At 40.7% G+C, this 72,089-nt stretch overlaps 1 protein-coding gene and 1 long non-coding RNA gene across 3 annotated transcripts; one reads left to right on the forward strand and one right to left on the reverse strand.

The window, feature by feature from the left end:
- Window positions 1-1,021: 1,021 nt before the first annotated feature.
- On the reverse strand, window positions 1,022-35,101 carry TANK (TRAF family member associated NFKB activator). Of its 2 annotated transcripts, XM_067549372.1 has the most exons (10): window positions 34,886-35,101; window positions 25,485-25,631; window positions 21,905-22,013; window positions 20,784-20,914; window positions 13,306-13,485; window positions 12,158-12,234; window positions 9,871-9,989; window positions 9,662-9,745; window positions 6,978-7,564; window positions 1,022-2,240 (listed from the first exon to the last, which is right to left on the reverse strand). In XM_067549372.1, exons 2-10 carry the CDS (start codon window positions 25,581-25,583, stop codon window positions 2,076-2,078), a joined length of 1,551 nt encoding a protein of 516 aa, XP_067405473.1. In that variant the 5' UTR covers window positions 25,584-25,631; window positions 34,886-35,101; the 3' UTR covers window positions 1,022-2,075. The 2 variants fall into 2 exon arrangements, with proteins under 2 accessions (XP_067405473.1, XP_067405474.1); XM_067549373.1 differs by lacking the exon at window positions 9,662-9,745 and having other exon boundaries at window positions 34,886-35,099.
- Window positions 34,383-36,319, forward strand: LOC137153709 (uncharacterized). The gene is made up of 2 exons (XR_010919884.1): window positions 34,383-34,870; window positions 36,091-36,319. It is a non-coding gene; the product is annotated as an uncharacterized lncRNA (long non-coding RNA).
- The last annotated feature ends 35,770 nt before the right edge of the window (window positions 36,320-72,089 follow it).

Here is a 72,089-nt window from a genome sequence, read left to right on the forward strand (position 1 = left end):
ATATTCTTGCAGCCCCTGGCTGGGGTCCGGGCCCAGCTGACTGCCCTGGACGTGGCTCGTTCACCAGGCAGGAGTGCTTGAAATGCACAGATTTATTCTCTCTCATTTCGGAGTGAGGCCCCCAGGGGTGGTGGGGAAAGTGAATCGTGCTGCGCGAGGTGGATTAGGACTCCCCATTTTAAGCTTTTCTCCTCCCCCCCCCCATGCTCCGAGCTGCGGGGGACGGGAGGGGGCATTTCTGGCTCCGCCGCCCCTGTGAAGTGCACAGAGGAGAGCACTGGCCCCTGGGCGGACGCTCTTAGGTGCGAGGGAAACGCGTCCACGCAAAAAAAGTGGCCGAGATTTAAACAAAAACAAAAAAGCGCGGGTTGTTCAACTCTGACCCATGGGAGCTACGGGGTCCTGCGTTTCACGGGTCAGAGGACAAGGTACTCGTGTGGCTGTGTCGGCTTGGGCTACTGTGAAGTGCGATTCCTTGCCTCCCTCCCGAGTTTCCCCTCCTACAAAGTACCACCCTCAGCCAGGGTCACCTCCCAGCGATCACTGCTTCACACGCCTCACTGCGCCCGAAGATGTGCACATGGCCCGCAGCTGTGTACGGCAAAGGGTTTTATCGCACTCTCCAGGTCACGTTAGCAGACAAGCACTGTACACTGCAGTTTGAGACAGTACGTTATCAGGCACCAGGTAGTCACACGTACACCAAGACACAACTACAGTAAACAGTCGTAGAAAAATGGTTAGTGTATGAACATTCTCCAGTTGACTTAAATTCACTTCTAAAAATGATGCAAGATGTAACCACTGTACAAAGCTTAAAGAAAATATACATCATCCACTAATCTTTGAAGAGAGAGACGTTAGGGCTTTGCTTAACTGTAGTTATAGAAAATATTAATGCTAATAACCACTGAGGTCTGGACTGAAACTATCCAGTCAAAGTGCTGAAGGCTCCCCTTAAAGAGATCATTACACTGCAACCCTTTAAAAACAAAATGCATGCTAGCTCATCTAGCATTCATAAAATGCACACACACACCCCCCAAAATTTTAATTGTAGTCTAAAAGTGATTTCTAGTTTAAAAGAAAGATGTATTTTGGGCTGAAGACTTGCATTCAAGTTTCAGTAACATCAGGAACCACAGGAAATGCTAAATTATCTTTTGAACTTTTAGTTTGAGGGGAAAGTGTAACCTTGTTCATCTCATCTTCTCTCCCCATAAAAACATGTCAGAGCAATAAGTATTTTCCATGAGTTATTAATGCTAACAATGTACATTAACAATTATTTAATATTTAATAGTGCATCTCTACCAAAGATACAAAACATTGCTATCTTCATGTTAGCCAAAGAGTGAGTACAAATCTGTTTAGTAAACAGTTTCACTGTTGATTACACTGATCTCTCTTACATCATTGGCAAACAAAAGACTTGCATTTATCCAAAGTATGACATACCTGTTACATGGCTGCTCTAGTGATTTTACAAGAACCTAATTTACAATATAAATACAACACTGAACCTGTCAAGTCAAATGTAGAAATTCCTCACTAGCAAATCAAAATGTTCTTATGTCCTGTTCTTGGTCCTATTTACTTCAATGGCAGTAGGATCCGGTCCTAAAGTATTCAGGAAAATTGATAACACTGCTCACATTTATCTCCTCAAATTAAAGACCCAGTCCTGCAAACCTTTACTCATGCAAGTAGTCCTTACTCACACAAGTAGTCATTAATTATTATGGGACTGCTGAGGTGAAGACAACTTGCGTAAGAATAGGTTTGTAGGATCAGGCCCAAAGCTTATATTGCAGCATGATAAACTGAAGTGAAACGGTATTACAATTTTCTACTTGGTAATTTAAATTGGTAAAATTACAATGTTAAATGTAATTTTAAAAAATTGCAATGAACTTAAATGAAATACAGTTTCACTAACAAATTCTTATTATGAACACAGTCTTAATTCTGAAATTAACACATGCACTTGAATTCAAAATGAAATATATACAAAAGAGCAATTCAATTTCCCTACAACGACTTATTCAGCTTTCTTCTGGATACACTGATTGTTCTTAAAAGTGTGAATTAAGATGCCTGAGAAAATCCCCCCTGGATGTATTAGATGTTGGGAAAACTTTTTGACAGAATTCACATATTCCAGTCTGATTCAGATCTGACTCTGCATAACCTTGTGCTACTAAGTTGTTGTCTTGAGCGTGATATGGCTTCCAGAAGGGCTGGAAAAAGAAAAAAAAATTACTTGTATTTAAAATGAACACAGTTCTAAATATAAAAGTTACCCGCATTTGTTTTCTACTAGCTAGATTTTGTATATACTTGATATATCTTAATATAAAAATGGCATCTCTGGGAGTTCTCACTAGATTAAAATCAAGAATACACTTCACATTTTAGCAAAGTAAAAAAATCAGAAGGAAATTAAACACATACATTTAAATCTGGAAACATTTTAAAAATCTGACTTATATTCTTGTATTTGACAAATACGATAATCAACTAAGGCTTTCCTTGTCAGCAATGTCAGTGTAATAAATACTAAGGCATTTTATGGACTCTTAAAATATTTCACTGTAGAAAAACTAAACTATGGCCTTTGTGGTCTCTGTGCTGAGATACTGTATAAAAATTCCTGCACAGATAGCCCGTTGCAGAAAATAAGCAATATACATTTTACATTACAGTACAGCATGTATTTATTATGTAAGACTAACATGAGTTAGGGGGAATGTAAAATAAAATCTATCAGTACATATCTAGTTTTCAATGTAATCAGAAGCCAATCTCTGTGGCAATAAGGTAGCTTATTTTTCCACTGTGTATTATTTGTTGCTAATATTACAGTAATGAAATCAAATTAATCCTTATCCTCCCTTCGCAACTATGATTTCTTAATCTCAAAGACTCTGCGTGGCCACGGAGTGTTCTGAGTCTCTGTTTCTTCTTCCTCCTTGGCATCAAGTTATAAGCCGAAGTGCACTCATACTGAATGGCAGCAAGCTAGTGGCGGAAGGTACTCAAGGTAGGAGAGATCCCTACCGTCTTTTCCAAGCACATCTTTTCACTACAAAATCATTGATGCACAGAAGGACAAGAATATTATGGGTGTAGAAAGGCAAACAGTTTCCTTTGAAGTTAAGTCTCTTGCTGTCTACTCCCATCAGAGAGCTTCCATTTTCATGTTCCCAAACCTTGCAGGCTAGAGAGCAGGAATCTGGTGGTTACCTCTCACGTGGCAATAAACTCTGCTACTAACCTGGCTTTCACAGTAGTTAATTCTTATTACTAAACCAGACGCAGTTTCTTTTACGAGTCAATTCCCTTCCTACACAACGTTTAGTATGTCACTGAGCCTTAGCTGACTTACCGTCACTCATTACGGTCAGCAATACATAAAATAAACCTGTTATTCATTAGTAATTAAGTGTAATTACATCACTTCCTTATGCGATACAATCTACTATATTGTGGGCAGTTGATGTAAATTGCATATGAAATCTGTCTAGGCACTAATATACTTTTAAATATTCCTACAGAAGTGTTTTGTAGTTACTTGCAGCACTACCTTGAATAAACTGGCAATGTTAATAATCATATAGAGGCATGATATTTAAAGAGGCCAAAAGGTTCTTGTAACATTTGATGAGTGTATTGGGGACAAAGGTTCTAATCTTGCAAACAATAACTACCGGGCTTAGGTACCAATCCAGCAAAACACTTAAACATGCACTTAAATGCCTTTGATTTCTTTGGCACTTAAGCATGTGCTTAAGTGCTTTCCTGAATAAAGATATATTTAAGGAGATGCTTAAGCGTTATGCTGAATTGGGACCTTGTCCTTAAGCATCTGTTTAACTGTATTCAAGCATGAGTAGTTCCATTACAGTCAATGGACTCTTCTTGTGCTTAAAGTTATGCATGTTAAATGGATTGCTGAATTGTGGCCTCACTATGGTTGGTAGTCCCACTAAATAAGGCACTGCGATCAGTAATAAATATTTGCAGAATCAGACCCATACGTACAAACGCAGTTAACGCTAAATCTTAGGTCCTGCAAGATGCAGGTTTTTTTTTTTTTTTTTTAAATCTGCTACATTTTTCAGTCACATTGTTTCCAAGAGGCACTATACCCTAACCTGGCTACCCAGATGGAGAGGGGCTGTTTGCCCATGGCTCTGAAACTGACCGGCGTGACCTGGCGCATGACATTGCAGCACCACTCAGGTTTGGCGCTGTGACCCCGTGTACCAGCTTGCAATGGCCGGAGTGCCCAGCCCAGCCCAGGACAGGAGCCGCTGCCGTGCAATAAGTTTGGGGTGGGTCTATTCTTCACCCTGCGACCTCCCCTCCGTGTTTTTGCACCCTGGGTGTTTTGGTGGGGGGCGGAGCTCTGTTTTTGGCCCCAGGCCTCCAAAACCTCTGTGTGGCCCTGTATCCTAAGGAAACAGCACCAAGTTTTCCATATAATATCCATGAAGGAAAGAACTAAATTTACCACAAACTGAGAGCAGCAGCTCATCACTGTTGCCAAATATATTGCATTTTAGGGGATTGTTCCATCTTATAAGTTAACATATGTAGTAAATATGACAAAGTCCTAGTCAACACTAGAAAAAAAGAAAATGAAGCATGTAATTCACCACTACTGGAGCTCCACTAGTAGCAGCTATTGACTGGGCTCGGACAGTACGAGGTAGACCCAACTACCTGGAATAGGTATCGACAGGGCTTCTATATTTATTACTAGCCTCTGTACAACGTGTTAAAAAAGGTCTGGGCATTGTTTAAACTACAGCACATCTGGTGCAGCCACAACCAGTGGAAAAATGACATGTCCAAATTTTGCCAAGGTGAATATAGTGAAAAGGAATGGTATTAATCTAACCTGATGACACTTCAGCATTTGAAACTACATACAACTCAGCTAAGATAATATCTTTGGCCCTATAGTCAGTTAAAAAACAGATCAGTTCACGCGAAACAAAATGCATGAAAACATTTTGGAGACAGTTAAATAAAGGTGATGTATATTTACTTAAATATACACAGATGTATATTTAATGGATTCTAAAGTAATAGTGGCTTCTATCAAAAACTTTTGGATAAGATGCAGCATTTTAATAAATGTCCTTATGTTCTACTTTGCTACATGGATATGACTAATAAATATTGAAACTATTTTCTATTGCCAGTTTTCTTTCCAAATGTAACATTCAATATTAAAAATATCTCCATAGAGCTGCAATTCTGGTCATTCACATTCTAAAATGATACCTTCAAACTAAAGTAATTTCCGTATTTTGCACAAATATCAATTATCTAATCCTATGCTCTCTTCTCCACCAACTCTCCTGCACTTTTTAAGCTGCATACTTCCCTATCAACTTGTAATCACACACCAGCTGTTTCACTTGCCGTAATACACAATGCAGGGTGCCATCTATTGAAAAATGAATTCACAGACTAGCTAGAAAAAGAACAAGCAGGCGATATAATGGAGAAAAAGGAAAAAACTAACTAGTAATAGAACGGATGCTTCATAGATCCACAGGAATTCTATTTGTGATAAAAGAAGTTGTTTAATTTATTTTATTCAGTGAGAACTATAGCTGAGAATTTTGAGGAAAATAAAGGTACAATAAAAGGTGTATGTAATTAATAATTCAGGATAAAACTAAAATTATCACAGCAAAAACAATATATTTAAAAATATCATAAGCCATTCATATACTTTGAACAATGAATCTATGGTAATTAAAAAAAAATTATCTAAAGCAGCACTACAAATCTCTAGGATTCTTTGCCTAAAATTTTAAGAAAATTAAATTTAAAAATAAGATACTCGGAACTAGATTGGGTCAGTTTTATAATAAATCTACAGCTCTAGAGATCCTCAGATCTCTAGGTAAGGTATATGTTGTTTTAGCCTCATAGCTCCTCTTTCCTTTATTTTAAAGGTAAAGTTGAGGCACAGAGAGCTTAAGGCAATTTGCCCAAAGGGAGTCACTGGAAGACCTGACAAAAAAATGCAAAAATCGTAAATATCAATTACCTGCTCTAGCCTTTGGATAGCCCTCCCTCCCATGAGAAAGAGACAAAAGGTGAAATCCTGGTCCTATTAAAGTCAATGGAAGTTTTGCCACTGACTTCAGTGGGGCCAGGATGTCACCCAAAGGCTCTGATTCAGCAGAACACTTACACATGGAACTTACACACAATTGTTTTGCTGAATTGCAGCCAAAGGGCCTTATTTTCAGAGATGCTGAGCACCTACAGTTCATGTTGACTTCAGTTGGAGTTCTGGATGTTCACACCTCTGAAAAAAAATCACACCTGAAACATCTACTTAAAAAGTAGATAAGACGTTTATCTATATCTCCTTGGGTTTCCATTTATGACTATTTGTGGAAATACGTATTTTCTTATCCTACAAGTACTTCTAAAATGTTTTATCCCTTTTAAGTTGTTTGGTGTTTGTCCCTCACTAGATCTAAAGATAGATTTTTCTCAGAAGGAAGTACACTGAACTATCTGGTATTTTTTAAAATAGCACATATCCCCACATGTTCAGTTGTACATTTTAAGAAAGTATAGTGATACACACTGTATTTCATTCTATGGAATAAATATTTGGGTAAAAAAAGAATTTTTTGGATAGTTGATTAAAATCAGTTTTGCAATGAATATAGAAACAGTTACTTAATATCTACATGAAATGAAATTTGTGCAGGCATCTATATTCTTAAATTTTGTTTAAATCCCTCCATTATTTCAATGAAAATGTAGTTCGTGTACACAAATTCAGTGTCAGAAAGAAGATCTACATATAATCATGTTCACCATAAAAATGGTATGATTCATATAGAAAGCTTCATTCCTACCTGAAACATCTTTGCACAACACTTGTTTAAATGAAGTATTAACCTTTAAAATGTACAGTATCAATATAAAAATACCTTCTGAGGTCCTCTGACAGCTCTCCCAGTGGCCTCTGAAGAGGGAAAATTTACTTCAGTGGCATCTTGATTTGTGTACATGTGTACAAGTTTGGGACTAATGTCTACTGCTTTCAGACATTGTGTTTTGTCCTGAGTATTCTGTATGAGCATGGTTGTATTGCTTGGGGGTTTTGTTTTGTCAAGCGTAGCTAGGTTTTGTATAGCTGAGGTTATGTGATCAACTCCACAAGCTTCAAATGGGTTACATTCCAATTCACTCAGGTTCATAGCCTGGTCTTTGTGCTCCATGTTAAAATGATTATCTTGAAGCATATTTTCAGCTATCACAGTACAAGGAACTGTTGGTTTATCTGGAGTGCTCTGCAAGAAAGCAGAGTCATTGTCTGTAGGTGGAAACTTGACATTCAATTTAGAAAGTGATTCTACAGAGTTGTCGTCCTCATCTTGGCCCACTCCTCTTGGTGTGATAGATGTTATGCATGATACACCTCTATTTATATCTCTTTTAACCCGAGGTTTAAAAAGTTCTTCTGCTTGTTCATCGGTTTTATCAGTACACTGTATAGGCATGGAAAACTGAATTTCTGTAAAAAGTGGGGGGAAAAAGGAAAACTGTCAGACACCATCTATGGAAATAATAGTTCAAAATAATTGTTAAAACACAAATGGGTGGATCATTTATTTTCTTGATTCTCTTTATTTTCTAGATTATTTTCCTGAAGCCAGTAATTTGAGGGATGCTCCTCCCACGCCCCATTCAAGAATGATAGCCGCAATGGAAAAACCAGAATGTGAAATAACAGAGCCCGATTAATTTATTCCAACAATTCTATCCCTCTTAGATTTTGTTAAAACGTATGTTGCCCCACATTCCTAACATACACTCACGTACATTTACAAGTGTTCTGGCAGAAACAGAAGCTGCAACTCAAGATAATATTTTATGGAGTGCCAACAGTGTGCTAGGCACTGTAGTCCCAAAGTAGCTGAAGTGAATAGACATTCAGGGTAGGAACCGTCTTCCTCTGTGTTTGAGAACTCTGTGTATTTTGGGAACTACAAATAATAATGTACATATTACTTCAAATCAAGTTGGAGAATAATTTCCCTCTATATTTCATGTAAGAAAAGTCCTCCTGAAATCACTCCAATCTCATGGTAATAGATGCCATGTAAGTTCACAGACAGAAACCAGCAGGGTAAGCCTACTGATTTCTGTATTACAGATAGATAAAATAGATAGATTAGATAATTATATGGTGAACCTGCCCCTTCTAAACCAGTTGTAGCTACATTGGTCCCAGGATATGAGAGAGAGGTTTGGTGACGTAATATCTTTTTATTGGGCCAATTTTTGCTTTTTAGCTAGAGTTCTTATTCAGATCTGGGGAAGAGCTCTCTATAGCTCAAAAGCTTGTCATTCTGACCAACAGATGTTGGTCCAATAAAATATTATCTCACCCACCTTGTCCCCTCCTGAATGAGGCAGAGAATGTTTTCATGCAAAAAGAGAAGACACATACACAATAATAATGTAATGTAAAAAAACCACAGAAATCAATTTTACAGGCATCTGTTTTCTAACTGGAAGCAGCTTGATAGATACCCAGAATTTTGGAATATCAGGTCCCTTATTTACATATTAAAATATGGATTTAGGAACATAAACTTAAGACTCATTCAGTATTTTGTTTTCAGCATTTGATGTTGTCCAGTCTTAGCTGAGCTAAACAGATACTTGCACAACTGATTTCAGCTGAACGCAGCCATAAGTGGATACCATTAATTTTTTTTTAAACTGTTATTTATGGGAAATTATTCATAGTTACCATTTAATAGATAAAGACAGTGAATGCAAGTTTTAAGGAAGTCCACTGTACATCTTATTAGAACTGTAAGTCATGTTATTAACAAATATATATCAGTCAAGATCAGCACTTCATTGTACTTGCCTCAAAAAAGAGACAAAATATCAGTTTTGGAATAACTTGGTGAGTGCCCCAAATCATAGAGATAAGAGGGGCACATTTGGCATATAATAAAAGATTAACTTTCACCTCCCCTTTTTTTAATCCACTTGAAGTCATGGACCACTAGCTCTTATTTCATGTGAAGTTCTAACATATAGCTTGCTAATAGGATCATATGTACTGGAGACATCTCCAGGGAGTTGGAAGGGTCAGGTAAATAATTCTTTTGGTGGGGGTTTGAAAAGTGATCTATGAAGCCATATTAGGGCTTGATCCTGCTGTCTTACTGTCATGCAAAAGCTAATACTGCATACTATGAGAAGTACTTCCCTGTTCAATATAAGCATTAGCAGGATCAGGCTCTCAGGACCTAGTCCAGTTCTTGTTGATGTTAAGTTTTTCCACTGATGTCAATGAGAGTTGGACCCTCAGTCTGTATAAATTAAAAAAACTTGCAAGGCTGCACACGGCACTTTCTCTTGAAGTCCTCTACCTTTCCACTTGCCTGCTCCAAGATCCAACAGCCTTCTGTGACAAATGTGAGGCTGGAAATATTCATAAATGGGCATTTTTAGAAACGAGCTAAATAAAAAACAAAAAGTACTTTCACTCAGCGCATGCTGGGTCATCAGACTGAGTGAGAGCCAATGATCTACTTCAAGGGACCAAAAAAAGCTCCTGAAAGTCAGTTACATGATGACTGCCTCTTACCCATGTAATTTGGAATGTTCCTCATGCAATTCCAAAACTCGTGGTGCGTTTTCTTAGTGAATTGCAGAGCACCATGTGAGCAGACTTGAAAGAAGCAGATGGTAAACAGTAGAAGTACTTTCAATGTATGTGTAATTTACAGTATTTTCAAATATAAAGCAAAGCTTTCAAACAGTTGAATCACAATAAGAGCTAAAGTAAGATGTTACCATTTACAGGTTCTCTCTTTATGTTAAGTTTATTGAGTTGGTCTGTTTGTTTTCTTGCTAATGTGGATATCCGATGACATTCTTCCTTCATTTCCTGGAAAATCATCTCTAGATCTTCCCTAAAAGTTCAATATTTTAAATGCAAAGTGTCAGTGAATTCAGCTCTTTCATGACTTTGAATTAAAACTAATAATAAGCCACAACTGTAAACCAGAGATTATAGTGTTACCAGCTAAATTTCTCTGGTATTCTTCTCTTTAACGCATGCACACACACATTCTCCTTTGCAAAAGCATGTGGAAGGGAACAAAGTGGTCAGACATGATAAAATATGTAGCGGTTTGGTCATATATATATATATATCACATGCATAGGCCTCCTGCATGGAAATGATGGAATGGAGCCATAAACCTTTATAGGCCAGGAATTCAAAGAAAACCTCAGCCACTGACCTTTCATGTTTCATGGAGTTCTCTCCAGCATTGGCAATACAACACTGCCTTGGCAATTATACTGCTTCCATGCTTATATGAGGGCCGGTTCAGAGAAATTAGCTAATGCTGTTGAAATATTATTTCCCATTTTTCCTGTGAACCTCAGTCCATGCAGGAAAGGGAATATGCTATGCAAAAGCAGCTATTCCCTGGCTCCGTCCTCTGCTTCTCTCTGTGATATTTTTGCAGAGGGCTGGAGAACTTTTAGTTGTCATTCTCTTCTGTACAACCCACATCATAGCTTTTTTCTCTTGCTTTGTTTTCCTCAGGACCTTTCACAGGTTCCTAAATGGCTGTCAAAGACTTAGTAAATCATGCTAAAAATGGGAAATATAGCTCTTCACACAAGTGCAGTTTTTGGCTTCTTGAAAAACATTGCAGATTACATTATTCTGCTTACTTATGCATCACAAATACTTGAATTGAGGCACATTAGACCACACAGACTAATTAAGCACAAGTTTTTAGATCCTGCAAAAAAGACTTTTAGTTAAAGGTGAATTGAAAATTTGGGGGTTGGGGTGGGGGAAGGAGACACACAGGGCTCATGCTTTATTTTGCTTCTTTATGCCATATAGGGTTTTGTTGTTGCTTTTATTAAAAGGATTTTCTTTTTGTATGTTTATTCACCCTGTAACAGTTAGGACTGTCAAGTGCTGCCTTCCTTGTTCTGCTGGAGGTCTCCTTTGGAGAACCCAGAGATGTGGATTAGGAACTCACTCAGAAGAATGAGAACAGTCACCTAGTTTTCAGGTGTTTCAGTTCATTAGTAGTTAAACACACCAAAACTCCACTCAAAGCTTTAAATAGTTTGATACAAATTATATTTTATTCAATCAGATTTTACTTGCTTAGCATCTTTGATGTCATATCATATACTCCTATATTTACTATATATAATCTCCAATCACGCACAGGCTTCCAAGAAGAACTGGGCATACAAGAGCTGAATATTAAAAAAAACCAAAAAAAAGCCATGCAGGGTTTTTTTGTTTTGTTTTTTTTAAATACACTTCAAGTCATCTTTAGAAAAAAATAAAGTAGACAAAAAAAAAAAAAAAAAAAAAAAAAAAAAAGGCACAATCCCATTTTTTCACTCCATATGACACCTTTAAGAATCTCCCTCTAAATGATCATTCAGCAAAGATATGGCTTAGGTCTACACTTTTCACAGGAGAATATTACTAAGGCTCTGGTCAACGCCTTTTACTATAAAACATGCAGAAGGGCAATACTTGCTCATTAAATACAGTGTGGTTCAGTGTCACACACCTCTCTGATGCCTTTCTCTTGATTATACAGGGATCGCAAGACCTCTACTGCATTGTGGGCTGAGGCTCCAGAGCTAAACCTGGCCCTGAACACAGATTTAGAACCATAAAGTTGAGCATTAATCCCTTGTGCAGTCTGCTGAGCCCCCTCCTGGCAGCATTGCTGGCTTCTCTCCTGTGCCGCCACTAGTTATTCCAGCATGGCTGCACATTACCCCCAAGAGGAGTTAAGGCTGATACAATAACCAACATTAACATCCATAGCAATTTTCCATGGAATTTAAACCCCTGCTGCATCAACTGGCTGTTTTCCCTTCCTCCTGATATATCCCTGAAATACCCACAGAACTCCAGCTATGCTTCCGCATGCCGCACTGGCTCTGCTCTCTTCCCTGCACTGGCTTCTGGGCCTTTCTCTGTTCTTTCCATGTTGTGAAAAGGGAGGAAAGCAGCTGGCCATATTACTTTCTAGCAAATGTGAACATTAACAGTTGTTTACAAAAATGCTGCAAAATTATTTACCTTTCATGCACAGTTAAAATATCAGGGATCCCTGAAGATAAATCCTGTCTAGCTGGAGCAATCTTCATATGTTTTGTCTTAAAGTAAAACATGGGATTAAGGAGCTTGTTTTGGTGTACTAATTTCAATTCTTACATTACATGGATTTAACACAAAGGTAGATTAACAAATGTCTCAACATTCTTCAACATCAGCAGAACCAACTAACCTTGCTCGTAGCACAAGACACCATTGAGAAAACAAATGAGCAAGAAGTCTTACACTTCATTCTTTGATTTAAAATCCCTACTAGTCCAAATTTTGCCCAAAGTGGGTAAGCATTATCCTCCTCTTATAGATAGGGATGCTAATGCACAGAAGTTGTGTTGTATTATAATTATAATTATGATTATAATTTAATCATGTATCAGATCACAGGCTCATTTCTAAGAACTGATGTATTTTAGTTCCAAAAAAATCAATTCAGTCTCTAAAATTTTCAACAAGCAGATTAAAGGCTGATATCATGTACTCTATTATGCTTTAAAACAAGTTGTTACCTTTGACTACCACCTTGTGGATTACACTAGTATTACATAGATTGTAAATTGTTCACTGAATATACTCCAACACAGTGATCTTCAACCTTTTTTAATTTGCGGGCCTCTAAACAATTTCAAATGGAGGTGGATCCCATTGGAAATCTTAGACGTAGTCAGTTGACCCACAGGGATTCTGCGGAACACAGGCTGATAACCACAGATATAACCTGGATGTTTTTCCTGGTAAGTGAAACAGCCTATCTGACCAAAACAGTCAGATAAAAATGGAAGACTGAAGCTAGATATAATATGCAATCTGAATCTGAACTGTAAAGAACAACTACAACACAGTTGTGTAGTTTTTCTCCATCCCTATATTTCATTTTATAAATATTTAAAATAAAAATAACATGAATAGTTAAGATGCACAAAATAAGATTCAAGTATCTTATGGCTTAACTTAGAAGGAACACTACAACTAGTGTTATTGTATACATTTTAACAATTTTCCTAGCAACTTAACAATGATTGTCATCTAAAATCTGTTAACCAGAGTAATTTGTATAAACAAATCTAGAATAAGCATAATTATTTGCAAAGCTGTGGTGTATCATTTTATTTACTTACCTCCAGTTCACATACCGGCATCTGTATGTAATCCTGTGTTGCACTTATTTCTTTTAATCTGTTTTTTAGAAACCTTATTTCTTCTTCTTTATTGGTAATAATAGATACAAGTTTATTTTCTTTTTGATTGTTTTCTTCCTCACTTTGCTTCAATTTAATGCTCTCTGTTTCCAGTTGTTCCTAAAAATAGCACAATTAGTTAATATTTCCAGAATAGAAAGAATATCATTATGCAACAGCCTGGGATGGTATACAGCTATGTTTGACTACGGACAATTACTTAAAACAATTGTGTGTTGTTTTGAGTTTATAAAAGTCAGGCCAGCAAATGTTCACGAGTGTTTTTAAAAAGTGGAAGACATTGTCTTACTTCATTTATATACACTGTGCAGTAATGTTTCATAGTGTGCTAGAATCAAGTTACAGCAATTTTAAAGGTGATAAATTCTTCAGAGTTAATTTCTGGAGCAGTTAGAAATGTAGCTCTTTATCATTTAAGTGATTTAGATTTCCAAAGGCCCAAGCTGCATGCAATGCTGAAAAGATAAGGAATTAGACATCTTAAGTGTAGCCCCTACCCCAAATATTAAACCAGTATTTTATAGAAATTTATACATAAAATGAAATTCTATGTGGAAGGAAGAAAATCTAGCAGGAAACCAAATGAAAACAATGTTTAAATGTAAGGAGGCAATCATTGGATTATTTCTGAGTAAAACGGTATATGGCTAGAGGCACAGAGGAGCAATTACAACAGCTAAGAAGCCGTCTTTCCTTGAAAGCTGTGGAAATATCCAAAGTTTCTGTACTAATCGAAGCATGGGATTTCTAGCAAATCTGAAGAGCACAATAGAAGCAATAGTGATGATTACCCAGTTACATGTGTAAATAAATTTAAGGAGGAGGAGTAAGAGTGAATTTAGGCAGGATTCAGGAATCATTATGACAGTCAAATGAAAAGAAAAGGCAGATTATGGAAGAGAACTATTTGAACATGAGTGACTGTACTGTATTTTCACAATGCCACAATGCAAATAGGAGACAGAACTTCACTTGGCTCAAATTAGTTTTATTATACTTGTCCAGAAGCAACCAAATACACCACAAATATCCTGGTCTTGTAATTTTGAAATAGGACACAGTTGTCTCTCTCTGAAACAAATTTCTAATTGTTTTCCAAGTCAGTCAAACAACAGATTAATTCACGTGTTTAATTCTTGAGACTTATTTTCTCCCCTAAAATAAAATGTTAGTTTATAAGTATATTGATCTAACTGATCTAAATGATTAAATGGAAACACTGTGACTTTCACGCAGGGCTGGAAAAGTCACATGCAATGTCAAGATAAATAACGTGCCAAAATGCAAGTCAGATCATCAGGAAAAATAATTAGTTTAAAAACAAGGTCAATGGGAAAGATAGACAAAGAATGCCCCAGGGAGAAGCTACATTATGCCATATACCTGGCTCCAATGGGATAAAAGTTATGTAACTGAGTAAAGAATTAGGCCCAACGTATACACTGTTCACAAAAAATAAATAAACCAGTGCTTCATGAAGCCTGTACATACATGCAAATACAATGTACTATAGGTACAACATGTAGATGGGATGGGGCAGAATGGAGAGGAAAGGAATGAACACAGGAAAGCCAAGGGGTTCAAACAGAAACTTTTGGTTTATTTATTAAGAGTCCTATGCAAGAGTGAAGAGATGTATTTTGAGATGATGGGAGCAGGATCCTAGATTGAGGATGCAATAGAGAAGGGTCCAGCCCCTGGTGCAGAGATACAAGGAAGGGAGCGTGTGCAGCTAACCCATTAGCAGAGCCCCAAGAGGCTGCAGCAGAAGTAAGAAATAAGGATACATTCTGGGATGAAGTTTAGAGAATAAATGTTTCTATATTTAAAGTCACAATTTAAACCAGTTAGTCAGTGCTCCACTCCCACTCCCAAAACATTACTTAGTCCATAGTAGGCCCTCCCTTTCCTCAGTGAGCCACAGTTAGCTTCCTCCACTCACTGAGTAATCAAAATGGGCTCTCTCCACCACAGGGAAACCCCTCATCTTGCTGGCTGAAGTGCTAGCAAACCCAGTTCCCCTGATGCTCTCAACTGGCAGAACAACCCATTTCTAAAGCCATTATCCTATACCTGTATATGCTGTTTTCTTTCTGATTATTCACTAGACCTGGAAGGCCCTTCTTGGCGCTTCTGGCAGCTGTTGAAGGACCAATTTCAGTCCGTTTCCAGGACTGGCCATTAACCCCTTTCTGTCCTTGTCCAGGATGAGATCATACACCCCTGACAGGAAGCAGAAAGAAGTCTAGGAGTCCAAGGAATGGGATGAAGAGAAGAGACACAGCAAAAAAAGGATTAGTCTTGATGGGACATTAAGTCTAGGAAGGAAGAGATTTTTGTACTGAGTTCTGAAATGGATAGGAAGTCTGAAGGTTTTAGACAAAAGGTCATGTGTTCCCAATTTCCAGAGAAATAGGAGGTGGTTCAAAATATGACAGCTAAATTTGAGTTTGATTAGGAGGGACTTAAGGAGATCAAAGGAAATAATCATAAAAGTGAGAGTAGAAGGCACTGAAAGTTTCAGTACACAAGGTAATATTTGATGTGGATCAGGTTAGCAGGGGATAAACATTTAGTGAGCTAGGAAGCAAGTATGAATTTTGCTGAAGTTTAGTACATAGGTTCCTGACCACTGGGGTGAATGCAAGATGGAGATGGTGGTGTTTTGGGATTAAGGTATTCTTACCAGTTTTGAATGTGCTGAAGTTGAAGGAAGTTATGGTGTAGCCAGGAGTTGGATAAGGTTGAAGTACTTAAAGAGTGAGGAAAGGGCTGTAAGAGTAAAGGTTATAAGGCATAAGGAAGTCTGAAAAACATTACACAGTAACGTTAAGGAAAAAATTGTACAAATTGCAAAGCAGGCTTAAGTATGAAATGTATCAAGTACATTAGAAACAGGCAAATGTGCAGCAACACTTAGTTCATGGCTCCTTCAGCTCCTGCACACAACTCTTGCAAAGTCTAAATAGGTTTGTGCTCTTTTTGCTCTGGCCAAAAGTCAGGCAAAGCAAGAGAAGCACAGATTACAGGAGTGCCCCCTGAAACACCAGGCAGTTCTAAGCAAACACCAGAAGCAGTGTGGGAGTTGCTCTTCTCTTCCTCTGGTAGGAGAGCAAAGGCAATGGGGTATAAAGAAGGCAGAGAGAGGAGAAATTGTCAATGGGAGAGTCACTACATACCAGCACAATAGCCTGTTAGTGTACAAAAATGAGCATCATGTTGTTGTGAAGAAGCTATTTCATCTTATACGGATGAAAATCAGAATTGCTGTGTGCTGTCAGGACATCACACCAGGATACGTCTTTGGTCTCGGATTAGTTTGTCTATCCATCCATAGTCATTACATTGCCTTTCCCATATCTTACAGACTCTATAACAGTGACAACTGAACTCTTAAGAACTAGAGTCACCAAGACTGATTGGGTCTGGATGGCTTCAACATCAATGTGGGAACTCTTCTAGATTAGTTTATGAACTCATGATATATTTCATACATCTTATATCTGATGCTCCCAAGACAGCCATGGGACTATCTAGGTGGTGTCTGGCTCAATTAACATATCTGGCCACGTTCTTGATCTTGTGCACCGGGATTGGCAGCAAGGATAGAAATGACACCTTTGACAGGGACAGATCATGACCTTTCCATTATGACATACTTATCCTGTCAGGGCTGGGACCTCTTTTAATGGTCCGTCCTAGGAAGCTAATGCAACAGGAAAGATTTCAGATGGCTTCAAGGAAGAATGCTGTTAAGCTGACAAACTGCTATCAATGGCCTTATGGAACATTAACCATCTTTTGTCTGACTATTAATAATTTTACCCATAAAATCGTCCCATTCCCCTGCATCAGCTTCACAGCTCACCTGGCTAATTTTGCTTTGCATCACTCCACTGGTGCACAAAGGAGGCTTAAAGTTGTCTCAGATAGGTAGGTCCACAGCTGGTATAAATCCAGTGTAGTCATCTTTTCATCACCTGCTCCCATCTCAAAGGTAGGTGGCAAGGAGGAGGTATAATGGGGTGAGATGGGCTGGAACATACAGCACTCAATAGGACTGCCCCAGCTAGCATATCTTAGAGTAGCCGCTCAGGCTGCTTTAAGTTGTGCTGGGGTCCATTTCAGTGCCAGGATCTGGGGCACAGAAAGGTGACTCATAGTACATTCCCCGCTACTCTGCTTATGCTCTGAACAGATCAGGACCTAGACCACTAAGTCTAACTTATTGCAGCATAAATCATTTTTGTTATCTTATGCCCTGGCTGTGCCAGAGGTGTAGAAACATTTCTTCCCCCTGCTGCAGCATCTAAAGTCCTAGAATATTTATGAGAAGAGTGTGAACAGCATGGTCAATATGGGTGTTGTGTCTTGTCTTGGTTGGGGAGTCAAGTATTCACGTATTGACAGTAAGTTTACGCTGATTCACATGGGACCATTTGCCTTTGTGGTGAGATCTGAGTCTATGGGAGACAAATGTAAGGTCTTCTTCTTAGGTTTCATCTAGTTTTGCCTGCAAAGATCATGGCTGGGCTGAGGAGCTTTGAGCTGTGACATGAAAACTGAACTCTTGTCCTTCCTAGTCGATAAAAATCTAGCTGGGAAATACGCAAGACTATCACTGGGACACAATGGGATGCTGACCCCTTGGTCTGCTACAGCAAAGCATTGACAAAGAACTCTTAGTCCTTTTAGTCATTCTTTACCATCTCTTGGTCCTCACAATCATGCCAACTATCATCTTCTCTAATTTCCTTTTTTGAGGGAAGATTGGGGAGATGGCTGTGGTAAGGTAGTTCTGGTAATAAGGGAGTCCTCATATTTCCATGACTTCAGTTTGGTTTTCGCCTGGATGTGGTACAGAGATTGCACCAGTCTCTTTGGTTAATCCCCTTTTGGGGTGGATGAGGATCACATTCATGATAGTTCTTTTGGACATAGCAATTAAAAATACGAAGTACTTAATGGCAGAATAGCTCACACACCTGCAGATTCCAACAGAGAAGACAGAGTTGCTCTTGAGAGGCTATGAGCTTTCCTCTGCAACAGGATCCAGAGGGATATGTTGAGCAATGCCTGTATGTCCCAAAGGCACTCTCAAGTATGGCTGTATAGTATTCTATTCTGTCACCCCTCTTGATCACTGTGTAAGAATGCCAATCTGGGAAATTGTTTGGGTTGCAGTATCAACAGAATGCAGATGAAATAGAAAAACAGGGCTGAGTTTTACCAGCTCTGGATGGTGCATCTGAGTCTCTCTGAACATCTAAGCAAAAAACATTTTGAACTGCTAGAAATTAGGGATTGATCCTACACCATTAAAGTTAATGACAACATTCCCATCAACTTCAATGGGTAGAGGATTGAGCCAATAGAAAGGTTCCAATGGACACAGGTGAAGACAATTTGCATATTTAAGTGAAGTTTTAGGGTAGGCTGGGCAATGTTCTAAACACTAACCAGAGACAGAATGAGGGGACACAAACAACATTTTAATTTAAATACCAACACTATGGATTTATCCATACTGAATTTGTACATCTAGTGAGTATGATAGTTTTGTTAGGGATGTAACAGAAAGTAATTCATGGGGTGGAGGACAATGGCTGTGGATATAATTTACCTGGTTTGAGGAAAAATTTGATGGAGGATTTTCCAAAAAAGTCTAATAGTAAGTGATACTATATATATATCTACTATACTTGGGTTAATAAAGAACTGACTTCTACTGAAGACATTATTTACAAGCAATTTAGATTGGCTGGGGGTGGTAAATGAAATACTATGAGGATCAATTTTGTTCAGTATATACCAAAGATCCATATTAAGTAAGGGATTAAATTTACAACTGATACATTTTTACTCATGCACATCATTTTGTAAATAAAAGAGATCCCTGAACAGCCTAGGAGCAGGTACAGAGAGGTAGTTTATGCCTTGAAAAGAAATATGGTCTTGTGGTTAAGATACTGGACTAGAACTCAGAAGATCAGAGTTCAGTTCCCAGCTCTGTCATAGAATTCCCGTGACAGTGTAAGCACGTCACATAATCTCTGTCTCAGGTATCTAATCTGTAAAATTGGGATAATTCACCCATTCTTTTTCTGTTTAATTTATATAGATTGTAAACTCATCAAACTAGGGACTGTCTCTTAATATTTGCTTGTAGAATACAATTACAATGAGACCCCAATCTTGGTTGGACCTCTAGGCTCTATTGGAATACAAATAATAATAATAATAATAATGAAATTCAATACAGAGAAATGTAAAGACTCACAAAGATGTTTTGACAAGGAGTTAACTCTTCAACTAAATTCTACTCTCAGTTTCTAATTAAATACAAAAACTACTCAAGGCAATTATATCATGGGGTTATGAATGCTAATCCAGAAACGGAGACCATATTAGGATGAGCTTCTTGTATCCTCCTTTCATTCTAAAGATGTCCTTCGTAATAATAAAATGAAAATGCTTATTAAAAAACACTAACAGTCTCAAATTAGATTCCTACAAGATAATTAGCAACTGTCACTAATCTGATAAAATGATTTTCAAATTAACACATCTGATTAAAATGTGCTTAGTTCACACAAATGCAGGATTACTTAGTCCATAGCTAAAATTTAGCAAACAAATCCCCAAATTAAACTTTTTTAATATGAGTTTTTGGTTTTACAAGGTTTATTAAGACAACACTGTTGGGTCATACCCAGATTGAAATTCAGCCTTATGGGATGTGCAAACCCCAGAAGACACAGCAGGCTGACCAGTTCAGGGAAAGGATCACCTTAGTGCACAAGGTCTGCTCTGGGTGTGGGAGCCGCATGTAAATGACTTCCTACCTCCTGAACACTGCTGCTCTAGTCTCATCTCTGCCATCCTCAGGAGGTCTGTGGTGAAAACCCTTACGTGGCTGCAGCAAACAGCAGGTAGGAGGGAAAGGAATAGATCCAGCCAGTTTAGGCAGCAAGTCTTCACTTTTCACCCCAATCACTTGCTGGTGGCAGACTTGCTAAGTTCCCCCCACTCCCTTACCCCCGCCTGCATTATGACAGGTTCTCATGAGAGAAAGAGGGAGCGCTCCTTCTTGTGAGGTGAAGAAATAAGTGAGCAGACAAATCCCCCCTTTCTTTCTCTGAACTCGACATCATTCCCACGAGCCACACTGCAAAACAGCAACAGAGCTGGGAAGAGTCAGAGACAGATCATCAGCTGGTGGAAATCAGCATAGGTCAACTGACAGTGGTGGAGCTCTGCTAACTGACATCAGGTGAGAATCAAGCCCATAAGACCCTGGAAAGGGGGCAGCTATGGGCATCTCTGAAAGCTCATTTCTCTGTGTAGGGCCTTGAGGCATAGATATAATCAGGTTAAAGACAATCAGGTTACTGTACCTTTAACAGTTTCTCTCTTTGCATTGCTAGTTTCAGTTTTTCATGGAGCTGATCAAAAGTTAAATTAGGGAAGGTGTCATTTCTCTGTGTTTCACTATCTTCAGGCACCAGAACATGGCCATGTGCACCACCTGTAAAATAAAACAGCGCTCTGAGCATCGCTGCATTTTTTCCCCCAACCATGTTAAGAATTTTTTTTAAAAAGTCTTGGATTAATTTGATATTTTCACTGGACCAAGTATCACTTTAGATGCATATTAAGTTTTATTTTAGTTTCCTTTATTTATTCCTTTATTTGGCCAATAGAGGCCAAATTCTGTCCTTAATACTGGGACAGATGGGCAAATCCAGCAATAAAGTACTTATATATATTCTTGAACATAAAGCTATCAGCTTTGCTGACATTTGTGAAAAGGAAAAGCATTCGATTGGTGCGAATAAATAAATAAATATTCACAAAAGTGCTTCTACTGAAAGAGTTCTCATAGCCATTTTGAAAAGTTTATTTCCATTACATGTAGAATAGATTCAGATCATTAAGAATGTTCACTGACAATTTGAACAGAGGAAAAACTCCAGTTTACAAAGCTTAAATCATCCAATAAGTTAAGAGTGCCATGTGACTTTGTTGACCAATCACACCACATAAAAAGGAAACACCTATCATATCCAGTTCTAGAACAAACTATAGTCTAAAACTCATTCACACAAATTAGTCAAACAATTGTGATCAATATTAATAAAAATAAATAATATCCTGTTCAGGTAATTTCTAAGTACAATCAACAACTCTTCCAGCTCTACTCACCCAAAGTCTACTGGCTTCAATGTGAGCAAGCTCTACATCTTTTAAAAAATCCTCACTATTTCTTCTCAGAGAAAAAATAAAAAGGTTTCCAAACATTTTTCATTTTACAAACAGAATTTGAAAATGCAAAAGTATATTAACTCTTTCTGTTCACACAGAACTAGTCTTATTTCCATTAAGTATAGCATTACCTCGGAGTCCTTTTGTAGATGCATATTGTAAAATCTGAAGCAATAAAGAAGTCAAAACTATCCTGCAGTACAATACAGGATAAAAGGAAATTCATATAAAGCACACAAATTAAAGTACATACCTCTGTTAGCATTCACAGGAGCCAACTGTGATTTAAGTTCTGTAATCTGATTTTTTTGTAATTCTATCTGTTCCTGCTGTTCATGTATTTGTTTCATATAGTTTTCTGTCTGCAAATACAATAATTTAATTAGCATGAGTCTTATTTTATTTTGATCAAAGGCTTCAGTTTTAGTAGACAGAATTTATCAACTTTTCTTTTCGGATGCCTGTGGCTATGGTTTGTTCACAAAAGCTCAACAGTTGTCACCTGTGACAAGTCTAATTTTATGTCTGTACTGATTGGAAGAGGTAAAAAAAAAAGTACTAGATAACCAAGATTTATAGCAATCTTGTTTCAACAACAGAGGTAGTATTTATTCTGACATTTACAAGAGACATTTTTCAGTCATAATCACAAATTAAATTATTTGTGTTTTAAAATTAGGATTTGGGTATTTATTTATTCTTTCACAGGTTCGATTAGTTACCCCAGTTCTAAATATATGAGGACACTATCAATTTAATTTTTCAGGAAATAAATCTAGATGTCCAAGTAAAGATACTGATTCGTTTTTTAAAACTTAATTTGAAACAATATTGTAGTTCCACACCACATACTTGATGTTTGCTGTTTAACTAAAATAAAAGGAATAAATATACACCTCTACATTTAATATACCAGACTGCATGTCTTTGCTACCTTTGTCTTCCAAGACTTCTGGAAGAGGAGAGGGAAGGCCCAACCAGCAGAGAAAAGAGATAAAGAATAATACTGATCAGCTACTAACTTTGCCCGACCTCCTCCCCTAGCTTGACCAGCCCTGTTAGGCCAGGCAGAACATAGAAGAGCACGGAGCTACTCCAGATGGATGAATATTAGTCAACCAGTTAACTGAACAACAATCAGGTACCATTCAGGTTGCTGAATAACAGGGATATTAAAATATATACATGATTCTATTAGCCCATTCTTGATGTTCAACACTAATAGTGCTGAAGTTATGTGAGAAAACTTGTGAAATTCCAACAAGAAAGTTTTAGGAGGATTATTTGAATTTTTTTCTGAAATTAAGATATACATCACTGTACAGAAAGAGTTGGGGCAGGATGAGAGGCTGCCCTGAGTTAAATATATGTAATTAATTAGTTACTTCACTCTTAATTTACCTGTAAAGTAAGCCTCACTAAATTAAAAATACTTCCTATTAAAAAGATGCACTTGTCCACAGAACATGCAAGAATAAACCTACAATCTGACTAAAAGTTACTCTAAAAAGCCAAGTAATTGTTGTAATATGAAAGCATTACAAAAAAAAAAAAAAAAGTGATCATAGAGCAGTACACTCCAGCAAAAGACCTCAGGAAGCAGAAAAATCACTGAGAACCAAATTGAAAATGTACAACAGCAATGTCTTGTCAACACTTCTGTACAGAGCACAGACATGACAGCTAAAACAGACAGAAGAGAAGATGCTTTTGACAGCCAGTGTGCACAAATTATTCTTTGAGTCAGATGGCAGCAACAAGTTACCAACTAGAAGATCTGCATGACAACCAACTATCCATCTGCATCAAACACCATCTGGCCAAAATGACTCTGGCTTCTGTGTGTTTGACATGGCTCCCAACTCTAGAGACTGGCAAAACAAGTGGCCTACTAGTAACTTTAGTAAACTGTTAACAACAGAATGATGGACAAGCCAACAAAGTGCTAAGGCCATAGAGTGAACAGAGGAAGAGGAAGGAAACATTAGTGCAAGCAACATATGTGGGTCATCCAAAAAAATCTTGGGTTTGATAAAAACTGCAGTATCTATAGGTTGACTTCCCTTAGGAAATATTTTTACCGCTAATGGTTCTCTTTTTCACTCAGAGAATCTGATTGCTGAAGGTTAATTAGGGCAAAGACTTAAACTATTATGAACCCTTCATGAAAGATCTGCTTGTTGCTTGTCTCTGAACAAAAAGAAAAATGCTCAACAAAATTCCACACAAATTTGTTACCGTACAATACTCACGTTCTCACCCATTTGTTCCGTATGTTCTAATTTTCCTCTGAGCTTTAAATACATTCTTACGGAACAGCTTTTCTAATTTCTTGTTTTGAGTGCAGCATACCCATATCTTTAGTTTGCTGCTACATATCCAAGTACAAAATTAAGTTTATGATTTAGCAATTATTTCAAAGAACACAGTTAGAGCTTAGAAGCGTCTCAACTTTTCTAAAAGGAGCTGCCTTTTAACCAAATCAGTTGCAACACTCAATAAAATTGATCTAACTAATTAATGCAAATTCTACAGTTGCTGCTTATGGAAAGCTGTTTATAAAGAACAGAGATTTAGATGAGCATTCCTAGAGGGAAGATGTGATTTAATAAATTACACGTTAACTCTGCAGACTGTGACTCTGATAGATTGGACAGTGGATGGTTAACCATAAATCCACACATGGCTGATATGAGACCCGTTCTGCAAGTGTGCTTTGGTCAGTTTATGTTTACAGTGAGGGTGTGGAGGGCGTACTAGATTTCTGTATAAAGTATGCTTTCTGACACATGTTCCCTCACCTCCAACTCCATTATTTCCTCTTTCAGAACTGTGAGATAGTTTAGGGCCCATGTTCCTCTATCAGGCCCCAGCATAGCACCTCCTTGAATTGTGTGTGAACTGATGAACAATAGAATCTCTCATTCAAGAGCAGGATTTGAAATGCTCTACTATCACAAAGCCACAAACTGCTGTTTTTGCAGAGCATTGAACTGTATGTATGACTAGCAGTTCCAGACAACTCATGGAAATGTGTTGTCTCCAACAGGATGGCTGCAACATATCCTTGCAAATGCTTGTTAGCATCATTCCAAAAAACCTGAAAAACCCAAAACGCTCCAAACTTTCAGAATCTTCCTTGAACCTTTCCTTTTCACTACTTCACTGTTGTATAAAAAGGATACAAATATACAGATTGGCTCCTATATTTTTAAAAGTGATACCTAAATTACAAACTGTTTTAAGATTAAGTTAATTGAAAATACTTAGGACAGAAACTGTATCTTTCTATGTGCTTGTATAGCATCTAGTACATTGGGGTCTTTTTGGGCACCACTACCTCAATATAATTAAATATGAATAACTTGTAAGGCACATCTTTCTGTCAGCTAAGTGACAATGTAAAGAACTGTCTGAAAAATCTTCAGATTTCCCTATCAATTTGTTGTAAAATAAGAGTAAGACAAATTAAAGTAAATATTTTTCCATGAAAGATAGATATTCTGTAGACAGCAAAGATATATTTTATATTTTTTTAAAAGACTTCTTTGATTATCCTTCATAGACAACCTTTCTCACATCTAAAATCATCTCAAAATTACAAATAAATAAAAGATTAAAGACATGCCAGACAGTACACACACATTTCCTTTTATTTTCTTTTTTCACACTGTAATATATTATTCCTTGATATAGTAGTTTGGTTTATTAACTGCATCTTTAACAAGATGCACTGAAATTTCTGTTGCTGAAATGAAGCAAAATTGAAATCTCCACATTTATCATGATTCTTGACAGAAGGGATAGCTTTAAAAGCAAAAACCAACACATACTTTTTGCTGCAGTTCTTTCACAGCATGGTCTCGATCCATGCATGCCTGTCGAAAGGCTTCATAAGCTTTATTAAGCTGCTCTCCAATATTTTTATCCATACTTCCCAGCGCTGTCTCATCACTAAAAAGATGGACAAAGTAACAGACCTGAAAAGTGATCAGACAGAAAAGGACAATTAATTAACAAAGGTAAATTTGAGAAACAAGGTGGGTGAGGTGATATCTTTTATTGGACCAACTTCTGTTGATGAAGGAGACAAGCTTCCAAACTACACAGAGCTCTCCTTCAACTCTGAGAATAAATACAAGGTGGAACAGATTGTTTAGCAAAGGTAGTTTGCACATATTCTAAAGGGACCATGCAAGGTGGTAGTGATAGGACAGAAATGGGGGCGAGGGGGCAGTTAGTGAATTACAGACTGAGTTAATAAGCCATAAATCCAGTGTCTCTGTTTAGTCCATGATTTTTAATGTTTAACAGTCATTAATTTAAGTTCCCAGGCTTGTCTTTTGAAAGTGTTGTGCAGGTTTCTTTTGAGGATGAAGACTGAGAGGTCAGACATATAGAGAGAGATCACTTTGTGAACAGTGTTCATCCACAGGTGATAGGGTGTTTTTATCTTTTATCATTTTCCTGCGTGAGTTCATTTGAATTCATTGCTATGTTTAGTTTCACACAGGAAAATGATAAAAGACAAAAACACCCTATCACCTGTGATGCTCAGAGCATCTTTCCCAGACCTGAAGAAGAGTCGAAAGCTTGTAGTTCAAAAGCTTGTTTCTCTCACCAACAGAAGTTGGTCCAATAAAAGACCACATCCACCTTGTCTCTCTACTATCTGGGGACCAGCACGCCTATAAATACCACTACATTAAAAGGTAAATGTGTAATTCTAGCACCTACGTCACATAACTTGCATCAACATCAGACCTTTAAAACGATCAAGTACATGGAACAAATGATCAAACATCACCTAATGTTATGTACTATGGCCCTGCTCATGCGAATGCAGTGTGTGCAAGTGTGGGCCTGAATCAAGGCTTAATGAACCAGTTTGATTTTGGATCAAGCTATATATGCACTTGCCTAGTCTCACTGTGTAATGCACATGTTTAAGTGTTTGCAAGACTGAGTCTGTGATGTATATCATCAGCTTTCTGATTTCAACAGATAAATGTTGAGGAGCTTAATGATTATTCAACTGTCCAAATACCAGAAAGTTTTCTATTATGGAACAATAAAAATCACTAAAGTAAACAATGTCACATGGATACATCCCATTCCCTATCATATCTAAGAATGACAGTATAAGAAATCCTTCAATTAATTTCAGAACACCTTTTATCTATAAGTCAACAATACCAAGCAGTGAAAACCAGCAAAAACCTAGGACCTGTTGTATTAATTTAGACGGAATAAATTGGTCAGAGGTGTTAACATTCAACAGTGTTAAGCAAGGTCCGGGATTTGGTATACAGAGACCTCAGCCTGCTTAATATCATGACAAACAAGCCATTAACCATTTATTAAAAATACAGAAGAGGAAAAACAGTTAAAGCATCTGAAGTGTAAAATATTAAGTGAAGCTTTTATTTCAACAACATTCTTCTTCCCTTTAGCTAAGGAGAGTGTTAGAAGGAAAAAAAAAAACCTTGTTTGACAGTTTTAGATCGCATTAAAGATTGTATTAATTGTCTTTTTGAGCAAAAAGAGAAGAAGTTGGTTTGTATGAGCAGGAGCTGTTGTTGCTAAAATTCAATCCTATTCCATTTCAGATGGCATTTGGGATTCAGCTGGAGCTGGTAGGGGTGGCAATGTCATCTGGACCTCTTTCTCTGGCTCAAATTGGTCAGGACATCCCTCAGGATTAAGATAAATAAGGTCCAGGGTCTCAGGTGATGGGGAGGGAGCAGCAGTCATGTGGGGAAACTTGCTCCTGTAGCCTCCATTTGTCTGTGCCCAATTTTTTTAAGGGCTTAAAAAGGGAGTGAATTGATGGAATAGCCTATCCCCTCATTATATGTCTACCACTTTGGTTTATTAATTTCCAGACCCATATTTTCTTGTTTACTAAATCTGACTTGATTAATACAGTCTGATTTATCTCATTAAGTTTTCTTGTTTGCACTAATCTAGTTTTTCTCTTGGTTTTCTTGCACCTCTTGTTAATCAACAGTCTTTATTGAAAATAACGGCCTACTGTATTTTCCATAGTAAATTCCTAAGCAGGCAAAAGTTATAGACCAATTGCCACAACAGACTTTCTTCACATAATGGAATATGTATCAGGGTGGCTTACCCTGTAAGGGCTGGAGGGTCAGGGGTTAGCCAACTCTGATTACTTTAAAGAGGTCCACCTGAGAGGAATCAAATGATTCCCCACAAAGAGTAGCTGGAGGCTGCAGTCATCAGCTGCAGCTTGCTCTGGGATGAGAGAGTATTAAGAGTGAGCAGGTGCCAGCAGCAAGTTGGGACTGAGACTCCAGCCAGGTAGGGCTTCCAAATAAGCTGCCAAAACAGGCAAGGCCTAGGAGGAGTAATAGAAATGAATGTTTGGTAGAGTTTGTGTTTCATTTTGAGTTAAACTTTTGTGAATAAACCCAGACCTCCTAGAGGAGTCTTTTGACCACAGAAGACGTGCATAAGGGACCCTGACGAGGGGGCAACAGAGGCAGAGTACTGCAGTGTGACCTCTGGCCACAAGGGGGTACTCAAGAGGCAGCCAACCCTGTTATAGGATGTCTATTTATTTTATGTAATGAACAGATCCAATACCAGTTCTTAGAGCTGGAGAAAAGTGCCCTCCACCCACTCCAAACAAAACAGTCCTCCCTAGGACACAATTAAGTGTGACAGACTTCCATTTCAAACAGCATGAAACAATGCCATACATCTTTTGCTTATACATTATTGCCAAAGGAAAATTAATTTTACTATTTAAGAACAAACATTTCAACTTTCCACGATACACAGAAAGCACAACACACTGTTACCCTGCAGAGAAATAAAATGCACACATTACATTGCTTGAAATATCCCCAAAAGCTCCCTACGGCTTCAATCCACCTTTTTTTAAACTACAGAATAGGATTAAATTTTTACATTTTATGTGCTGTAGGAAACAAGTGGGTAAATTCACAACAAAAGTGAAAAGAAAGAGTAGCAATTGGAAAAAAAAAAACAAAAAAAACCCAGTAATTGCACCATTTCAGCTCTTTCCTCAAGCAGGGTCAAATACTTGTGTGGTTCTTCCCTTTCCTATGCAGACTAGAGTCCGCTCTCTCTATACGTCATACCATATGTTCCTGAAACTTGTGGAGGAATCTAGATGTAGTCTTAGAAAGGGTGAGCCAGGGAAAGGGATGTGCATCTTCCCACGTCTGGACCTTTGGTGGGAGATCCACCAAAAACTCAACTTGAAGTGGTACTTTTTGTAACATGCCTTCCATGCAGTAGAACCTTGGGGGGGACGGGGGGAGCAGTGTTGGGCCTTTGCAGGGAGACTCCATTTGAGCAGCACAGTAAGCCTCTACAGTGATGACCCTGGCTTGGGGAGATCCTCAGATCAAATGGTTTTGGGAGTAAGGCCAGCTGGGTCTTCCACTAAATTCATGTTAATGAGGTGGCTAGACAGACATCTATTGCTACAGGAATTATGATATGAAAATTAAAACTTAGTTTCAAATGAATTAGAATTCAGAAGATGCCCCTGAGTCACTGTTCATTGTTTCTCTCTAAAGACAGTTTACAATCAGAACATCCACATTCAGCATGACTGTGATTTAATAGTATTTCTGCCACTACAGCACTTTTCTAACATTGTTTTTAGGTGTTAAAGAGTGAGATTAGGCAAACTTTAAATGAAACTTCAGTTCAGAAACACAGAAGCAAAAGTATTACTGTACATCACAATCCCTGCTACACCAATTAAACTCATGGTAAGCTTCAAAGCAAGGAGACTCTGGGGGGAGAAAAGGCAGAATACACAAGATAATCTTTCATACTAGAAATGTTTCAAATATAAATTTATGCTTTATATCAGGTTTTTACTAGGAAAAAATAATCAAGTTCCTGATCTTCCAAATAGAAAATAGTCTGGGTTTACAGATGTGAAACTAGTAAGATGACAAGAGGCAGATTTCAGTATGGGAATTTTTAGTGACTTATGACTTCAGATTCATATTTAAACCTATGCTTTGCTTAATATTACTATCAGGGAAAGAAAATTTAAATAAATGCAATGGATACTAGTTTAAAACTACACATTAGCAGGCTGAAAAGGTGATAGTCAAAATATACATCTATGTTTATGTGTATTCTTCAGTATATAAACAAGACCTGAACAGGGAGGCAGAAAAAGGGAAAGTACAACATGCATGCATGTGACTGTGATAAGGTGATACCCACAATTCTGGAATTGTTGCTAGTAGCTCACCAAGGAAGTAAGTGGACAGGTTAATCGGTGCTGCAGTGCTTTAAGAGGGAATGCTAGTAGACTTATCAGAAAGGAATTAAGTATAAGCAGATGTGGGACCAAATTTCCAGAAAAGGCTCAGCACACACACGTGGGGTCAGATTTAAAAAAAAAAAAAAAAAAAAAGCTCAGCTCCCCGTTAGACAACTAAATAAAGTGGCCAAAATTTTCAAAAGGAATCAGCAGGTCTCCTTGTTCTTAAAAGGAGGTGCTGGGTGTTGAATGCTTTAAGTCTGGCACAACTGGGTGTTTAGCCCTTCTAAAAATTCTGGCCAGGTAGGCCAAGTCCTCAGCTGGTGTAGACTGGCATGGCCCCATTAACTTCAAAAGAGCTGCAGTGATTTACACCAGCCAAGGCACTTGGCTTAGTATTTTAAAGACAGTTATATTTGGGTCTTATCAGCTTTGAGAGTCACTCTCACACTGTATATAAATAACATTGTTACAAATATGCTAACAGGTACAAACACACACATTGTGTTTTGTATCAGAAAAAGGAAATACACTTTACACAGCACTTAAGGTAGATCTCTCTTCACATTACAGACCACCTATGGTTGTGATTGCTTCAGCTACCATAAACCAAATAGGGTCAGGTTAAGTCAATATTTGCACACAAAACAGCTAGGAAAAACCCAGGTGCTGCAGGAAATGGTGTTAGTGATTCAGAAGGTGGCACTATTGCTTCTGAGTCAGTAAATTAACCATTCCCCCCATATGGTAATCAGGGGATGCTACACAATTTTTGTATTGCTATAATTACTTAATTTAGGGGTGTGATCTTCTACTGAAATAGTTCTTAGTGCAACCCCTCATGTGGACATGGATATGCAAGTATAAAGGTGTCTTATACTAGTACAGCTGTTTCCCCTTCCTGTATGGGGAATAAAGCACGTTTATACTGATATAGTTGTGTCCACAGAAGAGGGTGTGGGGGTATAACTGGTATAGTTAAAGCAGTTCAATTTGTATGTGTAGATAAGCCCTTATAGAATACTTCAGGGGTCATCTTTCAGCTTGTAAACCAGAAACCTTAACTGTTGGGTATATATCTTGTATCTGTTCTAATTTGTTTGATTTATTTTAAATGGAGAGAAGATCTCTCCGCTGCAGAGATTGTATTTACTTTGTGGCCAAGTGCAGCATACTAAAGAGGAGAGACTCACAGCGTGCTTCCTTGTTGGGACCTCACTCTTGTTTTTTAGATATAAAATACAGATTATTCTGTCTGTAAACATATGGGAAGAAAAAGAATACTAACTATCTGATCATTAAATCTCAAGTACTTTTCACAAGAATTAAGGATGACAGCAACAGTGACTGTCACATTTCAATGGGTGTAATTATATTCTGCCTACCTAAAATTCCCACTGTACATGCGGTTGAATAATGTAATCCTTCACTCACTGTTGTGGAGCACTTCTGAGTGCTGTTGAAGTGAATGAATTTCAGCCCAGAAGCAGCTGCACTTTTGTAGCAGGTGAAGCGATTTCTACATACTAGGTCCTGAAATACTTGGGGATATTCAGGAATAAAAGGCACTATATGGATGCAAGATTATTATAATATAAGCAGCTAGGTGAGCTTGCGTTCTATGAAAGGCATCATTTTCCTCCACAATGCAACTGCTTGCAACTTAAGGGTAATGCATACTGCCTCAAGGCATCTTGTATAACGTACACTACTTCTTTCCCTCCCCAAAGGGTAGTAGTCTTCCACTAAATGGAATATTCCTCACTGTAGTCTATAGATTGTTTTTGAAGAGATGAGTAGGCAATTAGCTGCATAACTTCTACTAAGTGAAACTGGTTTTTATACCTTTTTATAACTTCCCTTAAGTCACCCAGTAGGTTGTCTGGCAAACTGTTGTGAGTTATGTCTTGTACTAACAAAAATAATTGTGACAACTGGCTGTCATGGAGTTTGAAAGATTTCTTATGTTCACTATTCTAGTACAGGAAGAATTGGTTTTTAGCTTTAAATGATCCACATGCCGTACAAAAATGAAGACCCTTTAGATTGTTTCAAAGATACTTTTAGCCTAGTCTCTTGCGCTTGGGGAGTGTAGTTCATCTAATTCTCTATGAGACAGTCACACAATGACTAGAGATGTTAAGTACTGAGACCTACCACTCAAGGCAAAGTTCTGAAGATAGGGGGCCAGATCAGTCACTGGCGTAAATCAATGTAACACCACTGAAGTCAGGAGAGCTACAATGACTTACACCAACTGAGATCTGGCTCCTTATGTACTGTTTAATATTTAACTAATCACTCAGGTCAGAAGACTAGACAGCATTTAATGAACCCTAGAAAAAAACCCATTGTCTCAGGAATCCAGGCCTTCTGTGGCATCACTTTACCAACATTAATACCTGGTGCTGGAGGAGGGCTGAGAAATCTCCATTGAAGATTCATTCTGGTCTCAAAGCATAAAGGGAAAGGTTACCAAGTAGAGCAAGGCAGGAAACAGTTTATGTCCCATCCATATTTTGAGAGATTTCTCATCCTGAATCTGGACAAAAAGTCGATTTCAAATTTTCTGTTCAGGTAAATAAAAAAGTCTTCAGTCTAATTTATTTAAATTTCTACATAAAAAGCTGTTTTGAACTGGAAACTTTCATTTTGACAATGTCCAAACAAGACATTTTGACAACATTGACACATTTCAAAATGCTTGAGTCAGGCGATTGCTCAAAACCGATCCTGTTATGTTAACAGTTTCAACAAATTGCCATTTTTCAACAACAAATATAATTGTCAAAAAATTCCAGACCAACTTTACTATCAACCCTTCCCCAAAACTGTTATCGAGAGGTGTAAGGGGAGATGACACAAGGAGGACAAGTCATTAGAGGACAGGGCCCTCAAAGATTTAGAGCAAGCATGCATAGTTCTGGATATTTGTCTGACCCTCCAAACTTTGAGTTTCTGCCCCTTGCTAATTAAAACAGAATCACAGCACAAACAGAGCAATACAAAATGCTCCATCCACTATATACAGCTACTGTTATACTGCATTTGCCAAACAGTATCACGTAACAGTGTTAAGTAGCACTTTACATCCCTGTACAAACTCTGGGATCATGTAATGAAATAATTATTGAAATGCATATGCAGATGAGGGTAGAGTTAAGGTGAGTGTGACATCCATAAGGCCCAATCCTTGCAAGTGAACTGCTGCACCTCCATGGAGTCCCAGTGGGGCCTTAGTAAGTATTTCCTGTTTAAATATACAACCATGATTACGTTGGTCTGATGATACTACTGTATTACAGGATGGTACAATATCATGCAAAATGTATTACAATAAGAAATGGCTACATGTACCAGGACTAGTAAATTATAGTTTTAACAAAACACTAGAATATGCTCAGATACCATGGTGATGAGCACAACATCAGATATTATACAGGAGAGAAGAAACAAAACAAAAAAATACAAGCGCCTATGCCTGTAGGCCATCTCCACATGAGACTCCCACTGACTTCAGTTGTTGAAAGCAGCATGTTCCTTCATGCTGTGCTATGCTGCTCCATTAATAGAACTACATGGACAGCCATTTGGCATATTGTAAGGAAATAGAAGCAACAACTTAGTTTGACACTATTTATACACTGTATGTACTACTTCATACTCCACTCCAGCAGTCTGATATTGAAGATGTACATCATGAGCATCCTAGCCAGCAACTTCTCAAAAGCCTTCTTAAATGCTTAATTTTTATAATCAAATTGAGTGTGTACACATGTATACACACACACGCTAAGGGCTCACACCACAATATTGGTGCTGTTCCAGCAGCAAGCACGTCTCTACATTTCTTCTGCTTTTCTATGCAGTTTTTCCCCCGCATACGAAAAGTTTTTAAAAATTAAGTTGTCGCAACCAGATGACCACTGGGAGCTGGGAGAAGCAGCTGAAGTAACCAGTCACAAAAAGCTGAAGGGTTGTCATTATAGATGGGCTCTTTTCTCCAAATGGAGAGCAGAATCGTAACTCAAAGCCTCCAGTGCCATCATTCACAGCCGGCAGAGAGCACCTCTGTTCTGAGGTTTTATAAACACCTATAGTTATTGTCAATGGAGTTTATGGTAGGTTCTTTAAATGTGTGTGTTTTTAACTGAGCAAAGGAAAATCACAAGGAAGGTTCCCACTCCAGGCATAGAAATGCAGCCCTGGGATGGAAGTTCCCCCCCTCCCATTTCTTTCAATGGGATTGTCTCCTCATCATTTGAAAACTCTCCCATCATTCGCGTTGCCCCAGCCACTTGTGCTCAGAATAAAACCTTCTCCCTCCCCCGAGAAGGATCCTTCTCTTCCAGGCCTGACCCGCTCGCCCACACAGAGCAGCCCGCAAACCCGCCCTGCCCTGGGACCTGAGTCCGCAGCTGCTTCTAACCAGGGTGCACGCCCGCCTCTCAACCCCAGCATGATCATCAACAACGCCTCCGCCCCCAGGCAGGGGAGCAGCTCGCGCCGCTCCCTGCCCTTCGCAGGCTGAAAAGACGGCGCCGGCGTCACCAAGTAGCAGCCCAACTCCCCAGCCCCCTTTTCTTCCTCCCCAGGCCGAGGCCGAGCCGGGCCCGGCTCTTCACTTCCGTCTTTCTGTCAGGATCTGCGCGGGGCAGGCTGCGAGTCTGCAGCTCTGCTCTAGGTGGGCTCCAGCCGGGCTACTGAGCGGAGGCTGCCCCAAGACCTGGGGGCAAAGGGCGGGAGGAGAAGGCAGCTGGATGCAAGGAGGGAAAGTAACAGGAGCGACCCCCTGCGATGCAACAGCGCCTGGGGCCGAGAGGCATGTGCTGCAGGCTAGCTAACCCTCTACCAGAGCCACCGCTTCAGCTGCCAGGGCGACAGCCAAGCAGCTCAGGCCCTGAGTGCCCGGCCTAGGCGACAGACAAAGGCTGAAAAGTGAGTGCAACTTACGAACTCTTCAGGGCTCAGAGCGCCCTTCTCCTCTTGCTGGAGCCGAAAGGGCTCTTCTGGTTTCTTCCCCAGGCAGGCAGGCAGGCTCGCTCACTCACTCTAGGCTTCATGCAGGAACCAGCATTTACTTCCTGTTGTGCCCCACGGCCGGCCCGGCCCATGTGACAGAGTACAGGCGAGCCTCACAGCTCTGCCCTTCCGCCATAGGCTCAGAGGTTACCAGCTGCTGGGTGGTTAAACAAAAAGCCCGCACTGAAGTGGCAGTAACTGTAGCCCGCACGCACTTTGTACTGCACTGTGGACATCGAAAGATCCCCCAGCAGCACTTTTCAGAAGAACAGGAGAAAGATTGTTTCAGTGCCTTTGGTCATCTCTCCCCCAGCCGCTCTCGTGCAGTATTATGTGCCAATTTTCTGCCTGTTTGTTACCCCTACACCCCACCCAGGAGGCTGCACTTTAGTGCAAGTGGAGTGATTCCTCTATTCATGCCGTTTGTAAAGTTGCATATGCGTGATAAATGTATGAGATAATAATAATACATTACAGTTCCAGAGCACCTTTCATCCAAGGATTTGAAAGTAGCTTTTAATCCCTTATATATTGCTTTAAGGAGGTGCTAAACTTTTCCACACAATTGATGGGGGGAAATAATTCTGTGTCTCTAAGCCGCTCTGCACTGACTGTTTTTGAAAATAACATTAGAAAATAAGCTAATCATTTCATGTTTAATATGGATGAACAGTAATTACTCCAGAGTCAAGATTGCCACTACATTCCCATTGTAACCTTGTGTTGTCTCTGCCCCATACACTGCTCTCTCCAGTTCCTGTAGATGTCCATTAGGATTGCAGGTGGGTAAGAGGAGGAGACTAGGTGGGAGAAGATCTAGGGTATACATCGCTCATTCTCCTTCCTCTGGATCTCCTGATGTCAGCAGGAGGGGTGGAGAGAATCCCCCAGTAAGCCTTAAGGGGGTCATTGGGTCCTATACCTATTCCTCTGGGAGCCTAAGGCTTATTGGGGGACAGGTACCCTGTGACTTTAGGAGGTTAATCAGGGCCCACTCTGACCAGCACCATTCCCTGCCTCTCTGAGCCTTAGGAGGCTCATTGGTGTCTACCCTCAGTCTCCCACATGGCTTGTTAGTCCCTGACAAAATTGCTTTTACTCGTAAAAGGCTGACAACTCTGTTTTGGCCCATTTAGGGATGAGGAGTCTACTATGGCTGTGAAGACAGCCACAAGGAACTTAGTCTTTGAGCCCTCGTCAGGTGAGGCCCTGATGAGCTTCCTAAGCTTGCTGAAGGATCTCGCCTGTTGCAGATGCTTGGACATTCACAAGAAAGGAGGAAATAGGCCCTCAATTTCCTCCATCAGGGTCCTTAATCACCACCAGATTTAGAAGGCTCAATTTCTAGAGCTATTTAACACGTTTTTGCTATATAAAGCTTTTTACAATTTTTTTGTTTTTCTACTTTACATGATTTTTTTTTTTACTAATCCAGTCCTGCCACCTACCTCTGTACTTCAGCATTCTGCTCCCCAGCTCTAATTTGTCTGCTCATGAAGATGACCCCAATAAGTAGCTGTAATAACAGAGAATTCCCCAGCTGCTGTATTCAATTCAAGCTATGCTAAATTTAGTACAATTTAAGCCACATTAAAAATGGGCTAAGTGTGTCATAAATCAAATAACGTTATCTGACAACAGTGAAGCTAATCTGGCATGTATTCCGCTGATGTAAACTGTCATAGCTCTGTTGACTTCAGTGGAGCTATGACAATTTATACCAGCTGAACAGCTTCCCCGGTGTATGTGCTGATGGTTTTACAGGAAACAGAAGTTCTCTGATCAAACTCTAATAGGCTCGGTACAAGTTCCATGTGAACTTATTAAAGCTGCCAGAGCAAAAATGACAGCCATTTAGAAATTTTTTCAATTCATGTATATTATTCTTCCTCTTAGCAGCTTGTCAGTAATATCCTTTTGTGATATGCCACAAGGGAAGCTAGTCTTTCCTTCTTGGTTAATATTTAGCATTATTTTTCTCTTTCCCCAAGTCTGATTTGCTCTATAAGGTGGTACATGGTGTACAAAGGCCTACCCTAGTTTTCCTCAGAAATCTCCAACTTCTTAAGTAAAACCTAGTTCTATAGCCTTTCTGAAAAGAAAAGTAACTTGTTAAAAATCACAGTGTAAAATCTATATACTCCAACAGGATTACAGGAAACCAGGGATGTGAAAATATTGTGGTGGAGAAGCTCAAGTTCTGGGCTGGGATATAAATTTAGGACCAAATACTCCCTTCAATCCAAAGCAGAACTCACTGCCAATGCGAAGTTTGCACAAAGATCAGGGATAGAATTTGGTTTTGTACCACACCTAGCTCACTGAAATCCTGGTCCATGACTGAGTTCCTAGGTGCTACTTGTGATATAGCAAGGACACAGGGCAGTAGGAGAGTGCTACTATTTGAGTGCGAGGGTGCCCGCCCACCGCTAAAGGCCCCTCCCCTAGCCTAAGGGGAGGAACCACCGTACCCAGGACTCAACTGATTTCGTGGGACAACAAATGAAAAAACAGGAAGGGATGTAAGGGTCAAATGGAGAGAACCAGAATGGGACACCGAGCAGAGAACCCCGGACAGCTCCCACTGCCCCCAGAAGGTGTCAAGGGAGCCAGTGGACACTGCTCAGAGGAACTCCGCCCGGATGCGTGAGTGCAAGAGGGAACAGAAGTAGGCCTCACAGTCACAGAGCGCCCCCCCGCCAACCTCTTTTCTCCTTGTTCTTGTAGATGGCCATTTTGGCCAGGGCCAGGAGGAAGTTGATGAGGAGGTCCCGTGACTTTGTGGAGCCATGGATGGGGTGCGCATATAGAAACAAGTGTGAGGAAAAGTGCAGCCACAACCTTAGCAGGAGGTTCTGGAGGAGCCAGAACAGGGGCAGCAGCCTGGTGCACTCCAGATAAATGTGCGCCAGGGTCTCCCTCGTGCTGCAAAAGGGGCAGGTGTCGGGCCGAGGGGTGAACCGCACCAGTTACATCCCCGTGCTCACGGCTCCATGAAGGAACCACCAACTGATGTCCCCGGTGGGCTGCGGGGTCAAGGTGGATTAAAGACTGGCCCATCGGGGGCCCTCGCCCTCCGCAGGTGGCAACAGGTCCCACCACCTGGTGTCAGGGCAGGACACGAGGGCAAGGAAGTGAAGGGTGTGGAGCATGAATGTGGTTCGGAAGAGGACCGCCTGCAGGTCGTGCAGCCAACTCAGAGCGTGGGGAGAGGGTGGCCGGGGGGGGGCTCGCGGGGCCCGGGCCCAATGGAAAGCGCCGGAAGGCTGGGACAGAGGGGGGGGCGGGGAGTGCCCTCTCGCAGGACCCGCTTGAGGTAGACCCAAGAAGCGGGGGGCAAGGCTGCCCTCACCTCCTGGAGTACGTGCCGGGGGTTCAAAGGGTGGGGAGCCACATGCGCCGAGCCAGCGCCTGGGGGGCCACCCAGTCCCCCCGGTCGTAGTCCAGGAGATCTCCGATCTTGGTGACTCCTGCCCGGACCAGCCTCAGTTGCACCAAGGGGGTCTCCGCTACCTGCACACTGAGTTGGGGGTTGTGTAGCAGGGGCTCCGTGAGGAGATCCTCCCCCTTGGTGACTGCAAGGGGCCTAGAGAAAGGGACCAGCCTCCAGATTCTGAGGAGGTCTTGGTAGAAGACCAGCAGCTCGGAGAGGTGTCTTGGATGGAGATAAAAGAGCTGCTGGTCTCATCAGAGCCCTCGAAGGGAGGTATGTTAACCCCAGAATGCTCAGGGCTCTGTTCCCTGCAGACTAGCTAGGAGTCATGAGGGGGCAATTAGGAACAGCTGAGGCCAATTAAGGCCCAGCCAGGTACTTGATAAAAATCCTCTGCTCCAGCTAGACAGAGCAGGAGCTGGAAGGGTAGAAGTATCATGCTGTGCGCAGAGTGGTGTGAAGGAGTCGGAAGGGGGTGTGGGTGGCTCAAGAAGCCAAAAGGACAGGGGGGAAATTAGCCCAGGGCAAAAGACTGAAGCTGTCAGTATGGTGCCACTAGCACATAGCTGCTACTCATAGGGCCCCTGGGCTGGGACCTGAAGGAGCAGGCAGGCCTGGGTCCCTATCCCCCTCCCTGGGGAGATGGGATAACTGGTGATGCCCTGGCCCACTATGAGAGGCAAAAGCATGAGACCCACTAGGGTGAAGCTGGCTTTTTGCCACATACTAAAATACAAATAAATAATATGGCCTTTTTTAGTAACTAAATATTTTGTCATCAATTATTTGTTGTGTATCTATGTAACACAGTGGCTCACCCCTTAAGGGCTAGGGCAAACTGAACTGAATTATAGAATGAGTCACACATGGGAGAGATCAGGGTGATTGTCCTGTAAAGAGCAGCAGGAAGTACAATGAAGGGGGGGGAAGGTAGGTAGCAAGCAGGCAGGCAGGCAGGATTAGAGACTGCTAGGTGTGAGTGGGTGCTAATTGGGAGTGGAGACTGAGGCTCTAGCCAGGTAAGCTTGGGTGTGGCCTACCAAAGCAGGAAGGGCTGGGAGAGAAAAGAGAAATGATTGTGTGGATGGTCCTGGGGCCTGTGGGTGCATGGGAGGCAGTGGGCTCACTACAACCTTGTTTCACAGGTAGCATCACTTGGTGGAAGAATATATTCCAGACTAGGATCACTGCTATTTTTGCCCCATCTCACTTTCTCTCCTTCACTGTATGTATGTATGTCTCTTCTCCTCTTCCCTCTGCATTTCCTTCCCTGCAGCAACTCCCACTAATCACTCCATATGGGCTTCATTCCCACATCAGTATTTGACACTAAATAGCACTTGAATATCATTAATGATATCATTAGGCTTTAATGCATTGGTTCTCAAACTGAGGGTCGTGACCCCTCAAAGGGTTGCAATGTGGTTATGTGTGGGTTGTGAGCTGTGAGCCCTGGCTAGACATGGGGCTGTGAGCTTGGAGCGCTGCCACCCACAGAACTGTGAGCCTAGCCAGGTGCAGGCCTGTGAGGCTCTTGGCAGAGGAACGGGGGGGGGGCAAGCGGTGACAGACAGATACTGCATCCTTAGGGTGCTGTGGGGGGAGGAGCAAGGCAAGGTCACTTGCCCCGGCTGGTCTGGGCTGGGCTGGGCTGGACTGGACTGGACGGGATGGTGAACATCAAGAGCTGCTGCTCTCTGCCCTTCCTTCATGCAGCCCAGGTGGGGCAAGTGACCTGGGAGCTCTGACATTGTTTCTTGCTCCCACTCCACTGCCCCCAGGAGTGTGTGGAGGAGCAGCATTTGAGGGGGAAGCAAGCAGCAATACCAGCTGCTCCATGACTGGATCAATTCCCTGTGGGGGTGCAGGAGGTAGGGGTTAAGGGGGAGAGAAGCCCCCAGGGACCAGGGGGGCACATTCAGAGACCTGTTGTTTGAAAGGGGTCACCAATATAAAAAGCTTGAGAACCACTGCTTCAGCATTAACATCACAATGAAATTAGTGGGGGTGGAGGAGTTCACATTTCTGAGGTGTTGTTCCAGGCTGTCTACAGACTTATTTGGTTATACTTGGTCTATGTTCTTTCAGTTTGTGCAGAATGTGAGCACAGTTGGTCAGACAGGCCACATAATTACCTCAAGTGTGCTGCATCTGGCCCTCAGGCTGGATGTTTGACACCCCCTGCCATAAAGGATAGCTTAAAAAAAAAATACAAATACTTCCATCGGGGGTCAAAATCAGTCAGACTACTGCCATTATAAATCAAGTGTTATAAAGTATTGAGTACCATTTAGACATAATACGTTTGCAATGCAATATTGCTTCAGGAATAGTGCATTTAATATTAGTTTAAGGATGTTCCTTCATGATGTCGTCTTGCTCTACAAATCAATTTTCAGAAGCTGAAAAGTTAAAATGTTTCTCCAAGTTTCTTCATGTATCCACATTTTCAAACACTAGGTGGCCCACGTCATATTTAATTTTTTTTCCAGGACTAGTGACTTTTACAGGAAAAGCATCGTATGTTGTAAGATGCAGACACAGCCTGATAATTTAACTTCTTAATTTGATAGCAAAAAATTCATATAAAGCCACAAGCTAAGAGAGGAGACCAGATCTAAAATTTGGTCACAGAATTAACATGTTATACTGTAGATCCTCTCTTTAATTCTGTTGATGCAGATGGAAAGTATCACTGCTGGGCTGGAGAAGGAGAAAGAATTGTGGAGCAAATTAGAATGAATCTATAAAACTGTTATAAAAATAAAGGAGACTAACTTTTTTCTAACTGAGAAAGTAGTAATCTGTTGAGCCAGTGTAAACTTTAGTATGTAACATAAATTGGGTTTGGTTTTTGCAGAGAATATTTTCATAGCAGATGGAAATGCATGGAAGGCTTGAGTTCCAGAGAGTTATTGTGTGAGTAAGGGTTGCAGAATCAGGCCCTATTAATGTAAATGTCTTCCATTTGTAACTGGTTTCTTAGGTGTTGATAGGAAACAATCTAATTTTGTTAAACCTTGGTCCCAAAATTCACATGAGGCCAGTGTCACTGACAAATAACAACTTCGTACATACTTAAATAAAATATAGATAGCTAGATAGATTAAATGTATACTATGCATAAATACAGGGTGAAATTCATCCTGCAGAGGGCCTGAGCAAAACTTAAGCACCACTTAAGACTCATTTAAGCTCTAAAGGGACGTAAGTGGTGCAGACCTTGGGCTGGGGCAAATTTCATCCCTAGTGAAAATTCTTTTCCCTACCAAAAAAATATAGTGAAACTTTTATACTGAGTTTTGCTATTAGAATATGGAGCAGAGATTCTAACTGGGAAAACCTTCCTCTTCTCTCTCTCTCTCTCTCTCTCTCTCTCTCTCTCTCACACACACACACACACACACACACACACACACACACACACACGAAGCAGTGGCATATCCTCTTCTCACACTCCTCGGGTGCAGGGTGCTCTTAGTGACATCATGCTCATGCATGATGAAATTTCCCTACCTATGAACACCTCCTGTAGAAGCCACATGATGTTGGAGAGTGGGGGCAGGTAGCAATGCAGTCTTTAACTCCTTAGAATATCCATGAATTTAGAAAACCAAACTCCTGCCCAGTTCATGGAATGGGATTGGAAGGTTGTAACCATGGTTTCTGAAATGATGCTGAACAGTTTGTCTTTGGCTACGCTTGTAATTACATTATGGTCAGCACTGGCTCAGCTGCACCCTTTGTTGGCTCCTGTTGGCATAAGAGACACCAATTTATCAGCACAGCTTCAGTTAGATTCAGATCTCTCACTAGCAAAAGTGACAATGCAAGGAACCATAAAGAAATAGCAATGTGACTTACATGCTAGCAGCATAGGAGAGTTTAGTAAACATAGTATCTATCTACTTAGTCACAGAGTTCTCTAGTTACTGCTTGAAGGATGACTTTCATGTTTGTCTTCATGCTACAGCACTCATTGTCAACAACAGGTACATTCCATAATGTAGACAAGGCTTTAAAAATTGGTTACATTTCAGGCATGCATGCATATATATATATATTTATTTATTTATTTTATTTTATTTAAACTAATCAATTGTTGGGGGTGAAATTCACCCCATACAAAGGGCCTGCACTAGGCCTATGCTTCAAAATAGGCAAAACTTCAAAATAGGGTGTGAGAAGGTAAAGGTACCATAGTCTGTATTACCAAAAGATTACCAAATCCCAGCTGGGTACATGGCCACTTGGGTGACTCAAAGGGGAAGAGGGAGGTCTGTAGGGAAATTGTCTGTTTTTTCACTTGATTTGCTTTTATGATTTTGATGGACAATAATCAAACTTTGAGGAAAAGCTCTTGCAAGAGTGAGGGGGCTGGAGCCTTATTTCCATTCCTTGAGGGGTAAAACCACACAGCAGATTAAGTGGGATTTATCTAGTGCAAAGGTTTTGAAATGGCCTGCTGCCAGGAGGTGAATGTCATCCTGGTATCACTTTAAATTGCTTCAGTAAGGAATGCAAACCATTTTCCATTGTCACCCATATGTTTTCATATGCTTATGACTGTCAAAAATGCTGTAATTTTCCAGGGTTAGTTTCTTCCTAAAGGTGAATTATGTGGGAAAACTTAAAAAAAAAAAAAAAAAAAAAAAAAAAATCCTTAAACCATTTAATTCAGGGGAGAATTTAAAAAAGAAAAAGAAATACTGCCCTTCCTCCCCCCACTTTTCTCTAAACATTCTTCTTTAGAGCTAGCCAAGAGAAACATCAGCTGAAATTATTTGTACGTACTCCTCCTGATCTCATTGGTTTGGATATACTTTCCTTGGGGTTATTAGACTAAACATTTATAGTGATATTTGAAAGTCAAATAATGCTTTTTCTCTACATACCAAATGCTAGTATCTCTTCTTTTGAATCATTCATTTCTTCAGTCCTTTTAAAAACTGTCTTAACATGAAAAATCTTTCTTTAGAATCTGAATTTTCACTGCTTTTTTTCTGTGTTGACTACAACCAAGACAGTAAGCTTACTGGCAATTGTTTATGTTGGCAGATGGTCAAAAAGAAATCTTTGAAAATACAAGGGTCTGGAAATCTGAGTCATAGCACAGGGTTTTTCAGGATTGTTCTCGAAGGACTGGTGATTTCCATCCCTAACGGTCCTCTGTAAGGCTTGTACTGGTGAAAATGGGGAAATCATTCTTATGGCTCCCCTGCAATATATCTAGCGGTAGAATTTGTAAAAGCAATTGGCCTCTGTGAATGCTTTCTTATACAATCTTTTGTAAGACTCAACTATTTGGCTTTTTAGTTCTTCTTATCTTCTCTAAGGGGTCTAATGAGAGGAGGAGTTCCTCTAGAAACTACTCTTGCCATGTTTGTGATTTTTTTCTTCTCATCACTCTCAGTTGTCCCATTTTAAGGACACTAGAACTTTCTGAATATCATGGTAATAGGCTTTTTAGTGCTATGGACCTCTCTGATTCTAGCTGATTTGGGGGGAGTGGCTCTCTCACATCCTCCCTGTGTAGGCAGGAGAAGCAATGGCTTCCACTTACTGGATATTTGACAGCTAGATTAATCAGCTGCTGTAGAACTGTGGTTCTTCCTCACTTTTTTCGGCTGTAGGGTCAGTAAGGGATGAAATCCTTCCTGCAAACAGAGGAGAAGCAAACAGAAGGAGTTTGCCTGGGAGTTCGCCTTGGGGGAGAGCCCACAGTGGGTTTTTGCCTTTCAGACTTTGCTGAGCAGTAAATACAGCATCTGAAGAGGCTCTCAGAGGAAAGATATGGAAAGTGAGCGATCTGCTGTTGTCACCTGCACTGGATGTGCTATGTTTGTCTTCCTCCCACAGGATAGCGCCGACTTCATCTGTACAAAGTGCAGGATGGTTTCCATATTGGAAGAGAAGGTTAAAGGACTAGAGACCCAAGTATCAAACCTGCATTGCATTAAAGAAAACGAAGTCTTTCTCGATCGAAGACATGATTTGCTACTGCAGGCACAGTGTGAGGAAGATTCAGAGAAGGCAGTGCAGGGGAAACTGAAGAACGGGGAAGAAAATTGGCAGCATGTGACCTCCCGAAGAAAGAGAACCTACATGCCCACCATGCAGATAGAGATAAGGAATCGTGTTCAGGCTTTCTGCACAGGTACTACGGCGAAGAATGATTTGGAAGACTCATCTGAGGGAATGGATCAGAAGGAGACCTGTGGATCAGAAGGCAAGGGATGTATTGTCCTAGGGATGGGGGTTCCACAACCACCACTCCCAAGAGGAAGAGAAGGGTGATGGTGGTCTGGGACTCCCTTCTAAGGGGGACAGAGTCATCCATCTGCCGTCCGGACCGGGAAACTAGAGAAGTGTGCTGCTTGCCTGGAGCTAGGATTCAGGATGTGACGGAGAGACTGCCAAGACTCAAGTCCTCAGACTGCTACTCCTTCCTACTTCTCCACGTGGGCACCAACGACACTGCCAAGAACGACCTTGAGCAGATCTCTGCAGACTATGTAGCTCTGGGAAGAAGGATAAAGGAGTTTGAAGCGCAAGTGGTGTTCTCATCCATCCTCCCTGTTGAAGGAAAAGGCGCAGGTAGGGACCGTCACATTGCAGAAGTAAATGCGTGGTTACGCAGGTGGTGTCGGAGAGAGGGCTTTGGATTCTTCGATCATGGGATGTTGTTCCAGGAAGAAGGATTACTAGGGAGAGACAGGATTCACCTAACGAAGAGAGGGAAGAGTATCTTTGCAGACAGGCTGGCTAACCTAGTGAGGAGGGCTTTAAACTAAGTTCGATGGGGGACGGAGACCTAAGCCCAAAGGTAAGTGGGACACCACAAGGAAGCAGAAGGAGGAGGGTGCAACAGGGGAGGCCTCCTGAATCATGCTGAGAAAGTAGGGCAATCAGCTAGTTATCTCAAGTGCCTATACACAAATGCAAGAAGCCTGGGAAACAAGCAGGAGGAATTGGAAGTCCTGGCACAGTCAAGAAACTATGACATGATTGGAATAACTGAGACTTGGTGGAGTAACTCTCACGACTGGAGCACTGTCATGGATGGGTATAAACTGTTCAGGAAGGACAGGCAGGGGCGAAAGGGTGGAGGAGTTGCACTGTATGTAAGAGAGCTCTATAATTGCTCTGAGCTCCAGTATGAATCTGGAGATAAGCCAGTTGAGAGTCTCTGAGTTAAGCTTAGAAGCAAGAACAACAATAAGGGTGATATCATGGTGGATGTCTGTTATAGACCACCAGACCAGGAGGACGAAGTAGATAAGGCTTTCTTCAGTCAGCTAGGGAAAGTTTCCAGGACACAGGACCTGATTCTCATGGGAGACTTCAATCACCCTGACATCTGCTGGAAGAGCAATACAGCAGAGCACAAACAATCCAGGAAGTTTTTGGATAGTGTTGCAGACAACTTCCTGGTGCAACTGCTGGAGCAACCAACTAGGGGCCGTGTTTCTCTTGACCTGCTGCTCACAAACAGGGAATATTTGGTAGGGGAAGTAGAAGTGGGTGGCAACCTAGGCAGCAGTGACCATGAGATGGTCGAGTTCAGGATCCTGACAAAAGGAAGAAAGGAGAACAGCAGGATACGGACCATGGACTTCAGAAAAGCAGACTTTGACTCCCTCAGGGAGCAGATGGGCAGGATCCCCTGGGAGGCTAATATGAGGGGGAAAGGAATCCAAAAGCGCTGGCTGTATTTTAAAGAAACCTTATTGAGGGCACAGGAACAAACCATCCCGATGTGCAGAAAGAATAGCAAATAAGCCAAGCTGGACGCCTACCATAACAAAGAAGTCTTTGGTGAACTTAAACACAAAAACGAAACTTACAAGAAGTGGAAGCTTGGTCAGATGATAAGGCAGAAGTATAAAAATACTGCTCGAACATGTAGGAATGAAATCAGGAAGGCCAAAGCACAATTAGAGTTGCAGCTAGCAAGGGCCGTGAAGGGGAACAAGAAGGGTTTCTACAGATATGTTACCAACAAGAGGAAGATTAGGGAAAGTGTGGGCCCCTTACAGAATGGGGGAGGCAACCTAGTGACAGAAGATGTGGAGAAAGCTGAGGCACTCAATGCCTTTTTTGCCTCTGTCTTCACAGACAAGGTCAGCTCCCAGACTGCTGCACTCGGTGGCACAGAATGGGAAGGAGGTGAACATCCCGCAGTGCTGAAGAAATAGGTCCAAGACTATTTAGAAAGATTGGACATATACAAGTCCATGGGGCCAGATGCAATGCACCTGAGGATGCTGAGGGAGTTGGCTGATGTGATTTCAGAGCCATTGGTTATTATCTTTGAAAGCTCATGGCAACGGGGAGGTCCCTGATGACTGGAAAAAAGCAAATATAGTGACCATCTTCAAGAAAGAGAGGAAAGAGGATCCAGGGAACTACAGACCGATCAGCCTCACCTCAATCCCTGGAAAAATCATGGAGCAGGTCCTCAAGGAATCCATTTTAAGGCACTTAGGAGAGAGGAAGGTGATCAGGAACAGTCAACATGGATTCACCAAGGGAAAGTCATGCCTGACCAACCTGATTGCTTTCTATGAAGAGGTGACGGGCTCTGTGGATGTGGAGAAAGTGGTGGATGTGATATACCTTGACTTTAGCAAAGCTTTTGATACGGTCTCTCTCAGTATTCTTATCAGCAAGTTAAAGGTTGAATGAATGGACTATAAAATGGATCGAGAACTGGCTAGAGCATAGGGCTTAACGAGTAGTGATCAATGGCTCCATGTCTAGCTGGCAACTGGTCACAAGCGGAGTGCCCCAGGGGTTGGTCCTGGGGTTGGTTTTGTTCAACATCTTCATTAATGATCTGGAGGATGGGGTAGGTTGAACCCTCAGCAAGTTTGCTGATGACACTGAGCTGGGAAGAGTGGTAGATACCCTGGAAGGTAGGGATAGGATACAGAAGGACCTAAACAAACTGGAGGATTGGGCCAAAAGAAATCTGATGAGGTTCAACAAGGACAAGTGCAGAGTCCTGCACTTAGGACGGAAGAATCCCATGCACAGCTACAGACTGGGGACCGACGAGCTAGGCAGCAGTTCTGCAGAAAAGGACCTGGGGGTTACAGTGATAAGAAGCTGGATATGAGTCGGCAGTGTGCCCTGGTTGCCAAGAAGGCTAATAGCATATTGGGCTGCATTAGTAAGAGCATTGCCAACAGATCGCAGGAAGTGATTATTACCCTCTATTCGGCATTGGTGAGGCTGCATTTGGAGTATTGTGTCCAGTTTTGGGCCCCCCGATACAAAAAGGATGTGGACAAGTTGGAGAGAGTCCAGCGGAGGGCAACAAAAATGATTAGGAGGCTGGAGCACAAGACTTATGAGGAGAGGCTGAGGGAACTAGGCTTGTTTAGTCTGCAAAAGAGAAGAATGGGGGAGGGGGGGTGTGATAGCGGCCTTTAGCTACCTGTAAGGGGGTTCCAGGGAGGATGGAGCTAGGCTGTTCTCAATGGTAGTAGATGAAAGAACAAAGAACAGTGGTCTCAAGTTGCAGTGGGGGAGGTCTAGGTTGGATATTAGGAAAAGGTTTTTCACTAGGAGGATGGTGAAGCACTGGAACAGGTTACCTAGGGAGATGGTGGAATTTCCATCTTTAGAGGTTTTCAAGCTGCGGCTTGGCTGGGATGATTTAGCTGGGGTTGGTCCTGCTTTGATCAGGGGGTTGGATTAGATGACTTCCTAAGGTCCCTTCCAACTCTAATATTCTATGATTCATTGCAGTAATTAGCATAGTTCCTCCTGATCCTGCTACCTCTAGCTTCTCCCTGCTTCTCAGTAGAGCATAGGAAGCCCCAGTAGAAAATACCTCCTGGGTTCCAGAAATCCTGCCCCCAGCTCTGTGCAGGGAAACCGTACTGTCCCAGTTACATCCAGGGGCCCCTCAACCCAAAGAGGGCGAGCAGAATTTACCCCCATTTCTGTTGATACTGATCATAGTGAGATCAGAATTTGGCCTGCATATTGCGTACATGCAACTGTCGGTGGGGTTACATGTATGTGACAGATACTTAGGCTACATTTTAATTAAGACAGTGGAAGACTCTATAAATAACAAAATGCTAATTGTATGGACAGATTCCTTTGTATCCTGAATTCAAAAAGCGAAAATATGTTTTGTCTTGGCTGTAACTGCTATAAAGCCTTTACATTCTTATTTTAGCATTTATTTGAAACACTTTCATTTCTGTGTTACCAAACAAGCCAATGGGCCAGTTATGCCCCTGAGCGTCATAAGTTTCGCCAGCATACGTGGTAGTGTACACAGCATTGTGTTGGCGGGGGAAGATACAACTACACCACTCACTGAGGTGGTTTATTATGTCAATGGTCAGCATAAAACAGCTACATGAATGATCTTACAGTGGCATAGCTGCATCGGTACAGCTGTGCCACTGTAAGGTCACTAGTGTAGATGTGGCCTAAGTTTGCAACCAGTGTAAATCTGCAGCTATAACCTAGGATATATCTTACAAATTGCCTCACTTCTTTGCCACATCATTCATTGCCCTTTTACACGTGCCATTACTTATTAATGGAAGATGATCTGAATGACACTTCCACGCCCCTTTGACTTGTGGTCTTTTGAGCCATCTAGTCTTTTTTATTATTATTCCTTGCTCATGTAATTGCTCCATCTATCTATGTTTAAATTCGCACTGTTTTTAGAATTGGAAAAGTGGCTTAAGCACAGAACTGGAAGCTGGGAGAAACGAGCTCTGCTTTTGACTCTTCCAAACAATTGCTCTGCAAACTTGGGCAAGTGACTTTGGCTCAGACACACAAAGGGACATAAGTGTTGCAATGCTGAGCATTACAGTGCCTAGCTTTTAGGAGCCTAGAAAATCACTGGAACAATAATGGGATTCACAATCCCTGAGTAAGGCACCTAGTTTCCCTATATAACAAATGGGGAAACACAGGTACCTAAGAATGGGACCCATAAAAGCGAGCACATGAGACAGTGGCTATCTTAGATGGCTTCATGGGAGATGCCAACGAGAATGGTGCCCCTACATGGAGTCAGGCATCTAAACCTGGCTTTCAGGGAGACACTTCTCTCTGCTTTCAGTCAACATCTTGGAATCCCCTCTCACATGGTGGCTTAGGTGCCTAAGTTGTTTCTTGTGGAGTAAGGCAGGTACCCAACTCATTCTCTCTCAAAATGGCTGGAGGAGAAGGTAGCCACCTTTATAACTATTAACCCAGTGGTTAGCACACTTGCCTGGGAGGTGGGAGATCCAGGTTCAATTCCCTCTTATCCCCCACCTGAGGGAGATAAAGGAGACCTCTGTGCAAATCCTACTTCTCAGGAGGGTGGTTTAACCACTGAACTATGGGATATTCTGATGTGGGGGTTCCCTCAATTGCTGCTGTTTGCATAAGTAATTACTCACTGGGCCAGAGAGACAAAAGATGAAAATAACTCTGAAGTCCAGTGATTAGGGCTCCTACCTGCGTGGTGGTAGACATAGGGTTCAGTCCATTGGCTACAATGACTATTTAATTATTCATACAAAGTGGAAGAGCTTTAACAGGAGGGAGTGCGGGACCTTCCCATCAGAATATCCCATAGCTCAGAGATTAGTGCAGTTTCCTGCAGGGGGGTGGAGTTCCTGTATTAAAATCCTTTCGTTGTCTTTAGTGGAGTGGGGACTTGAATGGTGACCACCATTCCAGGTGAATGCTCTAACTACTGGGCTAACAGTGGTGGTTGTGGCATTATCAGGATGATCTGGACGATCAGGATGATGATTTTGAATGGGACCTCATCTGGTAGGTAGCCTCTGAGCACTCCTACTGAATCAAGCCCCAAAGCTGAAATAGGTGCTCCTCCTCTGCTTCATGGATCACACTGGGGCTTACATGGTAGATTGTGTCTGGGAGCTGCAGTGCTCATGATCAGAAGAGCAGAAACTTTGCCACGCAGGGAACTTTTACAGTGGAAAAATTAGAAGTACCTACAGGGTAGATAGCAGCCAAGCAGGAGTTTTGTGGATCATAGTGGGCTTAAAACCCTTAAAATCTGGGGTTTAGGTAACTCAGTACCTTTGTGCATCTGGGCCTTTTCTCTTTTGTGCCTCAGTTTCATCTAGCTGAAAAATGGAGGTAATATTCACCAACCTCAATGAATATTGAGAAGGCTTAACTGTAATGCAGCATGAGATGCTCGATGAAAGACACTGTAAAGGGGCAAAGTTTACCTAGACACAAGCCAAGCTGCATGAAACTTTTGTGACAAAGCCCAAAGCCAGGTGAAATTCACCTCTTTTCAGCAAAAGCCTGTACCTCTGCCCAGGTTTGCCTTAATGTTTGCTGAGGTCCATGTATGTTCAAAATTTAGCTTTTTTTCACCTGAAACTACTTTTGAAGAAATGGGACGAATTTAGGGCTGATCTCCTTCCTCCCCATAGGTAAAGAGAGTTATAAATTGTGTTTGAAGCTATATCCTAGTTGGTGGTTTTGCTTTGACATTGTGTTCATTTGAATGCAAACCTCTGTGTGTGTACCTGTAAGAACTAAGCCAGAAGAAACAATTCAGACTAGCCTCCTGCAAACCAAAGCCACTTTCTTTCCATAGCTATGCTCACAAGTGTTAAAAAGAGTGGCAAGTTATTCATCAGGCTGGTTTCCCAGCTCGCGTTCACACAACAAGTCATTGGTAGTAATTTTGACTTCCTGAAAGAGTTGTCACAACTTGTATTTATTCCTTAGATGAAGAAAGAAGAGAACAATATGATCAATGGAATTAGAGATTTTGCATAATTAGTGGCGGGGGGAGAACAACCACAAAAAACATGCACGCGCTTTGTCTGGCACAACTTCAATCTTTTTATTCACCAGCTGCTAAGTCATTTTCATATCCCTTGCTGCTGCTTCCAAGTGAAAACACACCTGTTCTTTCAGTATTGTACCCGTTTATTGTTGGCTCTCGCTAAGCAAGAGATGCAAGAGCATTTTGACTTGCATCACAGATCTGAATAATCATCTGGTAATTCTGAACTGTCACTCTCTGATAGAGCTATTTAATGGGGCTGTGTGGCCATATTAACTACTGATCTCCTTTAACTGTGTCCACAGCTATAACTCATTCAATGTGAGTAGCATGGTATGAGCTGACTGGCATGCTGTCTTACATTTATTCTGATGATACCATGCTGAGCCCATTAGACAATACAGTCCAGCTCACCCTGGTTTGGCCAGTCCTCGCAGTGTTGCCACACACTTCCCAATAGCCTTCTATGTACACAGCAGTTATAAGCTCCAGCTCCATCAAGTCTGCTGGTCTGAGATGTGCAGACAGAGCCAGCAACAGGGACTTACTGAATTGCAACCTATGTTGCAGGTGGTAGAGCAGGCCGAAGGAGCCTCAATCAAAGCAGGTTTGACAATATATCAGAGTAGGGAGAATGGCAGGAAAGACCAAAAGAATAGCTGTCACTTTAGCAGAAAGGAAGTAGTGGTGATGTCTCAGAGAAAGCAAGGGATGGCTATTAGGTGAAAAGTGCTATAGGGCAGGATGCGAGAAAAGTAGCAGGTCATGACTTTGTGCCTGATCACACCCTACTGCAGGAAAATCCAAAGAAGGGCTAAAGAGGAGGAAACCAACAGAAAGTTCCTCTCATTGAGAAATTCTGCTCATTCTTCCCATTGCAGGCCTGGGGGCTACACACATAGCTGTGGGCCTTGCTTGCATACTGGTAACTCTCCTAGGGCCTACATGGATCCTGGAAATTCTAGGTCTCTGGTGCTCCTCCCATTCCACAGACAAGTTGCAGTGAAGCCAAACAGACAGAGCTTCGGTAGCACATTAGCATTATAAGGAACAAACCAAAGGTTAGCTGCAACCAATGACTGGAAGTAACTTTTCAGGAAAGGAAATAACATGACTGATTGTAGCAGACTAGTGTTGGTAGCAGGCAACAATCAGTCAGACACAAAAGAGGCACTATTGTCTAAGACAGGGGTGGGGAACCTTTTTTCTGCCAACGGCCTGATGGTGGTACGCGGAAGACGGCTGAGTGTCTGCCGCCGAATTCCCCCCCGCCGCCGCCGTGAAACTGCGCCGCCGCCTAATTCCCCCCTGCCGCTGAAAAGAGGCAAACGGCGGCAGGGTTTCGGCGGCGGGCACTGCCCCCCCCCCCCACGGAACCCCGCCGCCGCCGCCGTGAAACCGCGCCGCTGCCGAATTCCCCCCTGCGGTTGCCTTGCCAGGGCCAGACCAAATGATTTCGCGGGCCTTATACGGCCCGCGGGCCGGACGTTCCCCATCCCTGGTCTAAGATAACGGTCTGCAAACTTTTAAAGTCACGCACAGCCCTCCTCCCCCCAACTCCTAATGTAATCTGCCTGTGCCCCCTTGGGAGTCAGGGCTGGGAGTGGGGCTGCAGTTGGGTTGGTAGCAGAACCCAGAGCCATAGATGGGGCTGGAGCCACGGCCGAGGCTGCACCTGGGGCCAGAGCGGGGCTGGGTGGTGCTTCCTCCTCATTCCCTGTAGGGGCTGGTCTGGGCCCCGCCATGTTCCCCCATGCCACCCTAGAGGATATGCCCCACAGTTTGTGGACCATTGGTTTAAATACTGATTAATAATAATTTGTAGCACTTGTATAGCACTACAGACATGAATTCACCCTCAGAATACCCTATCAAAATAAGTATTCCCACTTTACAAATAGGAAATTGAAGCACAGAGAGGTTAAGTAATTTGCCAAAGGCCACACTGCAAGTCTTGGTAGAGCTGGAATTGGATAACAGGAGTTTCTAGCTCTCAATTCTATGCTCACACCACTGGACTATGGTTTCTTTTATTTACTATGTGATGTCAGCAGTTTTATTTGGTTACTGTCCAGCATCCATAGGTTTCTTTTATTCTAGCAAATTGCCTTCTTTACCAGTCTCTCTCAAGGGACTACATACTCTTCACCATCCTTGATAGGATTTTTCTACATTGTTTTGTTTTTTAAAAATTCCAGTATGTATTCCTCCCATCTGGCTAGTCCATCACTCTTTTTTAATTAGTAAAATGCCATCCTGTTAGATTCTCTCCTGCCGGGAAGTCATTCAGCTACCAAATCACTTCTTCACCTCCATCATATATTTTAACATTTTTTTAAAACAGCAAAACTGTAACATAGCACATTCTTCTTTAACAGGAAAAAGTGAAATCAACTACAGCAACACTCATTAAGTATAGTTAAGCACTAGCTTGAATTTAGAACAGTCCTCATGAGACTTCAGATCATGTACCCAAAGTATCATAAAATATGTAGCCATACTCCTCCTTAATTAACATTAATTTATTTAGGAAGACAAAAAGAAGCAACAAACAGGCACAACCTGTTTCTCAGCCCTTTTCTCTCTAGTATTTATCCTCTGCCCAGCAACACCTGACTGCTTTTCTCTGCTTGCATTCCAAAGAAGAGCTCCTTCTTGTGTCTGGGGAATACCAAGGTAATAACAGCATCATTATATTTCCCTTTCTTTAGCCTTAAACCTTCTGCTTTTCTATGCAGTTTTTAAAAATCTTTAAGTGGCAACTATTAAACCTTAAGCTGTTATGTTGAATGTATCGGTTGTATTACAAAAACATAATTATTTTGCTTCTATCTAATAATTACACCAAGTGGAATGCCAGCCATTTTCAGATTACTGAATGGCTTAACTTTATTTATTGATATGATGAAGAAAGAAAATGTAAGCCAGTCACATACTATCATAAAACAATGTCTCTTTTTAAATGTAAATTTAGTTCTTTATTTTATAATAAAATGACCAAAAAATAGCAAGTATATAGAGACATTCCACTGGTGTTTATAGGCAGTCAGAAAACAGGAAAAAACTTAAACTACAAACTTGTATGGGAAAGTCACATATAATTAAATAAGGATCAATTCAATAGGAAATTACTATAGACATTTATAGAATCTAATAGAAATTATTTCCATTATGCAAGAGACATAGTTCTCCCAAATTCTGTAGGAATTCTATAAGGAAGTATTTTAAAAGAAAAATACAATATAATGAGACAGTGATAAGTGTATGACTATATATAAATATATTGATACATACTATTTTAAGATTATGTAAATGCTCTAATATCAAAATAAGCAGAGTGAAGTACGTTTTGTGGAGTGGAAGGGAGCAAATTCATGTTAATCACAAAAAGTCCTGTTTGCCACACTTACTTGTAAGGAGTATTACTTCACTCCCCACGCTGTCTCATGGAAGCCGTAAGACCAGATGCCCCTGAGTAAGATACCACTCACTGTATTTGAGTGATAAATGTAGGTTATGGCATTGGGAGACATGTAGAAAATAAAGGCCTCTATGCTCCCTCTCTCGCTATGTAGCTTTCTTGAAGTCCTCTGTGTCAATAATGTGTGAACAGAATTCTGTGTGAATTTAAGGACATGGCCTAGCAGAAAAGGAGTTTGGAACTAGGGAACAGACAATGTACATATAAAATGTCATGACAGGTTTAGCATTAACTCACCTTCTTCACTTTAACCCCCACTGGAGGAGTCAGGAGTGCCAGATGCCAGTTGGGCAGTTGTATCACTGTGGTAAAAGAGCAAAACTCTGCTTCTAGCATTGGGGCTTACAGAGAGGCCAGCACTTAAATCCATAGGCCGAGACCTATGGGGCTGCATTCATCAATGTCCTGCAGCAATTAACTTTGTGACTGTTCTTTCCAGCTTCGAGCCGGATCCATTCCCGATACATGAGTACTGCACAGCTGATATTTTAGTACATGGGAACAATAGTATGACTAGATTGATGCATGTAGCTCATCTCTATTCATCCCTATCACTTTGGATAGCATGTTGCCTCCTCAAATGTTTGTCAGACTGGGTGCCCTAGGGCAGGCATGCCTAGAAAATATACTTTTATTTGAGCATTTTGAACAACACAGCACATCTCATTAGTAATAAGTAACTTCTTTTGACAGAACAATATAAGACTTATTAAGCACAACTCCACTGGGTTCACTCAATGTCTAAACAGGAGCATGCACCAAATCCCTATTTGCAAGCTGTAACAGACATACAGTAAATTGCCTTAGGCAGTATCTCAGTGGCCTATAGGAATAATGAGCATAAACAGTGATAATAAATCACATGGCTTCTTTAATATAAAAGAAATGAGAACACTATGTTCAGGACTGCGGAAAGAAACACTGGCTAACAAAAGATTGAGTGGTGTTCAGTATAATAAAAAAGGTTACTTATGGAGAGATCCAAGATACCATCACTATTATGGATGATGGAAGTCCAATTTTGACCCCTCCTCCTATCTTTGCCAAGCCAACTGTAGTGCATGAAATTTCTCAGGCATGATGATATGCAGTTGAGTGATTTTTGCCCACAAAGTTCTGCCTCTCCCATAATCTCTACTATTCCTCCAGTTCCTTCTGTCTGTCTGCATTCTTCCTCAAAGTCCTCAGTCTCTACTGCTCTGGCCCAGACCCACCATCTTCTTCCCACTCATCTGCTCTTCATCAGTCTTTGCCTCCCACTCACCAGAGCTCCCCACCTTCAAGTTCCACAACCAGCCTCTGCCTCCCCAACACCTCTTATCCCTAGTCACTACCTCCCCTGCAGACCTGTCACCTCATGCTGATTTGTGTAAGATATGTATCCTAGTTGGATGTGTACTTGATAAACATCTCATCAGCACCATGCACAACAGGCTGGCAGTAAAACAAAACCTCCCACAATGCTTCAGGTAAGAAGGAGAGAAGATTTCTCCTTTCTCTGCACCAACATTTCAGTCAGTAGGGAAATGTGTGAGGCAGTCACAAGCATAGAAATGGGGGATTTATTCAGTTAAGGAGGTGTCCAGAGAGGAAGGGAGGAAAATAGTTTCAGCTATGGGAGGCATTCCTGCGGAGAGAGATGCACAATGAAATAATGCTGAAGCATGGTGCATGTAATTCTGTCACTGTAAGTAGATAGTGACATGCAGTATTCTTGGGTCCATTGTTTTAAATGAATGGTTTATGTAAGAGAGTTCCTGGAGCTGTGATCTACTTTATGAGGAACAGAAAACTGTGGGCTGCGATGAAGGCAAATCAGCCCCCTGACTCCCAAGAAGTACCACTTCCTGGGGAAGCTCACATAGACTAGTTCAAACTGGATTCTCCAGAGGACAGACGAAGAAAGCACTCTTGGTTAAATAGCCTGAGTTTAAACTGACTCAGGCCCTTCTTTTTGATCCAGCAAATGGACAGGACCATCTGTCCAAGGGGAGGCCCCAATCTTTGTGGAAAGGTTGGAAAGGTTTGATGTACTAGGGCCATATAAGATTTATAGGTGACCTTTGATAAGCTTTTAGCATGTGTATAGGAACTTTTATGTTTTTCTGTAATGCTTTTAGCTGAAGAATAAATGTGCTTGCTTAGAAGGAGCTATGTGGTGTCATAACTGCAGGCAATACACTGGTCATAGCCTTTAGAGAGAAAACGATGCACATGCACTGGCCTGTTTAGGCAGTCCAGGCTTGCTGGGGTTATCACAATGTAAATCCAGAAAGCTGTGGAGCCTTAAATCCCCTGGTCAGAAGGGAGTGAGATGCAGGTTTTTACCAAAAGAGAGGTGATGGCTGGGAGCCAGAAATCTTTAAGTGGGTGCCCTCGAGGGACAATGGAGAGGGAATGTAAGTGCAGTTACCCTGAAACTGTGACAGGATGAATCTAATTTTCTGAGTAGTACACCTTTAAATGGAAGGAGTTTCACTGGCTCCTGCTTCATTGGGAGGGGACATGCTTTGAAGTAGTTCAAGCCAGATGCTGCTGGTGCAATGGGAAACACAGTGCAACTTCTCTCTCTTATGCAGACTTTACTTTTGTTCTTGTTTTTGTTTTTAAATGAAAGAAAACAAGAAATTCAGGCTGAAAATGCAGGCTTGCTCATCGTGTATAAAAACATAATTGAAAACACTGGCCAGTGGAAAACGAAGAGGAAAGGCTGGTGAGGCAATATCTTTTTGAAAGATGGAAGGAAAAAAGGACAGCAGTAGTTTTAATCTGCGCTTGTCCTACTTACCTCTCCACCAATCTCATGAGTCTATTTCCCCATCCCACATCATCCCAGCTGCCTATTCAACTACCCCAGCTCTTCCCCTCCCAAATCTGACATTAGAGGCCTTCAGTTAATTTGCCCATTGGAACCTTATTCGTAAATCTGTTCAGTCCCTAAAGAATGTATTCAATGGGGCTTTTAATCAAATTGTTGTCTTGCTATTTAAACCCATGTCTTTTCAAAGGTAACTAAATTAAAAACAAACATATTTTTCTAGCTACATGCTTGGGATGCAAGAACATCCTCAAAACACCATGTTGGCAGAGTGGAGAACACACACACACACATACAATTTGTTTCTTTCATCTGATATTTTTTCTTTCTCCTCAGCTGTGTTTTGGCATTTGAGTTGATTTGGCATTAGGCAAATGAAGATGACTTGGCTAAAGATGAGTGAACTGCTTCTGAAAGAACAAGAACGGGCTTAAACATTTTTTTTTTAATTAAACAAGATTCTTCCCTGAAACTTTTATTCAGCTTTTCAAGACCATCCATGCTGCATGAACCATTTCCCCCCTCCCCCCATGATTCATTTTTCCTTTTCTATTCCCACTTGAGAAGATGGGCATGTATATATTGCTAGCTAGCATATCTCAGATGATAATAGCTTCAATAATACAAAGAAGGAAAATAGGCTACTGGAGAGTAAAAAAGCACTGGGAAGATTTGAAGTGCTGTCAAATATAAAAGGTATTTTGGGACATCTGTTCAAAATGCTGGCTTCTCATATCCTTCAATTTCATATTCCTTTTTTATATGTGGGCAATAAAATTGCATGATTCATTAAATACATATTTTGACATCTGCATTTACTGTATATTTTTGAATACTGGAAGTCAGTATATAGTTCTTTCTCAGCATTTTTTTAATAGTACACTTTAAGCAGAACATTACAGATGGTGTTCCCTGATTGCTCATAAAATTTCAGGCTTAGGCTGTAGTTCCCTGATAATTCTCCAAAGTAGCCTGATGGATCGCAGGACTGTATAGCAAAGCTTTGATGCACATCTGGACCTTTATAGGTGAGCAGATCAAACTTGGGATTATTTAAAGGCCAGAAGTTTTGTTGTTAAGCCATGTATGCAATATACGCTAGGCTAGGTGCAGGCATTCTCAACCTTCATAGACATCTTAATACAGCAATTGTTTCCAGGATACCTCTCTGTCCATTCACACTCATGCAAAGTACCTCCCTTCCCAGTTACAATCCCATAACATCCCTGTGGCAATTACAAGATTTGCTCACATAGACGTTTAATGTTGTGGAAATATTTCATGTATATTTATATTTTTTAAAAGTGATTTAGCATCTGGAAACAAGGGAAAAAGTTAGCTAGGTCTTCTCTACAAATCACTCATTGCTCATGGCCAGAGCTCAAGGACTGTTAGCCAAGCATCTGGTTTGATATAACCTGAGTAGAGCGAGGCAAAACTTTTTGTGAAAAACTTTTTTATATATACTGAAATATGAAGATTTGGGTCAACTGAAACAATTCACAGATTTAGGTCAATTTTGTCAAATTGTGACAATAGAAAAACAAAACAGGAAAAAAGTCTGAAAAAATTAAAATGTTTCATTTCAACGTTTTCAAAATAAAAGGTTCAGATTTGAAAAAAGTTTTCATTTTGAATTTTATTGTGATTCTTTTAAAAAAAAAAAAAAAAAAAAAAATCCTGAAAACTAAATGAAAATTTCATTTCGCACAGCTCTAAAAATGAGTCTTTGGAATTATTTATTGACACTGTTTACTCAGCGTTTTGTCAAGGCAGGTGAAAGGTCTTGGAATTTAATGGATATACATCATTTGCATATGACATGAAATGGTGTGATCAGAATTTACAAATTTGAGCACTGTGATGAAGGGACTTGCTTCTTGTGGCCACAGCATAGCTTTGCCTCAGTTTATGCACCAGTTGGCAGCTTCTCTGTGGCTTTCAGAGATTTTTAGACCTCCGGCCAAAAAAGTCCTTTCCCTCTGTGATCAGGGAAGTCCAGCAGAATCCCAACCACTCCTTCATCCCTTGGTTGTATAAATCCTTCCCCAAGCCACAGGTCCCTCTCTAGGTCCGTACAACCATCACTTTTTGGTCACAGGGGCTCACACCAAACCTTTCACCACTTGGTCACAGGCATGTTGTATTTGCACTAGACCATTTGGCCTGCCCTAGGATATAGCTGAACAATAGGGAATAAGCCCCAGACACAAATTCAGATGGGCCTTCCCCTACAAAGCTTTCAGTGACTCATTTCCTATGTTCTTCTCCCCGCCCCCACAAAAACCACAAACATAGCCCCTTATCTCTGACACCTACCTCTTCTTCCTCCTCCTCTGTTACTACCACCAAACCACACCCCTTCCCTTGGTGGCTGCTTCCTATTACAACTGCCACCATCCTCTCTCTCTTTTTTTCCATTTGCTTCTATCTTCACCATCACCACTCTCAGTCCTTTCTCCTAGGGGCTGTTCCCTTTGAAACCTCCACTTAACCTTTTCAGTGATGGCTTAGTGCAGCTGAAGAGTGTGCTCACTTGAATGGCCCTGCCCCATAGCTGCTCCATTGTGGAGGGAGAGTGTGTATGTTCTCGGGTATGTTGCTTCCATGGCTGGCTCCATAAGGGGCCATGGTGGAAGCAGGAGTGAAGGGGATAGAGGATAGCAGAATTCAAAGGAACTGGCAACTAGTTCCTTTCCCCCATCCCTGTAGCAATAGTAACACTCTCCTTCCCTATCCCCTTTTCCTGGATCCGCCTTCCCCTCACCTAGGTGGACACAGATGGTAGGTGGACCTGAAGCTGGAGCTTCAGTTTTGTTGTTTTTCCCATATCAGTTCTTTGCGTGGTCCTCCTGCAGCCCTAAAGCAGCATGGGGGCAGCTGAGGTGGGAGTCATACTTCCTAGTGAGCCCAGGCACCTCTTTAATTTTTTTGCTTGATTGCCTCTGAAGTACATTTGTGATTTCTGCCTTCCTGGTACCCTGCAGAGTGACACACACATCAATAATATTATTGCCCATTGGGGCCTTGCCTGGCTGTATTGTTAGGAGGAGAAATTGATGGGTGTCAGGTATTTTGTTGGTGCAGTTGTGTGTGTTTACAAAGAATGTACACAAACTCCTGTTTCCCTGAACACAGTAAGAACAAGCAACAGCAGGCAGTTTCCTTTGGTCAGAATTTCCAAGCTGCCTTTCTAGTCAGTCCTGTGCCCCACAAAGCTCTGTCTCTGCTCCACTTATGACTGCTTTTCTGGCTCTGTGACTCACACAGTTCCAGCCAACCAATGTCCTAGCTCCTGCATTTGCAGTCAGGCCCCAGGGAAACCTCTTAGCCCACACGGCCTAGCTGCTGATCGGCATACAGCCTAGTGCCTCAGGTGGTGGCTTCCTTTCTCTCCAGCTATTTTAGTTCATCTGCTTTAACAAGGTCTGTGATTTCCCATAGATCAAATACACTCTTGATGGCAGCCATTAACATCTTCCAACATAACAATAGCCTGATCTTTTGTCATGCATAAAAACTAATTTTCCTCACCTCTCCCCATAATTAACACAAACCTGGTCTCATCCCTTTTTTCCCTCTCTGTACCTTTTCCTGTTCTTAGTATTTTTGTAATGTGATGCCAACCTGTGCAGTTACAATCCTTCTGGATTCTCTCTGCAGACAGGTCTAATAATCTCCTCTGCTTTTGCTGTATCCCTCTATGTATCTCAGTGTTTGCTTTGCTTTCCTTGCTGTATCCAAGTATTTTATAATGTGATGTGTTTAATAAATCATGGTTTTAAATATTTCTGAATAGAGTTTGGGGTAAGAGGAGGAAGGATTTTCTATGGTTCAGCCTCAAGCCAGGAACTCAGGAAATTTAACTTCTATTCCCAGCTTTGCTATTGCCCTTACAGCCTTGTCTAAACTAGAGAGTTTTTACCATAGCCTCCCACCATTGCTAACAATGATGCAGCTCAAATGGTGAGAGCAATATTGGGAGGCCCAGTGCAGCCTGGCTCTGGCAGCTATTTTTAGCATTGTGTTAATGAAACCTGCTCAGATCAAGTCTAATCGCCAGGGTGCTGAAAATAGCTGCCAAAGCCATAAGAAGTGTCCTCACACCAGGACAACAGATAGCAAGGTTAGGAGTTTCTGGAGGAAAAAAATCCCTAATGCAGTCAACCTCTTGACCTAGGTTAATTACTTAGGCATTTTATCCCCGGCTTGAAGTACTAATAGCAACCGAATGCATGGCTTCCATCATATGCAGGGTTTACAGTTTTTCAGTGGCTTTCAGCGCCCTCAGTATAAAAATTGCTCTAGTGTCACTGATCACCCTCAGATTCCTCGTGTGTTAAAGGAGGATAGTAAGTTATTAGAAACATTGTTTGAGAAACAGTTTGAAATCCCTAGATAGAAAGCATGATAGGAATGTGGAGCACAATTCTAAGTGTATTATGTATTAATTTCCTCTTACCTAACATCAACACAAAGCATATAAAATTTGATTGAATTGTCTGGGAGACTTTTTTCTTTCTTTCTTTGGAATTAGAGAATACCATTCCAAACAGATCTTAATAATGGCTGTTTAATGATTATTCATTTATCACCTCAGATATTGCTGTTGTTTACTCTTTTAGACAGAGTAGCAACTGAAAAAGGACACAGATGGGGTGGCATTAATGAACATATCAAAAGGGCCAGCTGTAATAAAGGGCCTGAGCCTGTGGGCTTTACTCAAGTGAGTCATTTGTACTCATGTGAGCACCTAATGGAGAAAAGATATAACATTTAGAAAGCTGTGAACAATATATAAATGTATATTCCTGTAATGAAAAGCACGTGGAACATATAATATATGCCATTCTATCTTGCCTCCTCTGGCATTTGCCATATTCTGCTTGTAACTTTCTACATTTTATATATTTTTTTTCTTCCGTTTCAGTGAACTACATATTTTTAGGGTCCCATATATCATGATAGCAGCAGGAGATGTTTTACAGCCACATTGCGTGATCCGAATCAAGGAGGTTTAGTTTGGACCACATCTTAGTAGAGACCATCACTCCCATTAGCAATTGTTCAGCTCATATAAAACTCCCCTGCTTTGTGATGGTACATCTGTGCAATAAGGATAGCAATCTTTCATGTGAAAAAGAAATATTAGAAAAGTAATGAATGCACAGTAGCTAGCTTCTCATATGACTTTGACAGGTGGAAACAAAAAGAAATAGCACCGTCACAGATCACAGTTTGGGAAGCTGATCTAAATGGTTAATGGGTGATTTATTTTTACTGGTCATAAGACTGAAAGCAGTGGGAGAGTCATAGAGAGGGTGGTTGCAGATCTGAATTTGGTAAATGTGACTTTATTTGTCAATAATTCATATCCAACACAGAGTAGAAATACTGGTAAGGAAAAATATCATATAACAAATCAAATATCAGGCAGACAGTGAGTTGTCTTCAAGGTTAAAACATTTGAAAGGATGTTTAGTTAGCATCCCAAAAAGACCTTTTTCAGCACCAATTACCCGGAAGGTGGATGAATACAAATGTGGGCAGAGTGTCAGCAGCTATGCGGATACACCTCTGAAGGAACACATGGAGAAATAAGTTAACAGAAGTTAAAACAGGAACCCAAACATCTTTACTCAAAGATTGATTGATTACAATAGGGACTTCCTTTAAAACATACAGTGGATTTTCATAAGAAACTGTCCTATTCCCTCAGAAAGGGCATGACTATAAATACTTCTGCTCACATGCTGGGACTAGAAATACAGGTTAACACCTTCAGCATCAAAAGGATCATCTGGAGGTGAAGGGGACCAAGACTCGTAAGAGTGGAAGATGATACGAGGCACCAGAAGAGAGACTGTGTGTGTGTGCATGCATGCACTGTCTGACAGAGTGGGAGGGGAGAAAGGATACATGCTCTAGGCTGTAACATATTGCTTATTCTCCTGTAATGGCATGGAGGGGACCTATACAGAATAGCTTTTGCTGAGTTTCAGACTAGGTATTCTATGATTATCCCTTTTTTTTTAATCCAGTTTTTTCTCTCTCCTTAACAAATATTTTTTTAAGATCATCTGAGTCTAAGATGATTTTGAGGTTAAGTCCCTGCAGTGCCTCCTTGAAGAGAAGACTGCTTCTGTTCTGACTTCTTGTGAGAGGCAGCTGAGAACACAATACTTGTCCCACAGCACTCATCTGAGACAACCAGAAAAGAAGTGCTCCCAAATACTGATTGTGGTCAGTAGAGGCATGGGGAAGCTGGCTGTCCCTGTAGAGTGGCAAGAAGAGCAGAGGAAAAAGTTACAGTAATTATTTGCACAAGGGCTCCCATGGCCATTCATCCACATAGATTTAAAATTCCAGTCACTTTTCTTTAGGTTTTCTGTTAGTTCTTATTAGTGTAGTTTCTCTGTGACTCTTTGCACTGATGACTATCCAAGGAGTAGTTTAGAAGCCTTCCCAGAATATTTGTATCTTACAGAATGAACAATATTAGTACACTCAAAGTTGTCTTCTAAGCCCAAGACTACAGAAATCTGGGAAGAATTGATTACAGACATGAAAGTGCACACCTCTGTAATATTTTGTACCATCAGATTTCAAATTGTTAGTTATGTTCCCTGTTTAGAGACTGTTAAATTTCAGAAAGTAAGATGGTTCCTTGTTCAGTCTTGCCTACAATTATAAGATTTGATCAATGATACAACAATCAATAACATGTTTCTGTAACTTGTCAGTGAAATACAGCAGTTTATGAAATAGCAGTATCTACTTATCTGTTTTGTTCATTTACATCTTTACAGTCCATAGATGCCCTTGACCTCTTTATTTTACTTGCCAGATGGCAGTAGCAACTAATTTTTTCCCCTACTTATTCTACATTCATGCATTTCAGAATGTTTTTTTTTTTAAATGATCTCATGGCCTCAATTAGTAATTTATCACTTAACACGTTTACAAACTTACATAAAAATGTTCTTTTCCCCTCCCTCTTCAAAATAAATGGAAATATTTTTCTCCTGCTAAAACCCCTCCCACAACTCATACATTTCTTATGGATATGTCCTGCAGTAATAGAATCTGTGTGGAATTATCATCCTCACATCAAATCATCTGTGGATCATGGAAATTGGATCAGGGAATAAAAATGACAGCTCCAACCAGCATTCAGGTACATATTGTCTCTGCAGGCAGAGGGGATGAAAAGCAGGCAGATCTGGCCAGAAGTATAAGGAATGATCAGGTATTGGGCGAGGAGGGCTATCTCTGTAGTATTGTATCTGTGACCCCTTGGAACTCATCCATGAGTGTTCAGTGGGGTTTAGGCTCTGCAGCTTTGGAAGGACTGGGACAGGGGCAATGGGAACAGCTACTCCCAACAGTATGGCATCCACCTGCACTTCCAAGCCTACAATACTTTTGTGAGGAAGTTAATGCTTATTCTGTCGTAATCTCTGTCCCTTCTCTCTACTGTAAAGCATTATTTGGCAGCCAATAGATGAGCCTCTATCTACAAAGAGCCGTGGAGGCCTGAGTAATCAATGCAGATGGTTTTGGCCCTCATGAATTGTCCAGAATCTGCTAGTTTGTGAGAGAAACCTCCAGCCACTTCCCGAAAGAGAAGCCCCCAAACCTCAGTGAAAGACTGCATCAGAAATTCCACCAGTGCAGATGTTATTTCCTACATGGAAATAACCTGGGCAGCAGATGGTGTGGCCCTATGTTATCTATCCAGATAATCCAGAATATAGTCACTATAGAGTGGTGTCTATCAACAGTGACAGACTCATTGTGATGTGGGCTTCCAGCATAAAGTAAACGGAACTCAGGACAGTGGTAAGAAGGTAGATGGAATCATTCTTTTAAATGCTGCTGCTGCCCGTTTTGTAAGGGTAGGGGTTTCTGCTCTCCTGCTGTACTCCAGTTGGAAGTAGTTGTTTGCCATGGCACCTTATGTACATAACTTCTAAAATGCTTTGGGAGGCAGGATGAGAGGTGTTAGAGGAAATATTATCAGTATAACATTTTAAAGCACATTTGCTAGAGGGGATGGGGGAATGGGGAAAGTAAAAAGTTGAAGGCCTAAAAATTCTGGGGGCAGAATAGGAGCAGAATGGTTACTAAACTGATTGTATAATGAACAGTTAAGAGAGCTATGATGATGATCGATGGAAATAAACACTAATGTGAGCAACCATAAATTTTCAGCCTGAATGACTAAGAGAAATCACAAATCGAAAGTAAAACATAGAAGAAAAGTATCCATCAGAGAGCCTCAGCCCACGTCTTCTCTGTAACATGCTGCATTAACTTTCCCTCACACAACAGCAGCTGTCCTCGCACTACCCCCAGACAATTAGAAATGTAAAGGAGCAGTAGCAAGAGAACAATCATCACTAGTACATACATACAGCACCATCAGACCTAAGACATAACAATTGCAGCAAATAAGAAAATTACACAAAACTTCAATCAACCAATTATATACATATTTCCCTCCCAAGAAGTCAGTTACGTAGACAATACCAGAAACAAAAATAGGTTTTCCAGGAAGTTATGACAATCCCAAAACAGAGACCTGATTCTGCAGCCCTTGTACACACAAGCACAAAAATCCCATTATGTTATATGGAACCAACATGCCTGAATCAGAAATCCTCCACAAGTAAGGGTTTCCCTAGGTGTTTAAGAAATTTAAGATAGTGAAATACTGAAAATCTTTTCCAACCAGAAAGTGAGTCGTATAAACTACCAAAGGGAAGCATCAGATAGGAACTGAGGGGGAAAAGATATTGGGTGACTGAATAGCTATCTGAAGAGAGGAGCAAACTAATCTGTAAAGCTATTCCTTCCTCTTCAAATCTAATTTCTATGTTGGTTTCGGGACATCAGCCAACCATAACTGCCAGGCTGAGCATCAGCTGAGGATAGCTGATCTATGTAATTTGCTTAAAAAAATATTCAAGAGCTTTGGAACCAGGAAGTTGTACAACAACTAACCTATACAAACACATCTTTGTCCTTCTTGCATTGCAAATTTAAAATTAAAGTGTTAGATCTTCAGGGTAGTAACCATGTCTTCCTACAGGTTTATACAGCACCTAGCATAATGAGCCTTGTAACTGATGGGGGCATCTGTGTGCTCCCACAATAGAAATAATAAGAGTAATCAATTATAACAGCAAGACTACGACCCTGAATCTATAATCCTTATAAAGGTAAAACTCCCACTGACTTTAAGGTGAGTTTTGCCTAATTGAGGACTGCAGGATTAGGCCCATGATGCTTAGCATGATCTTGTTCTGCCTCAGAACTTCCTAACATTACAATTAGGAGGACATTATTTGTTGCCTATTTTGATTCGATTGTAAACTCTTTGAGGGGAGGGGTTTTATTTTGTGCTGTGTACAGCACCAAGCACATTCTGTGCCTTAGTAAATAGCAAATTTTAAAAAAATATAGACCCCTGTGGAACTATAGACGTCCGTTGTCAGTGACATCTACTAATCTTGTCTCTATTGTTAGTTATTTAAACCCTAATTTGTTGCTGAGCCTGGAGTTTAAGTATCTGAAGAGGTTTTAGATTCTGGATCAAGAAGAGTTATTCCAATAGCAGAGAAAGTAGATAGCTCATTTGTTCAATAGGTCTGAAGCAGTTCTATGTCTTTACTCAGTAATTAGCATGTTTTTCTTTAGTAAAGCATGTCATCTAGTACATCATACTTACTTGTAAACATACCCTGAAAAACCCTTTCCATGTTGCTGGAGTTCTGAACTAAGCTGTAATTTCATTCACACACACTTGTGGAAATACAATGGCAGTTCTGAAAGCACTGGTATTTTAACAAATTCTGTGTGACATGCCTGTAACCTGAATTTCCTCTGCAAGTTTCATCATGAGAATTGGATCACACCTTGCATTCACAGTAGGCCTGGTTCTCAGTTATGCTAAGGCCACTTTACACTGTTTTGACAGCATAAAAGGTCTTCAAAGTGGGCATAGACAGCCCCCTCAGAATATCACCTGCATGGAGGCCTCTGTGTCAGTGTACAGCCAGATTGTATGCTGGCCTTGTTGCCAGCCTCCAGTTTAGGGCCTGAGTGGGGGGCACTTTAGAGGTGTGGCTAGAATGCATTGGGCCATGGAAAATCTAGGGGCCATGGAAAGCCAAGTGTAAGTTCGAGCGGATCTGGGGAACACACAGGTGGCTTAAAGCCCCCTCTGTCCCAAGTATAAGAATCTATTAAATGAGAATCAGGTCCCATATGTGCAGTTTAACCTCAGTGGAACTCACTTATAGGGTGAAATTTACCACTGTGCCAAGGGCCAATCAAAGGCCTCTCTACTAAGCTCTTATAAGGAAATATTAAGTAGGACTTAAATGGCATCATAGGCCTCTTAAGCGGCATCAGGTTACCCCTCCACACAGGTCAATTTCACAGCTCAGAGTGAGGTAGCATGAAGGTTCCAAATGATTTCAATGCTTTGCGATATGAAAATGGCAGTGTTGTTGTGCCTCTCTGCTTAATCAGGTTTTCTAGAGACAAAAACAACTTGGCTTTAGGAAGGTCCAACTGGATACTAGAATAGGGTAATTTCTGTAATCAACCACAAGGGATAGACACAATTTTTGGGGAGGGGAGCTTTGTTTCAGTATAAGGTGAGGGCTTGGGCCATAGGCCGTTGATAAATGGAAAAACTTTTTTTTTTAAAAGAGAAAAATCTTCATTATTGTCTAGACACTAGAATTAGCCTTCCAAATGGCCACATAACCACATTGTCCTTTCCCACACAGTTCCCTTCTCGTACCCTTCCTTACGCTATCATCTTTCTCCTGTTGTTCTCAACTTAATTTAGACTGATAATTCTTCAGAGCAGGGTAACCCTTGTTATGTATATTATAATTTACCATGTACATCTATGGCACCATGTAAATCATGAATTACCATAATAATTCCTCAGTGAACAGCAGACTTATTTACATAGCAACCATCAACATTTTTCTGGTTTCCCTATCAAAGTTAAAAACAAAAGTCATCTACTTCAATGGATCTAGGCCAAATGAACAAGAAAGATGCAGCTTCTCTCAGAAGGCAGGTAGGGAAAAGGGAGCAAACAGTCCTAGAAGGAAGATGTAGAACATAAAATGTTCTGACCCAGCTAGGAAGGCCTTGCATTAAGCCTTGAAGACAGCTACAAAGGGAGAATTAATTAGAACTATTCTCATCTCATTGTGCAAGGATTTGAATTTAGAAATTTAAGAAGCACTAAGTCTAATGTTTCACCTAATGAAATACTTGTACTGGTCAGATCAACTTTAAGTAAAGACCAAGAGGCTTTAATACTCACTAAAATACAGAAGGAATATGTTGAACAGGGGCAAGGATTTGAGTATGAAGTATCTACTCATTCTGATAAATGAATACTTTTTCATGAAGGCCTTCTTAGCAAGTCACATAATTACAGTACAATTATTTTAGGTGCCTCCAAAAGCACATGACAAAGTATTAGCCATTTCAAGCAAATACTTCTAAAACTATGACCCAAACTTTGTGAAGATGGAGTGAAATCTATTTCAAAGGATGATGTATATTTTCCCATGGGGGTAAAAAGTATAATTTAATTAATCAAATTCTTAGCTAACTCATAGACTATAAGGTCAGAAGGGACCATTATGATCATCTAGTCTGACCTCTGGCACAATGCAGGCCACAGAATCTTACCCATCCACTCCTGTAATAGACCCCTAACCTAAGACTGAGTTATTGAAGTCCTCAAATGATTATTTAAAGCCTTCAAGATACAGAGAATCCACCAGCAAGTGACTCAGGCCCCATGCTGCAGAGGAATGTGAAAAACCCCCAGGGCCTAAACCAGTCTGCCCTGGGGGAAAATTCTTTCCCGATCCCAAATATGGCGATCACTAAACCCTGAGCATGTGGGAAAGACTCAGCAGCCATACACCCAAGAAAGAACTCTCTGTAATAGTTCAGAACCCACCCCATCAAACAGCCAATCACAGGCCATTAGGCATATTTACCTCTAGTAATAAAAGATCAGTAAATTGCCAAATTAGGCTGTCCCACCATACCATCCCCTCCATAAACTTATCAAGCTCAGTCTTGAAGCCATCTAGGTCTCTTGACCCCACTGCTCCCCTTGGAAGGCTGTTCCAGAACTTCACTCCTCTGATGGTTAGAAACCTTCATCTAATTTCAAGTCTAAACTTCCTGATGGCCGGTTTATATCCATTTGTTCTTGTGTCCACATTAGTGCTGAATTTAAATAACTCCTCTCCCTCCCTGGTATTTATACCTCTGGTATACCAGGTATTGCTCTAGGATGGGGCAAAAGTGATCAGATGTGTGGGAAGTGGACAGAAGAGTCAGTACCCATTAGAGCACACACTTCTCCAGAGCCTTGTATGGAACCCAAGATTTCTGTGTGTCTCCAACCATTCCTCTGCTATCAGCAAATATCTGTGAACCCATCGCAAAGTGTCCCATGCACCTCTGATTCTGGTCCACATAGAGAATTACAACATATTATTGTTATTAGTTACTCCATTCACTCCAGTGGCAGAGGCAAGGTTAAACCGGCAACCTTAATTCTGATATTTTGTAACTTCTGCGTGTTTAATTTACAACCTTAATAACAGAGATAACATAAATAACCTTTTAACATAGTTTTTGTGCGTGTAACATTAAAATAATTTTAAATATATAAATCTAGGTTTCAGTATAATATTTATTAATAATGGAAAATACTATGGCTGGATTTGAAAAAGGACTGGCTAATTTGATGACCCCTAATAACATTTGTAGCTATGCAAGCTTGCTGTAAAGTAATATTCAATTTAAACAAATCTCATACTTCAGGGTTGAAGAGGTCAGGAAGCATTCTCCCCATCCCGCAAAAATACACACAATATTACACACGAGCTATGTTATATAGTGTTTTTCACTTTCCTCTGAAGCTTTAGTGAGGAAGGGTACCGGGTAAATGGTCTAATCAGGTATGGAAAAACCTATGTTAGTTTGTTTTTATTTTATTTAGGTAGCGCACATCTTGAAAAAGAAAGACCGATTTGTGTAAGTCAGTTCAGTGGATTTTGTTATTCCTGATTTTTAAAACATTTATAGATGTATTATTCAAAGAGTAGAATATGATGGCTAAACTGGTTCACCCAGTCTGATCACTGAAAGCCAAACCAATCACTTTAATATAGAGCTGAGACCTTATTAGTTGCTGATGCTTAAACAGTTGGGATTTATGAAGTCAGAGCATCCACCCTGTCCCAGTTCCTTAGGGAACTAGGTTGGCCCTAAACCTGCAATTTATATTACGTAATGTAGTGCTCTACCTAAGCAGAGCGCCATTGACTTCAGGAGGATTCTGTGCAGGTGCTTTTTACATTCACATATTATAAATTGCACAATCGGGCTGGTCATCAAATATTAATGCCATGTGAATTGTTAAGCCATTGGAAAAATTCAGAGTGGACTAATACTTAATATACATTTTTCTCTTTTCTGGTTATTAAAATCTCCCATTCCCTACTCCATAGTGACAGGGTTTGTAGGATGAGCTCCTTTGCTGGAATATCAAGGTAAGGGTGGACTGAAATGCTATTCAAACTTACAATACAAATCTGTTTAAGATCCTAGATCATTAGTGGAATACTTGTAGCTTCAAAGTTACAAGAAATATATCAAAAAAACCAAAATACTTTAAAATAATTTCCATGTTTATATATCTGCCAGGTTCTCACATCTTATTGTATTCTTGTAGGTCCATGTCACTCTGTCTATCTGCCTGTTGTCCCTTGTCTTCTACTCAGATTGTAAATTCTTTGGGACAGGTACTGGGTTTTTTTCTGCGTTTGTACAGCACCTAGCACAATGGAGTCCTGGTCCATGGGTGAGGCTCCTAGGCATTATGATAATACAAATAATAATAATAATAATAATAATATAATATCAGAATTCTGTTTCTCCATAAATGATATAAAAATGCCTATATCAAGCTGTCTAGAGTGGCACAAGCCCCAAATTGCTTGTGTGCTCTATGATTAGATTTCACCAAACAAGTATCAAGTGTGAACTCCTCAAGCATTTTAACAACCTTAACATGGAGTCACATACCATCCCCTTGGGCACTCTGGTCTATCTTGCCTAGATGGTCTCTTATATCAAAAATCACAACAATATTCAGGTTACTCCCAGTCCCAAAGGAACAGTCACTTACCCCAGGTCAAGTGTAGCCTAGATCTCTCACCAGAGACAATGCTTGTACCCAATCCTTTATTAAACTAACTAAATGTTTATTAACTACAAAAAAGAAATGAGTTATTTACAACGTTAAAGCTGGTAAAAATACACATGCAAATGAGTGGCAGTCTTAGGTTACAAAAAGTAATAGAATCTGCTTTAATGTGCAAACTCTATATGTCCTTAAGGGCTAACCAAATCTGAATAGCTTGGGAATCCTTGCTTATGCTTAGAAATAGTGCCCTCTCCAAATTTCAAGCAGCATAATGAAAACAATTTCTTCTTAACAGGAATTTTTATTCCTTTTCCCCAGAGCTC

Source organism: Emydura macquarii, unplaced genomic scaffold, assembly GCF_026122565.2.
Source record: "Emydura macquarii macquarii isolate MOO-44397 ecotype Brisbane River unplaced genomic scaffold, CSIRO-AGI_Emac_v2 contig_1253, whole genome shotgun sequence".
Classification (NCBI taxonomy): Eukaryota; Metazoa; Chordata; order Testudines; family Chelidae; genus Emydura; species Emydura macquarii.

Bases quoted from the DNA above. Each gene is read 5' to 3' on its own strand.
- TANK (XM_067549372.1), bottom strand. From the start codon at position 25,583: ATGGATAAAAATATTGGAGAGCAGCTTAATAAAGCTTATGAAGCCTTT. The intron at 22,014-25,484 runs GTATGTGTTGGT...TTGTATTTGCAG, and splicing joins TGAAAGAACTGCAGCAAAAA to ACAGAAAACTATATGAAACA. The intron at 13,486-20,783 runs GTACAGTAACCT...TGCTATTTTTAG, and splicing joins AAAGAGAGAAACTGTTAAAG to GAACAACTGGAAACAGAGAG.